The sequence below is a fragment of the Melitaea cinxia genome, chromosome 9, assembly GCF_905220565.1.
Source record: "Melitaea cinxia chromosome 9, ilMelCinx1.1, whole genome shotgun sequence".
In the NCBI taxonomy this organism is placed as follows: domain Eukaryota; kingdom Metazoa; phylum Arthropoda; class Insecta; order Lepidoptera; family Nymphalidae; genus Melitaea; species Melitaea cinxia.
In genome coordinates, this window is record NC_059402.1 from 17,089,475 (window position 1) to 17,161,563 (window position 72,089).

At 34.4% G+C, this 72,089-nt stretch overlaps 3 protein-coding genes across 3 annotated transcripts in view; 1 reads left to right on the plus strand and 2 right to left on the minus strand.

Annotated features, from left to right (window-relative positions):
• LOC123656201 (sialin-like) overlaps positions 1–2,689 on the plus strand; it is a 13,698-nt gene extending 11,009 nt beyond the window's left edge. The window contains exons 8-10 of the mRNA XM_045591905.1: positions 1,774–1,874; positions 1,978–2,097; positions 2,537–2,689. Of these exons, the coding sequence (XP_045447861.1) occupies positions 1,774–1,874; positions 1,978–2,097; positions 2,537–2,689 (374 nt within the window). The remainder of the gene's footprint in view (positions 1–1,773; positions 1,875–1,977; positions 2,098–2,536) is intronic.
• A 25,806-nt stretch (positions 2,690–28,495) lies between these two features.
• LOC123656202 (putative inorganic phosphate cotransporter) lies at positions 28,496–38,092 on the minus strand. Its single transcript, XM_045591906.1, has 10 exons — positions 38,020–38,092; positions 33,706–33,938; positions 32,968–33,147; positions 32,638–32,776; positions 32,112–32,329; positions 31,429–31,578; positions 30,547–30,679; positions 29,669–29,787; positions 29,084–29,203; positions 28,496–28,648 (listed from the first exon to the last, which is right to left on the minus strand). The coding sequence occupies exons 1-10, from the start codon at positions 38,090–38,092 to the stop codon at positions 28,496–28,498; spliced, it is 1,518 nt and encodes a 505-aa protein (XP_045447862.1).
• A 10,194-nt stretch (positions 38,093–48,286) lies between these two features.
• LOC123656203 (sialin-like) lies at positions 48,287–54,848 on the minus strand. The gene is made up of 7 exons (XM_045591907.1): positions 54,788–54,848; positions 51,298–51,530; positions 50,651–50,830; positions 50,327–50,465; positions 49,794–50,011; positions 49,128–49,277; positions 48,287–48,436 (listed from the first exon to the last, which is right to left on the minus strand). Exons 1-7 carry the CDS (start codon positions 54,846–54,848, stop codon positions 48,287–48,289), a joined length of 1,131 nt encoding a protein of 376 aa, XP_045447863.1.
• Positions 54,849–72,089: the final 17,241 nt, after the last annotated feature.

A 72,089-nucleotide genomic window follows, 5' to 3' on the forward strand; every position in this document is an offset into this window, starting at 1 on the left:
AGTTTAAAGTAATTAATTTTTATACTTTATTGTTTAATTTATCAATATTTTCTCTATTGATAGGCGTTGTCTGTAAGAGATCACTATTAGATATGGCCGCCTTCACATTTTTTTAAGTTAGAATTTTGTTACTTCCCTTGTGTATTTCAAATGTGCAAATAATAAATAAATACACTAAGACTAGTAAGAAATAAAGTTTTACTATTATTACGATTATCCCGTATATATGTAGTACGAATACAAATATTTACTCCAAACGGAAATCGAATCCTTGACTGCCTGTTAACTCGAGGACAGTTAATTAAAATAACTTGACAACCAGACTTCATCATCATTACAGCCTATACAGTCCACTGCTGGACATAGGCCTCCACAAGTTCACGCCAAAAATAACGTGAACTCACGTGTTTTGCCCATAGTCACCACGCTGGGCAGGCGGGTTGGTGACCGCAGTACTGGCTTTGTCGCACCGAAGACGCTGCTACCAGACTTATCTTCGGTTTAAATTGTCTAAGTCTTCTGCTGGAGATACGCCTCCCCTAGTTCACGCCAAATCCAATATATCCGCTAAATCCCGTTTATCCGTCATAGTAAACCGTAAATAATTATCGGAAAACGTTAGCCATTACTTAAACACGCCAATTCAATCGAAATACTTTTCAATACTTCAGTTATTTCAAAAGGTAATCGTTTCTCTTACAGCGTGTGTTATACCAGCGATATGTCTAATAATAGTGACATTCACGAACAATAGCATTTTAGCCGTTGTCTGCTTTGTCATACTTTCGACGGCGAATTCTGGATACCATTTTAGTTGGATGGTATGTATGGCTTCGAAATTATTAATATTACACGTTGTAAATTTTTTTTTGAAACCAACATTCCCGTAAAAGTAAGTAAGTGTTGGCGATGAGTTAAAATGTATATGCAAATATTTTAAATTTAAAATGCATTTATTTTTAACCGACTTCCAAAAAAGGAGGAGGTTCTCAATTCGACTGTACTTTTTTTTTATGTATGTTACATCAGAACTTTTGACTGGGTGGAGCGATTTCGACAAATTTTCTTTTAATCGAAAGGTGGTGTGTGCCAATTGGTCCTATTTAAATTTATTTGAGATCTAACAACTACTTTTCGAGCTATATCTAATAATGCGTTTTTACTTGACGCTTTTTTCGTCGACCTACGTTGTATTTATACCGCATAACTTTCTACTGGATGTACCAATTAGATAATTCTTGTTTTGTTGGAAAGGAGATATCCCTAGTTTGGTATCATGATAAGGAAACCAGGATCTGGTGATGGGATCCCAGAGAAATTGACGGAAATTCTTGAAAATCCGCAATAACTTTTTACTGGCTGTACCGATTTTGATAATTCTTTTTTTGTTGGAAAGAAGATATCCTTAGTTTAGTACCATGATAAGGAAACCAGGATCTGATAATGGGATCCCAGAGAAATCGAGGGAACTTCTTGAAAATTCGCAATAACTTTTTACTGGGTGTACCGTTTTTAATATTTTTTAATTTAATCGAAAGCTGATGCTTGTCATGTGGTCACATATAAATTTCATTGAGATTTGATAACTACTTTTTGAGTAATCTTTGATAACGCGCAGTAACTTGAGTATTTTTTCGTCGACCTACGTTGTATTACTCGTCGATGTAATTGAAGTCGGTTTTTTAGCATTGACAGTTGCGCTGGCGATTTTGAATACTGTTCACAACATATAAATACATAAATAAACGCCTTACACTCAACGGCCCCTATTAGGATTTACAAATGTTTCGGAGGTCCAGAAACACAATACACAAGCACAAACACGCAAACCACGACATACGTCTTTATGGCCGATACAAATATCTTTCGGAACTGTGAGGACAGTCCTCTGCACCAACGCATCGTCGAATTTGTTATAGCCATCCAGGTTCACCTTTGTAGTAAGTGTGTATAATAAATCATGTGTTTTACTTTCAGGTAAATTACATAGACTTATCGCCAAACTATTGCGGAACCCTGATGGCGATAGGAAACACATTAACCAACATCTTTGCTGTCGTCTTACCCATAATAATTTCCTTTGTTGTAACTGATATGGTATGTAGCTTTTTAATATTGTTCTAATGCCACTAATTAACTGAACTAGAGTTCCGAGTTCTGTTCGATTATTAAGATTTACTATCTTTATATAGGATTTATGTGCTTTAACAGTGAGTGTTAAAATCGGCCTGATCTTCTGATCAACAGCCGAACACCTTACAATTTGACAAAGATATATTTCCAAGCACATGACACCACGACACCAGCTTTCAAAATTTCCTTCAACTCCAACTCCCCCCAAGAGTTTACTGATTTTATGATACAACAGTATATTCATTTGTATATGAATCAATATTAGATGCAAGAAGGAAAAAAAATAAAATTCATAAACATGAACAGACCAAAATTTTCCATTTATTTATTTGTTTCTGCTTTGTATTCTGACAAATAATTTTCAGCATAAAAAAAAACAATGTCAGCTTTTTTTTAATTTCAGACAAACCGGTACCAGTGGCGCATCTTATTATTATTGATGGCTGGGGTCACTTTTGTTAGTAATATCATCTTCACCATATTCATGTCAGCTGACATTCAACCCTGGAATAAAGGAGATGAAGAGGAAGAAGAGGACGCCGCTAAGCAAGCTTAAGCACGTTACCTAGAGTAAGTAATGCCAACTCCTCTTGCAAAATGCATGGTCGAAAACACACCTTAAGAGACGTATAAACGAGCATTGTTTGGGAATACGTATTTTAATATAGACCTTATTATGTATTATGTGACGCAGCGTTCGCGCAGTGGTCACAGCTGTGGATTGTACCTGTTGCGCTGGCGGTTGCGGGTTCGATCCCCGCATATGAAAAACATTTGTATTGGCCATACAGGTGTTTGCCGTGGTCTGGGTGTTTGTGCAGTCCTTGTGGATCTCCCCACCGTGCCTCGGAGAGCACGTTAAGCCGTCGGTCCCGGTTGTTATCATGTACACCTGATAGCGATCGTTACTCATAGTAGGGAATATATCCGCCAATCCGCATTGGAGCAGCGTGGTGGATTAAGCTCTGGTCCTTCTCCTACATGGTGAAAGAGGTCTATGCCCAGTAGTGGGATATTACAGGCTGAAGCGATGTATTCTTATCAGACAGGATTAATAACCAAACCTTGTATATTTTGAAAAAATGAAAATAAATTTAAATTACGTTATGTAACGCGCGCGGATTGTGATGCTTCTGGTGTTGTAGGCTTCTATAAGATATAGTAATCGCTTATCATCAGGTGAGCCATACGCCTGTTTGCCATCCTAGTTGGGTTAAACAAATCTACTGTTTTGCGATCCTTGTGCGATTCGCAAAGTAATATTCACTCTTTCGCCGAACTTTCGATACTCCACATACCTCTATGATGTAAAATTTAGATTAAATTTCATCAAATATCAGTAATTAAGCAATATTTTTTTTCCAGATCTCTAAGACGTAAAGCAAGAAACGTATTGTGCAGAACCTGATAAAGATGTAATGAAATGTCGTGTCTCAAAAAATCAATTTTTTTTCGGACTGTTCGCTCTCTAAGTCATTCATGTATTAATATATACGTGTTGACGACAGCGTTATTCTAACAGTGACATTGCTGCCAACCTAAAGATGCCGCGCCACACTTCCTTTTTTCGTTCTGAATTATTGACTGTCTCCGATGTACATATAAGTTAAACTTTCAGTTAGATTTATGAAATGTTATTAAGTAAATATAAATTATTTTATAAGTGAAGTTTATTTTAATATAAATAATAATAAATAATAAATAGATAAATATCTATACAATACACACACGGTCGTCTGTTCCTAAAGTAAGCAACTAAATGCTTGTGTTATAGGTAACAGCCGACTGGTATATAGCTACATATTTTTTTTTTTCGATAAACATACTTATAAATAATACATATATAAATATGTTTTTAAGTTGCACCTATTTATTATGTTAATTATATTATTCTAAAAACAAGACATAAACCAACATCGACATTATATTCTCATTTTGATACAACAAAAAGAATTAAGTTATACTAGATTATATCGTGACTTCGCCCGCAAAGGTCAAGATTTTAAAGGTTAATAATATCTAGAGATCTCTTTATATAATAAACCATAGGATTTTAAGAGTTTTAGATTTAAAATAATTCCACAAAATATTTAAGTTGTATTATAATAAATATTTTTATGTATTAGTTTATTATTATTGGTTTTATTTTAATTGAATTGTTTTTTTTTTTATAGTTATCTTGTGGGGTATCCACTATATACAAACTTTTTACATCAGAATAATAATGAAACCTCATTTCATGTTCTTATATTTTTACTAGCTGTGCCCGCGGCTTCACCCGCGTTGAAATCAGTGTGTCACAAAGTTTTCCCGGCAAACTTCCAGCTAAACTCTCATTATAATCGGCTTAGCCGTTCCGTAAACCTTCCTCGTGAACCGCATGAAAATCCGTTCAGTAGATTTTGAGGAAATCGATCACATACACATTTGGGGACTTTGTTTTATAATACACTAACTGTTGCCTGCGACTACATCCGCGTGGTTATGAAGATATGCATTACTATTAAGATTTTTAACGCATTTTTTTTATTTCAGTCACTTGAAATGCTTATCACACTGAGTAACTTTTTAAAAGGCACAATTTAGTATAATTAAATACTTGTTTTTATAAAACCTCTCTATACACCACATTTTTAGTTTTATTTTCAGGCTGCAGTATAAATAACCTATCGACGTATTTATATAACTGCTGTATATATTTCATACAAACTATCAACCCCAATTAAACCCCCTTAGCGGTGGAATATCGCAAAATCTCTCTACTCTACTACTATTATCTACTTACTATAATCTACCTCCCTGCCAAATTTCATCTTTATCCATCCTAGATGGATGGACCCTTCAGCTGTTTTTGGGTTCTCGTGATGAGTGAGTCAGTGACCTTTCTCTTTTATATATATATATATATATATATATTACGATGCATTATTTGGACACCTCCTCACCATCTATAGATCATATATTTTAAATTTCAAGTCTCTTACTTCAAAAACATAGAACTTTCATACAAATTTCCAAACTCCGTTTTATCCCCTTAGGGGTCGAGTTTCGTAAAATCCGTTCTTAGCGGATGTCTACGACCTATAAGGAGCCTACCTGCTAAATTTCAAGTTTGTAGGTGTTATAGTTTTGGAGATTTCGTGATCAGTGAGTCAACCTACGAACCCCCGTTTTAACCCCAAAAAGGAGTTGATTTCTAAATATACATTATTTGGACACCTACTGACCATCTATAGAGCATACACTTTAAATTTCAAGTCTCTTACTTCAAAAACATAGGACTTTTATACAAACTTCCAACCCCGTTTTATCCCCTTAGGGGTCGAGTTTCGTAAAATTTGTTCTTAGCGGATGGTTACGCTCTATAAGGAACCTATCTGCCAAATTTCAAGTTTGTAGCTGTTATAGTTTCGGAGATTTCGTGATGAGTGAGTCAACCTACCATCCCCCGTTTTAACCCCAAAAGGGAGTTGATTTTTAAAGATACATTATTTGGACACTTTCTCATCATCTATAGAGCATACATTTTAAATTTCAAGTCTCTTACTTCAAAAACATAGGACTTTCATACAAACTTCCAACCCCCGTTTTACCCCTTTAAGGGTCGAGTTTCGTAAAATCAGTTCTTAGTAGACGTCTACGCCTTATAAGGAACCTACCTGTCAAATATCAAATTTGTAGCTGTTATAGTTTCGGAGATTTCGTGATGAATGAGTCAATCTACCATCCCCCGTTTTAACCCCAAAAGAGAATTTATTTCTAAAGATACATTATTTGGATACCTCTTCACCATCTATAGAGTATACATTTTAAATTTCAAGTAGCTTACTTCAAAAACATAGGACTTTCATACAAATTTCCAACCCCCGTTTTACCCCCCTAGGAGTCGGATTTCGTAAAATCCTTTCTTAGCGGATGTCTACACCCAAAAAAACCAACCTGCCAAATAACAAAGTTGTAGCTCTTATAGTTTCGGAGATATCGTGATTAGGGAGTCGCCCTACCATCCCCCGGTTTTAACCCCAAAAGGGAGTTGATTTCTAAAGATACATTATTTGAACGCCTTCTCACCATCTATAGAGCATACATTTTAAGTTTCAAGTCTCTTACTTCAAAAACATAGTACTTTCGTACAAACTTCCAACCCCCGTTTTACCCTCTTAGGGGTCGAGTTTCGTAAAATCCGTTCTTAACGGATGCCTACGCTCTATAAAGAACCTACCTGCCAAATTTCAAGTTTCTAGGTGTTATAGTTTCGGAGATTTCGTGATGAATGACCTTTCGCTTTTATATATACTAGCTGTGCCCGCGGCTTCGCTCGCGTTGAAATCAGTGTGTCACAAAGTTTTCCCGGTAAACCTCCAGTGAAACTATCATCAAAATCGCCTTAGCCGTTCCGTAAACCTTCCTCTTGAAGCCCTCTCTCCATTGGTGAAACCACATAAAAATCCGTTCAGTAGATTTTGAGGGAATCGATCACATACACTTTTGGGGACTTTGTTTTATAATACCTGTTACTACAACTGTTACCCGCGACTACGTTCGCATAGTTATGAAGATATGTACTATTAAGATTTTTAACGCAAATTATTTTTTTAAATAACCTATCAGGCGAACTTATAGCTGCTGTATACGTTTCATACAAACTATCATCCCCAATTAAACTCCCTTAGCGGTGGAATATCACAAAATCCGTTCTTAGCGGAAGCCTACTAACTATAATTTACCCCCCGCCCCTGCCAAATTTCATCTTTGTCCATCCTGGGTGGATGGGACCATCCAGCGGTTTTTGAGTTCTCGTGATGAGTGAGTCAGCGACCTTTCTCTTTTATATATATATATATATATATATATATATATATATAGATCACGATGCATTATTTGGACAACTCCTCACCATCTATAGAGCATACATTGTAAATTTCAAGTCTCTTACTTCAAAAATATAGGACTTTCATACAAACTTCCAACCCCCGTTTTATCCCCTTAGGGGTAGAGTTTCGTAAAATCCGTTCTTAGCGAATGTCTAAGCACTATAAGGAACCTACCTGCCACATTTCAAGTTTATAGCTGTTATAGTTTCGGAAATTTTGTGATGAGTGAGTCAACCTACCAACCCCGTTTTAACCCCAAAAGGGTGTTCATTTTTAAAGATACATTATTCGAACACCTTCTCGCTATCTATAGAGCATACCTTTTCAATTTCAAGTCTCTTACTTCAAAAACATAGGACTTTCATACAAACTATCAACCCCACTTTTAACCCCTTAGGGGTCGAGTTTCATAAAATCAGTTCTTAGTAGATGTCTACGCCCTATAAGGAACCTACCTGCAAACTTTAAGTTTGTGGCTGTTATAGTTTCGGAGATTCCGTGATGAGTGAGTCAACCTACCATCACCCGTTTTAACCCCAAAAGGGAGTGGATTTCTAAAGATAGATTATTTGGACACCTTCTCACCATTTATAGAGCATGCATTTTAAATTTAAAGTCTCTTACTTCAAAAACATAGCACTTTCATACAAACTTCCAACTCCCGTTTTACTCCCTTAGGGGCCGAGTTTCATAAAACTCGGTATTAACGGATGTCTACGCCCTATAAGGAACCTACCTGCCAGATTTCAAGTTTGTGGCTGTTTTAGTTGCGGAGATTTCATGATGAGTGAGTCAACCTACCATCCCCCGTTTTAACCCCAAAAGGGAGTTGATTTTTAAAGATACATTATTTAGACACCTTCTCACCATCTGTAGAGCATACATTTTAAATTTCAAGTATCTTACTTCAAAAACATAGGACTTCCATACAAACTACCAACCCCCGTTTTACCCCCTTAGGGGTCGAGTTTTGTAAAATCCGTTCTTTACAGATGTCTACACCATATAAAGAAACTATCTGTCAAATTTCAAGTTTGTATCTGTTACAGTTTCGAAGATTTCGTGATGAGCGAGTCAACCTACCATCCCCCGTTTTAACCCCAAGAATGGGGTTGATTTCTAAAGGCACATAATTTAGGCACCTTTTCACCATCTATAGAGCATACATTTTAAATTTCAAGTCTCTTACTTCAAAAACATAGGACATTCATACAAACTTCCAACCCCCGTTTTATCCCCTTAGGGGTCGAATTTCGTAACACCCGTTCTTAGCGGATGTCCACGTCCTATAAGGAACCTACCTGCCAAATTTTAAGTTTGTAGGTGTTATAGTTTCGGAGATTTCGTGATGAGTAAGTCAACCTACTATCCCCCGTTTTAACCCCAAAAGGGGGTTGATTTCTAAAGATATGTTATTTGGACACCTTTTCACCATCTATAGAGCTTAAATTTTAAATTTCAAGTCTCTTACTTCAAAAACATAGGACTTTCATACAAACTTCCATCCCCCGTTTTACCCCCTTAGGGGGCGAATTTCGTAAAATCCGTTCTTAGCGGATGCTTACGTCTTATAAGGAACCTACTTGCCAAATTTCAAGTTTGTAGGTGTTATAGTTTCGGAGATTTCGTGATGAGTGAGTGACCTTTCGCTTTTATATATATTATATTATAGATTATAGATTATAGATTAAAAATATTTTTTGATAGATGTCACAAATTTATGTTATAAAATTATTTTTTATATTTTACTAGGTTCATGCACAAGACTTTGCTGACGATCATGACATGATCAAATGCATAGTTTACGATTCCATAAAGTACATACGTCTAACACTCAATTTTATATATCAATTTTTATACACTCTTCGATGTCAAAAACACGTTTCTACAAGTTTTTCTACTTTATTTATTTAGTTAATAAATAAAATAAATTAAAAAATAAAATAATTTGTATTCATTTAAATAGTGCTATCGAGTTTAACGTTTATAATTTAACACGACGACGTATAACACGAACATGATTATATCGAAGAGAGTGACGTCATATTGATGACGTCACTTTATTAAGAATCCTATTCTAGAGAACCTTCTTCATTATAAGTATATAATATCCCCAGAAGAGATCTCTTCCAGTCAACCAATGGTCATGAGAGAGAGTGTCATATAGCGGGGGAGACAGAGCAAGAAATAAATAATTGATCTGCACATAGTATAGGAGCAATCATTCAGCTTCCTCTACTAAAATATAGGAGCAATAAAAAAATATGGTAGTTAACGGAAATTTTAGAGATTTCGTTTATAAACAATTTTATTGCGTAGCGCTAAAAAACTTATGTACTTAAACTAAAATAAATATGTCAATTATTTAATAGTTAGTCAGTTTATTTAATATTTTTAACACATTTACTTCTTAGAAGTAGGTCAAGAAAAATAATATTCACTTATAAAAAATTAAAGATTTTAAATTATAGTATTCACATTATTTATTATTATTATTATGATAATTAAATTTGCACACGATGGTTTGAACAACGCAAAATAATTCTATATATAATATTCTCGTGTCACAATGTTTGTTAAAATACTCGTTCGAAACGGCTCGACCGATTTTTATGGAATTTTGTGTGTATATGGGGTAAGTTTGAAAATAGGCCAATATTTATTTTTTATACTCCTAAGTTATAAGGGGAAGGGGGATTAAGGGGATTAATAACATATATGACAAAACAACGTTTGCGGGGTCAGCTAGTATAAATATAAAATATTAAAATCTAGAGTAGCCCGACTGAGGAATTAACTTAATCCATAAGATCATAAGCAAATAATACTGCTATAAATTAGTGTTGTATGTTTCTGTGGTGAGTAAGCCAAACCGCCTGGGGAGGGTTGTCGGTAGAATCGACAACGCGCTTGCATAGCTCCTATTATTGCAGGCGTCTATAGGCCAAGGTACCATCCATCCGTCCTCTTAACATCAGGCCAGGTATCTTTGTGATATATTAAAAAAAAACACGTGACTGTGAAAATAAGGTTGATATCGATATGATTGATCACGCAGTAATTAAACATCACGCGAGATGTTGGAAAGTTTATGTATTACAGTAGACTGCAATAGGCTGAAGTGATGATACTTTAAAAAAAAATGAAAAAAATATTGCTTTGTCAAGGTTGTTCTTGGCTTAAATTTCAAGGAAGTATGTCAAGCAGCGGTGCTGTGTGGTTACGGCATTAAAGAATATAGCCACCCCCTATCTTCCCGTCCCGGGTGTCGTAAGAGGCGACTAAGGGATAACACAGTTCCACTACTACCTTGGAACTTAAAAAGCCGAGCGATGGCGGGATAGCCACCCAACTGCTGGCTTTGAAATACAAAAGCCGAAGACGGGCAACAGCGTCTTCGGTGTGACAAGTAGTAGACTGCGATAGGCTGATGTGATGATGTGATGTGATGATGTCCAGCAGTTCGGATAGCCGTTTTCTAGGTGATGAAGGTATGTGAGCTACGTCAATTATTGTGATTCAAAGCTGTTTACATAAACGACTTACGAAGACCTTGTTACCAGTCCTCGACTTGCTGTATCGTATAGAATCAGCAAGATATTCATAATATCTCTTTATCAAATGACAAAACAGTTTATCGCGTTAGTTTATTTTTATTTTGAAAGTGTTTATGATAAAACATAATTGTGTTTGCTTGCAAACGAAAAAAAAACCGACTTCAATTACATCGCAGAGTAATACAACGTAGATCGACGAAAAAATAGTAATACTTTGTTCGTATTCCATATAACGCGACATTATAAAATTGTAGAATTATATAATGTTCTACTGTTATTTCTAACATTTTGTTAGCGATTGTAGGCAGAAATTTCATACAAGGCCCGTCGTCGATTCGCGCGAAGCGCTGACATCGCTTATTACGGCGGGTTTTTTAGTTGAAGCGGATTTATATTGAATTACGGTTTATGTCTTTTTTATTAAAAATATGTAATGTTCATGTTTTCACACAGCTCCGATGCACAACTGGAGTTTACCCCTTCAGATCAACTGTCTAAATAGGCACAAAAAGGCTTACTAGTCTAAGAAATATATTATTACTATATCAAATTGTAAATAAATGAATCCAATAACGCCATCTATCGGAACCTAATTGCGTTATTAGAAAACGTCTGAACACCATCTCTAACAAGGTCATTCGTTCAGTAGATTTTACTGTTCAATTTTTTCATTCCGGGGCCTTAAATGAAAATCGATTCTTAAGGAGAAAATTCCAAAAACAGTCAAGTAAATACGCCATATCAGATATAGCTCAAAAAGTTCGAGTCAAATCTCAATTATATTTAAATGGGACCACATGACAAGCACCACCTATCGATTAAAAAAAGAATCATCGATATCGGTCCAAATCGGTATATCGGTAAAATAGTAATGAGGTTAATATAACGTTGGTCGACGTAAAATAGCCAAGTAAATACCCAGTATTAGCGATAAATAAAAAATTAAAAGCTCAAATATATTTATAACGAATAAACTGCTACTTTCTACTCTAGTGGAATATTGTAATTTGATCGATAGTGAACGAAGTAATTTCATTAAATTTTGATAGATGGCGTTGTGGCAAAGTATTGAACATGACCACAGTCGTCTTAACATCGTCATGTAAATACGTGTCATCAAAGATTACTCAGAAATTGCTCATTATATCTCAATCATATTTAAAACGGACGACATGACAAGTATTAGCTTTTAATTTATACAAAAAAGATCAAAATCAGTGTCCCCAGTAAAAAGATATAACGTAAATACAACGTAGGGTGACGAAAAAACCGTCAAGTAAATACGCAATATTAGATATAACTCACAAATTACTAATCAAATCTCAATTAAATTTGAATGGGACCACGTGACAAATAGTAGCTTTTAATTTATATAAGAAACGTCAAAATCGGTGCACCCAGTAAAAAGTTATGAGGTATAATACAACGCAAGGTGACGAAAATAATGTCAAGTAAATACGCGTTATCAAAGATTAATCAAAAAGTAGTTATCAGATCTCGATAAAATTTATATGTGACCACATGATAAACATCAGCTTTCGATTAAAGTAAAAATTATCAAAATCGATACACCCAGTAAAAAGTTATTGCGGATTTTCAAGAGTTTCCCTCGATTTCTCTGGGACCCCATCATCAGATCCTGGTTTCCTTATCATGGTACTAAACTAGGGATATCCCCTTTCTAAAAAAAAAAGAATTATCAAAATCGGTACACTCAGTAGAAAGTTATGTGGTGGTATACAACGTAGGTCGACGAAAAAAGCGTCAAGTAAAAACGCATTATTAGATATAATTCGAAAAGTAGTTGTTAGATCTCAAATAAATTTAAATGGGACCAATCGGCACACACCACCTTTCGATTAAAACAAAATTTGTCGAAATCGGTCTACCTGGTCAAAAGTTCTGATGTAACATACATAAAAAAAAAAAAAAAAAAAATTCGATTAAAAGAATATTTGTCGAAATCGCTCCAACCAGTCAAAAGTTCTGAAGTAACATACATTAAAAAAAATACAGTCGAATTGAGAACCTCCTCCTTTTTTGGAAGTCGGTTAATAAAAGATAAATGATGTAGAAATATTTTCAAGTGTTGATGATGAGATTTTTTTTGTACTTTTGTTGATTAGTCCAGATGAAAATATGGACAGACAATTTGCATTTATAGCGGACGAATCAACTATGATTATGAAATGGTACGTACTCGCTATCTAGCGTTATGCATATAGTTTTCACGGAGCCAAACAAATTAATCGCAGCCTATTCGCGCAGTCAAAAAATCAAAATCAAAAACAGCTTTATTCAAATTAGCAATTTCCCAAGAGCACTTTCGAATCGTCATTTTACAAATTAAAACTATAAAAATAAATTATTATTTTTGTGAAAGTAAAGCTAGCACCGATTCGGAATGTAGATTTTGCAGAGAAGAATCAGCAACTACGCAGTTACTCTTTTGAAAAATAGTATATAAACGTTGCATAAAATACAGCGTCACTAAGTCCACATTTCTTTATCAACTATGTAATCCTGCACCGAATAATAAGCTTCATCTATTAGTTATTTTTTTTTTAAATAAAAAACTTCAAATTTATGTTAAGACAATTCCAGTGAATAACTATATAATACTACCAATTTGTAAAAAGTGATTAAAAACGTAACTTTGATAAAATAATCGACTTCTGTAGCCGTGGTCTTGGTGGACATTAATAGGTATTATCATATATAATTATATGTATTATTTTTCATTTATAAATGCCAACTGTACTTTTTAAAACTATATATTTAAAATTGTTTGTTTAGATTTATATAACAAAGTTCTTGTTGAAAATCACTATACTTATTGCTTCGGAACTGCTAGCTGGCTGTTACTTCTTTCTTCCTTTTACTTAAAGTTAGTTATAAGTATGAATCTGTTATTTTCATTTTACGTTAAAAAAGTGTTCATAAAATTAAAAAAATAAGTGATATACAGCATGCTGCAAGAATTATAATGAGTTCAGTTCTAGACACGGGTACAAATGTAACTAAAAATATAATTTTTGTACGACATTTAAATTATAGAAAGAAAGAAAGAAAGAAACACGTTTATTCGGAGCATCACTCAAAACGCAGACAGTTCTTACACAATGAAAAATCACAGTTAAATAGAAATAATAATAATAATTAATAAATAAGTACATATAGAAAAAATATATTAACAAGACCAGTAATATAGACTACAAAAAAACTATAACATCAAAAAAAAAGTAAAAAAAATGTAAATAAGAATTTTAAAAGAAGTTATGAAAAAAAGACGAATAAACAAGAAATGTGAAAATGTGTGATTATATGACCAAATAATACCGCCTGCGGCTAAGTGCTGTGCCCCAAAAAGGTATATCACTCAGCTTGGAGTTGGATTTCATATAATTGTGTTTGCTGGCAAACGAAAAAAAACCGACTTCAATTACATCGACGAGTAATACAATGTAGATCGACGAAAAAATAGTCAAGTAACTACGCGTTATCAAAGATTACTCAAAAAGTAGTTATCAGATCTCAATAAAATTTATACTTGACCACGTGACAAACATCAGCTTTCGATTAAATTAAAAATTATTAAAATCGGTACACCCAGTAAAAAGTTATTGCGGATTTTCAAGAAGTTCCCTCGATTTCTCTGGGATCCCATCATCAGATCCTGGTTTCCTTATCATGGTACTAAACTAGGGATATCTTCTTTCCAACAAAAACAGAATTATCAAAATCGGTACATCCAGTAAAAAGTTATTGCGGATTTTCAAGATTTTCCCTCGATTTCTCTAGGATTCCATCATCAGATCCTGGTTTCCTTATCATGGTACTAAACTTGGGATATCTCCTTTCCAAAAAAAAAAAAAAAAAATATTATCAAAATCGGTATATCCAGTAGAAAGTTATGCGGTATAATACAACGTAGGTCGACAAAAAAAGCGTCAAGTAAAAACGCATTATTAGATATAACTCGAAAAGTAGTTGTTAGATCTCAAATAAATTTAAATGGGACCAATTGGCACACACCACCTTTCGATTAAAAAAACATTTGTCGAAATCGGTCCACACGGTCAAAAGTTCTAAAAAAAAAAATTCAGTCGAATTGAGAACCTCCTCCTTTTTTGGAAGTCGGTTAAAAAACAAAAACCAATGCTGATTTTCAGTGATACCCCTGTTTTGACGAGCGCGACAAGTATCATTCCTTTCTTCTAGCAATATAATTATATACGCATACATACACTACACACACATATACATACACATACACACACATAAACATATAATACACATACACAAACATACACACATATACATATCCGTACATGTGTATACTAGCCGACTCGTAACTTTTAGTCCCATTTTTATCAATTATATAATTATTATTTAATATGTCGCCGCGGACTCTAATCGGACTTCAATATACTCGTACAAGCTTTGATTGAAATTATAAAATTATGTTTTAATTTATTAGTTTAAGGACGCTATCACATTTTTCACTCGCTCAAGTTTAGGTATTTAAATCACAACACAATAACATTACGCGTACGCACACATTGATACCGCTATCTGCTCGATTTTCTACCGACGTAACTAATCTTGGTACTTGAAAGTATTAATTTTTAATTTTACTGGTATTGATTAGTAAATTTAGTTGTAAGTTTAAAGTCGAACTTGGTAACTGTTACTAAGTACCTACTATTCACGGAACCTCTCCCCTACTCTGTTTATGACGATGTCTTAAGGCGTCAGGGTATCTACTACTCGTTCGTCGTACTATACAATAAAATATAATAGATAATAATACGCTTATTTTTATAATTCAAAATCACATACAACTTTAAGTTATATTATTATAGTTTTAACATTATAATAATATAAACATAACATATTTTACGTAAACAATCTATACAAATAAATAAAATTGGAGTGTCCTTTAGTTATATTAAAATACTGCTTTTTACTAAATGCATACGGATGTATACACGGTCCATATACCAAAATAACATTTTTCCAATTTTTGTCTGTCTGTCTGTCGATATGTTCCGGCTAATCTCTGAAACGGGTGGACCGATTTTGACGGTACTTTCACTGGGATATATCTTATGCAATAAGGAGTAACATAGCTTCTATTTTAGAAATTTATTTATTTTATAACTCTGCAAACGGAACAATGATGATAATGATGAATGTAAATTTAAAATAAAATAATTTTTAACAAAAAAAAACCGACTTCAAACAGGAAACTTCTTCAATATTATAAAATATTTATTTAATCATTTCTGATTAACTAAATCAAAATACGAATTACTTTGTACTAAGTAAGTTTATTTTTCACTTTTTAGTTTCCTGTTAGAAGTCGGTTTTTTTTTGCTAAAAATTATTTTATTTTACAATTTTTAGTGATGGGTAGACCTAACAAGGATGCTTTTTCTCTTGTGTCGGGGGTCCGGAACCATACACAATACACAAGCACAAACACCCAGATCATGACAAACATCTATATGGCCAATACAAATGTCTGTCGTGCGCGGGGATTGAAACCACTAACGCCAGCGCAACAGCCAGTGCTGTGACCGCTGCGCTAACGCGTCGACATACTATGAGTAAAGTTCGCTATCAAGTGCACGTAATAACAACCGGGACTGACAGCCTAGCGTGTTCTCCGAGGCTAGGTTGGGAGAACCACAAGGATTAACAACTAGACTGAAAATAAATATTTGTATAAACATAAATATCCACTCCAAGCGGGAATTGAACCCACGACCGTCAGTGTTTAGGCGCCGCCGACGCGGCACATGCACCATTATATCAAAGCGGTCGTCAAACAGCAAAAGGTAACTGCTGTAAATTGTTGAGGAATTCCCTCGAGTGTTTATGGGCTCCATCATCAAACCTGGTCCTGTGACACAGATGACCACACAGCAGGTAATTCCTCGAATATCTTTCGTCTCCGTCATCAGACTGTAATGGCACTTGTAACTCATATAGGTGCAAAGTTCTCATCGATAGAAACGAATTAAGTTCAAACAGCAGGTAATTGCTATAAATCGTTAAAGAGTTCCCTCGACTATCTTTTGTCTCCATCATCAGACTGTAATGGCACTTATAACTAATACAGGTGCAAAGTTCTCATCAATAGAAACGAATTAAGATCAAAAAGCAGGTAATTGCTATAAATTGTTGAAGAGTTCCCTCGACTATCTTTCTTCTCCATCATCAATCAGATCGACTCCAGACCTTTATTAAATAGTAGTGCTTTATAGTACTTAATGAAAACATGATTAAATTTACTAGTCACCCGTACGATTTTTGAAAGTTTCCCTCGATTTCTCTGGGATCCCATCCTCAGATCCTAGTTTCCTTATCATAGTACCAAACTAGAAATATTTCCTTTCCAACAAAAAAAGAATTATCAAAATCGGTTCATAAACGAAAAAGTTATCTCCGAACATACATTAAAATATATATATACGGTCGAATTGAGTAACCTCCTCCTTTTTTTGAAGTCGGTTGAAAGGAAGACAAATTGCAAAGATTACTTATTATTATTGATTATTATATATAAACCAGATGCATAGCAAAGACAATCGATTGTGACGTATCAATTTCGTCCAAGCACAGTACACACAAAAAACTCATTTTTTACGTAATTATTACTTGCGCTGAAGCGATACAGCCGTGCTTCCATGAGCGCGTTTCGGCGCGGAATGACGAACGACGATGGTTCACTTGTAAAAAATGTATGAAGAAATTTGAGAGCGTTTCTTATTTTTCTCATAAATGGAAATATTATTTATTTTTATATAAAATATCTAGCGCTACGCATAGAGGACTAAATAAGCAACAATTTCTTAGTGTATTTATTTTTCTTAGTGCAGTGTATATAGGCTATAATGGTTCCAATTCAGACCCGTCTTTTTTTAATTTTTTGCGATTTCTGTGATGGTTAAACTGTATTTGTGTGAAAAGTTTGTATGGGGCTATAGAATTTTTATGGTCTCACTCGGAGATGAATATATTATCTTTCATTTGAAACCAAGATATCCTCTCAGGGTGACTCCTAATTAATTAAAATGGTACGTGAAAAACACTGATATTTGTAGAAAAATGTGATAGCGGCCTTAAGATTCAATGTTTAATTTTTTTAAATAATGAACGACATCTTAGTGAATTGATCATCTGTTTTGTTTTTATGTAATACTTTTGCTGTTTAAGTTGCTGAATGATTAACGTTAAAATATTTTAGAAGTCAATTTTATTCGTTTGTACTTTGATTTATTCGTTTAATAATTTAATTTGATATTGTAACGATCCTAATGCGTGCACTCCCTCGACCAATAGGAGCGCAGTATGACAATGTCTTCATGTAACGTATATTGGCGGGAAATCGAGTTGACGTAAGCGTGTTTGGACCGGTAAAGATGGCAGATTCCTTTTGGATATTAGGCCTTTATTTATTTATTTATTTATTTATTTATTTATTTATTTATTCAGAAAACCAACAGCTTCTTATATACTATTCATATCATAAAGCATATTACAAAAAATCAAGCCAATAACAGGTTTCCCTAAAGTTAACAAATTGTGGAGATATCGTTGACAAAAAAGAAAACAACAGTCACAATCAGTACATTCTGATACACAAAAAAATGCTTATAAGAGATGCAGTTAACTTACACTTAACAATATACATATATAAATACATAGTAAAAGAGGCATATATAAAGAGAGCTACACATCATACATATACAGATACATAATATATACTTATAGTTTATACATTGTTACGGTGACTCAGATAGTATTTTTATTATATTGGTTTTAAATATCCTTTTAGACTTTGTGAAGATGTCGACGTTTTTAAATAATGTGTTATACGTATGAGGGAGTCTCAGTAACAGCGAGTTTTTTAAATAATTCGAAAAATGTTGAGGAACTTCTAACATAGATGTATTACGGGTACGATATTTAGGAACTCGGAAACCTATTTTAGATACTAGGTGTGGGCAATCAAGCTTACTATTTATTATGTCATAGAGCAGACCCATATCCAAAAGAATACGTCTCTGCTCTAACGAAAGCATTTCATGTTCCGCGCAACCATCTTCATAACTCTCACAAAATTTACGACACCGAAAGTTTAAATGTTTTATGAATTTTTTTTGTATATGTTCTAGGCGGTTAAGATAAATGCGGTATTGAGGTGACCATATAGGGCTAGCATACTCTAAAATGCTCCGTACATAAGCAAAATAAACACACTTAATAGCTGATATATTTGTAAACGGTTTACACACGCGAAGAACAAATCCCAGGTTTTTATATGCTTTCATTACTATATTTTCTATATGATCTGATAGTATCATTTTTTTGATCAAAGTAGACCCCCAAATCTCTCAAACTTTGTTTCCTGTTAATTTGTTCGCCATTAAAATGATAGCTATATAGAATAGGCTTTTGTTTCCGCGTAAATGAGATGCATTCACACTTGCCAGTATTGACTGTTATATTATTATCTTTATAAAAGTTATATAAATTATTAAGGTCGCATTGCAACGATAAACAATCCTGTATGGTATTAATTACATAAAAAATCTTTTTGTCATCAGCGTACATAAGATAGTTACAATGCTTCAAACTTGAACCAATATCAAACAAATATGCATTGTAGAATAGTGGTTCTAAATGTGAGCCCTGCGGAACACCTGTTGGAATTTTGACGTAATTTGAGCGATATCCAGCCATGACTACCGCCTGAGAACGATTAGTCAAATATGACTTTACCCACCGAAGTAAGTCCCCGTGGATACCCAGAATTTGTAATTTATGTAACAGGATCACGTGATCCACACGGTCAAAAGCCTTCTCAAAATCAGTGTAGATCACGTCAACCTGTCCCCCCCTGTCCATTTTTTCTAAAATAAAGCTTGAAAAACATGCTAAATTAGTAGTAGTGGAACGTCCTACCATAAAACCATGCTGCTCTAAGGGAATCGATTGAGACAACGTACCATAGATAGAATTATACACGATTTTTTCGAGTAATTTTGCTGCAGTATTCAGAATCGAAATTCCTCTGTAGTTTTTAATATCCATACGCGATCCCTTTTTATGTACAGGTACTATATGAGCGCATTTCCATACGTTTGGGACAATACCCTCACGAAGAGAAGGCCTTTGTTTAATAGTGGTAACTCTGTCTATTTCCTGCCTTCAAAGAAAATTTGAAATAATTTGTGAAGCTCGCGTGAAAGGTTAAATTAAAGCAATCACAGTTAAAAATTTTCATACTATTTTAGCCATTTACTTTTATGTGATGGCCTGAAACTAAATACTACAAACTAAATGCTTTCGGTGGTGAAAAATAATTATAAAATTTGATAAAAATTAAAATTTATGTAAAAATACAATTAAATATTCTGATTTGGAATAGTAAAAGCACATTATTCTTTTATTATTGGCGTTGTTGTGGTCTACCTCCTAGTGGTCCACCCTGGGCAACGGCACCACTAATTTACTTTTGGTGACGACTGAACGACCCCCACACAACGCGGCGGTAGGTCTTACTTAGGGGCCGCCTGGCAGCGACCACCCTCCCGTCGGAACCAGGCGCCAAGCAGCTTGCTGCATCCCGTCTGTGTGCGGGAGTTCCAGTGCCTTTGGGGGATTAGAAGAGTGTCAGTTGCGCAGCTTGCGCAGTTTTCGGAATTTTGGACTGCACTATACCGGGCAGCTCATACTGGAGGGTAGCGGGATCCGAGGCACGGTCTTGCCGTTGACCGACCGCAGGCAGTTGGGGGCCCTAGCGCGCCAGCCACGTGGCAAAGGCTGCCCCGCTACCTCGCGAAAAATCCTGGGATGGCTCCACCGTGCCTGTTGGCGACTGGGTGGGAGGACCAGGTGGCGATTTCCAGGGGGGCTCGGGCGTCCCCGCAGTCTCCAGATGAGTTCCTCTAATGGTCGGCTTAGCCTAGGGAATCCACGTGGTAAAAGCTGCGCCTCGACATCCAACTGCTTCCCCATCATCACTCCTCAACATGAAAAAAGCTCAAAGAAGGAAAAAAGTTAAAAAACGGCTGCACTTCCTCCCACTGAAGGTGCACCTCACTAACATCCGAGGTTTGCATTCCAATATTGACCCGGTCTACCACCACCTCGAGACCGTAAACCCGCATCTGTTTTTTTCTTAACGGAGACGCAAATCAAATGTCCAGCAAATTCGACGTACCTCAACTACCCATGCTACTCATTAGAACATAAGTTTAAGGAACACGCTGGGGTCTGTGTGTACGTCCGCAAGGACATTTGCTATAAGCGACTCCGGTGCTTTGAAGCGACCGGGTTCTCTACATTGTGGGTTTTAGTGGACACCGGCGTGGACAAGACTGTCTACGCCTGTGTTTATCGGTCGCACAGTGGAGACAGCCAGGCTCTTCGACTGCCTTACAGAGATGGCAGACAAAGCGCAGCAACGGTATCCGACGGCGGAACTTGTTTTTCTCGGGGACTTTAACGCCCACCACGAGCAGTGGTTGTTCCCGTACGAGAAAACATGCCACGCTAGGAGGGAGGCGCGCAAATTCGCGTTAGCACTCGATCTTACCCAGATGGTACAGGTTGCAACATGGGTACCAGATATTGCTAGCCATACAGCCAATTGCCTGGACCTTCTGCTTCGAATCATCTTTTTTAATGCGCACAGCCAAGGAATGGAATTCCCTGCTTCCTTCATTGATCTGTAGTCTGTATTTCCGAGTTCATACGACCCGAACATGTTTAAAGCGCGAGTGAACAGGCTTATTCTGGGCGAACTCGCTCCATCTTCGACCTCGTCTGTGCTCTAGAGCTAGACTGAGGTCAAGAGCAAGCCCATAACATAATAAAAAAAAATATTTTGAAATTAAAAGTCGTATATTTTAATCTGTATATTATTGAATGCTAGCTATGTTTGATTATTAATATTATCTTAACTTTACTTTTTATATAAATTTGATTAATGACCTTTTTAAATGAATTTTATTGTTAACAAGTAGGATCTTTACTTTTAATTTTTATGCGAAGTAATTTTAATTATACTTGCTTCACGGCATTAATATATTGTGGAATGTTGTGTACCCCGTAATGAGATACATATTAGATAATAATGTAATAGTAAATCATATATAATGTTCCATATGTATTCTGTGGATGTACCTATAAAATAAAATAAATAAATAGATAAATAAATAATAACAATATAAAATACATATATATATATATATATATATATATATATATAAGAAAAAAAAACAAACATTACTAACAGTAACATAGGTTAAGTGTACATAGATAAGAAAAATAATAATGTTAGAAATTAGAAAGCGATTATGTGTATATTTCTGCATAAACAGTATTTAGTTAGGAAAAAAAAAACCGTCAGCGTCGGACCACGTCCTAGTTTTACAAGGCAGTCACAGGACTGTTGATCTTATAATAAGTAAAAAAAAATCGCCTGTGGTATTATAATGCATGCATGATAAACAAAGGCACGAGCATTTTGAGCCCGTGGATCAAAATTTATAAATAAAAAATCTGTATATCACGTGACCTAAAACACGATCCGCCATAATATGACGTCATACGAACAATAACAAAAACAAAGTTCTGTCAGAGCTGTAAACAGCTAGGTACATATCTATCAACTTTAACTTCAAGGAGTAACACTTGTTCTCTTTCGTTAGTGCATTACATTTGTAGCTATTTATTTATTAAAATGCAAAAAGGTTTTGTAAAAGCAGATAGTACGAATCTGCCCAAAATTGACTCAATGATGGTTTTTTTTATTTAAATTTTAACATCCATAGGCTCTTGAGTGCCCATGCCTTTTTTTATTTAAATTTTAATTTTCAAGTATTGAGGCGTATTATTTTCAACATTGCAGTGTTCGTAGTAAGTCCATAATTGACCGTGAGAGATATATATAATTATATAATAATAATAATTAGAATAATTATTAGAATTAAATTAAATAACAATAACTAGAATAATCACTTACGACTATGGTTTTTTTTGTTTTTTTTTTTTGTTTTTTTTTTTTTTTTTTTTTTTTTTTTCTACATGCTCCATTAATTTTATAATGCACTACATGCCTTATAATTTACATTGTGTGACTTACATTGTTAATTTACCGCATTGTCGACGGCCACTCTCATTTTTCTAAACCAGCGCCCGCCGCCAGTTTCGCGAGCACATCCTCAATAACATTCGCATCCCTATTATGGATCGCCATTTTGAGGCTGTGCTCGAGAATTTGCCTACGGTTAGCCTCCACCGCCCTTCTGACGAAGTAGCCAATTGCGTCGTCCTTGTCGTCGGTGTAATAGACACAGGTGTTAGTGTGTCTAGTCACCGCGACCACCGCGTGCGAGACACTATCATGGATTCGAAGCCTCTCTGCCCTCGTCTGGATAACAATGACGTTTTCACTCGTCTACTCACTCAATGATGGTTGCCACTTTGTCACTAATAAGCCTCATTTCCTTTGTAATGTACTTGCCGCTAAATTCAAAGCATTATTTTGGCCCTTACAGTCCTAAAAATAGGACATGGAGGCAAAAACTATGATTTTAGAATTTTACTACAGAACCTACCGTCGCTTTCATTAACATTCATTTTAACGATAAAAATATAGGCTCTGGAGGCTGAATTTATAGTTTTTAAAGGAATATATTAATTCTATAGAGCCTACCTTGGTTCAGCTTGTTCTGTTGAATGTATATTTAATTATTATTAGTTCATACAATGAATAACAGATGGTGTTGTTCGTAGATAGATCGTGCTATCGAAGTGTCGTGTGGATTTACGTAAGTCGCATGTTGTATTCGCAGAACGAAGTAACAGCCAGCTAGCAGTTCCGAAGCAATAAGTATAATGATTTTCAACAAGAACTTTGTTATATAAATCTAAACAAACAATTTTAAATATATAGTTTTAAAAAGTACAGTTGGCATTTATAAATGAAAAATAATACATATAATTATATATGATAATATCTATAAATGTCCACCAAGACCACGGCTACAGAAGTCGATTATTTTATCAAAGTTACGTTTTTAATCACTTTTTGACAAATTGGTAGTATTATATAGTTATTCACTGGAATTGTCTAAACATAAATTTGAAGTTTTTTATTAAAAAAAAAACTAATATATAAAGCTTATTATTCGGTGCAGGATCACATAGTTGATAAAGAAATGTGGACTTAGTGACGCTGTATTTTATGCAACGTTTATATATTATTTTTCAAAAGAGTATCTGCGTAGTTGCTGATTCTTCTCTGCAAAATCTACATTCCGAATCGGTGCTAGCTTTACTTTCACAAAAATAATAATTTATTTTTATAGTTTTAATTTGTAAAATGACGATTCGAAAGTGCTCTTGGGAAATTGCTAATTTGAATAAAGCTGTTTTTGATTTTGATTTTTTGACTGTGCGAATAGGCTGCGATTAATTTGTTTGGCTCTGTGAAAACTATATCCATAACGCTAGCTAGCGAGTACGTACCATTTCATAATCATAGTTGATTCGTCCGCTATAAATGCAAATTGTGTGTCCATATTTTCATGTGGACTAATCAACAAAAGTACAAAATAAAATCTCATCATCAACACTTGAAAATATTTCTACATCATTTATCTTTTATATTTTATCATAAACACTTTCAAAATAAAAATAAACTAACGCGATAAACTGTTTTGTCATTTGATAAAGAGATATTATGAATATCTTGCTGATTCTATACGATACAGCAAGTCGAGGACTGGTAACAAGGTCTTCGTAAGTCGTTTATGTAAACAGCTTTGAATCACAATAATTGACGTAGCTCACATACCTTCATCACCTAGAAAACGGCTATCCGAACTGCTGGACATCATCACATCACATCATCACATCAGCCTATCGCAGTCTACTACTTGTCACACCGAAGACGCTGTTGCCCGTCTTCGGCTTTTGTATTTCAAAGCCAGCAGTTGGGTGGCTATCCCGCCATCGCTCGGCTTTTTAAGTTCCAAGGTAGTAGTGGAACTGTGTTATCCCTTAGTCGCCTCTTACGACACCCGGGACGGGAAGATAGGGGGTGGCTATATTCTTTAATGCCGTAACCACACAGCACCCGTAACCACACAGCACCGCTGCTTGACATACTTCCTTGAAATTTAAGCCAAGAACAACTTTGACTAAGCAATATTTTTTTCATTTTTTTTTTTAAAGTATCATCACTTCAGCCTATTGCAGTCTACTGTAATACATAAACTTTCCAACATCTCGCGTGATGTTTAATTACTGCGTGATCAATCATATCGATATCAACCTTATTTTCACAGTCACGTGTTTTTTTTAATATATCACAAAGATACCTGGCCTGATGTTAAGAGGACGGATGGATGGTACCTTGGCCTATAGACGCCTGCAATAATAGGAGCTATGCAAGCGCGTTGTCGATTCTACCGACAACCCTCCCCAGGCGGTTTGGCTTACTCACCACAGAAACATACAACACTAATTTATAGCAGTATTATTTGCTTATGATCTTATGGATTAAGTTAATTCCTCAGTCGGGCTACTCTAGATTTTAATATTTTATATTTATACTAGCTGACCCCGCAAACGTTGTTTTGTCATATATGTTATTAATCCCCTTAATCCCCCTTCCCCTTATAACTTAGGAGTATAAAAAATAAATATCGGCCTATTTTCAAACTTACCCCATATACACACAAAATTCCATAAAAATCGGTCGAGCCGTTTCGAACGAGTATTTTAACAAACATTGTGACACGAGAATATTATATATAGAATTATTTTGCGTTGTTCAAACCATCGTGTGCAAATTTAATTATCATAATAATAATAATAATAAATAATGTGAATACTATAATTTAAAATCTTTAATTTTTTATAAGTGAATATTATTTTTCTTGACCTACTTCTAAGAAGTAAATGTGTTAAAAATATTAAATAAACTGACTAACTATTAAATAATTGACATATTTATTTTAGTTTAAGTACATAAGTTTTTTAGCGCTACGCAATAAAATTGTTTATAAACGAAATCTCTAAAATTTCCGTTAACTACCATATTTTTTTATTGCTCCTATATTTTAGTAGAGGAAGCTGAATGATTGCTCCTATACTATGTGCAGATCAATTATTTATTTCTTGCTCTGTCTCCCCCGCTATATGACACTCTCTCTCATGACCATTGGTTGACTGGAAGAGATCTCTTCTGGGGATATTATATACTTCTAATGAAGAAGGTTCTCTAGAATAGGCTTCTTAATAAAGTGACGTCATCAATATGACGTCACTCTCTTCGATATAATCATGTTCGTGTTATACGTCGTGATAATTCGTTTCGTAATAAAACTATATTCGATAGAAAACAATAACTTTAATTTTACGACACTTTTGTCAATAACTTTAAAAGTAAACCTTGATAGCACTATTTAAATGAATACAAATTATTTTATTTATTTAGTTTATTTATTTATTTACTTAATAAATATAATAGAAAAACTCGTATATATATAATTTTATTACATTTAATAACATAGAATTGATTTTTTTTCACAATTTTTAGGCGAAGAGCTATTTAACGGATGAAATAATGATAAAATCTTCGATACTTCCACCGACTTTTTATCAAAGAATAATAATATCAAAAACAACGTACTCGTAGCAATATACTATCTATCATTCGATATCATTCGATTGAATGATATCGAATGATAGATTGTAAAATATCTATATATATATAATTGAGTGTAAATATCTATATATATAAAATGATTTGATCATGTCATGATCGTCAGCAAAGTCTTGTGCATGAACCCACAAAGGTTTCTGATTTAGTACGAACAAAAAAAAAAGCGTAGCAACCCACGCATGGTACAGCTAGTATTAAAGTAAATAATATTAAAATATAAATTCGTGACATCTATCAAGAAATATTTTTAATAAAAATATAACAACATGAAATGAGGTTTCATTATTATTCAGATGTAAAAAGTTTGTATATGATTGGATACCCCACAAGTTAACTATTAAAAAAAAAATTAACAATTCAATTAAAATAAAACCTACTCATAATACATAAAAATATTTATTACAATACAACTTTGATATTTTGTGGAATTATTTTAAATCTGAAACTCTTAAAATCCTATGGTTTATTATATAAAGAGATCTCTAGATATTATCAACCTTTAAAATCTTGACCTTTGCGGGCGAAGTCACGATAGAATCTGGTATAACTTAATTCTTTTTGTTGTATCAAAATGAGAATATAATGTCGATGTTGGTTTATGTCTTGTTTTTAGGATAATATAATTAACATAATAAATAGGTGCAACTTAAAAACATATTTATATATGTATTATTTATAAGTATGTTTATCGAAAAAAAAATATATGTAGCTATATACCAGTCGGCTGTTACCTATAACACAAGCATTTAGTTGCTTACTTTAGGAACAGACGACCGTGTGTGTATTGTATAGATATTTCATCATTACAGCCTTTACAGTCCACTACTGGACATAAGCCTCCACAAGTTTACGCCAAAAATAGCGTGAACTCATGTGTTTTGCCCGTAGTCACCACGCTGGGCAGGCGGGTTGGTGACCGCATGGCTGACTTTGTCGCACCAAAGACGCTGCTGCCCGTCTTCGGCCTGTATATTTCAAAGCCAGCAGTTGGATGGTTATCCCGCCATCGGTCGGCTTTTCAAGTTCCAAGGTGGTAGGTATTGTATAGATATTTATCTATTTATTATTTATTATTATTTATATTAAAATAAACTTCACTTATAAAATAATTTATATTTACTTAATAACATTTCATAAATCTAACTGAAAGTTTAACTTATATGTACATCGGAGACAGTCAATAATTCAGAACGAAAAAAGGAAGTATGGCGCGGCATCTTTAGGTTGGCAGCAATGTCACTGTTAGAATAACGCTGTCGTCAACACGTATATATTAATACATGAATGACGTAGAGAGCGAACAGTCCGAAAAAAAATTGATTTTTTGAAACACGACATTTCATTACATCTTGATCAGGTTCTGCACAATAAGTTTCTTGCTTTATGTCTTCGAGATCTGGAAAAAAAATATTGCTTAAGTACTAATATTTGATGAAATTTAATCTAAATTTTACATCATAGAGGTATGTGGAGTATCGAATGTTCGGCGAAAGAGTGAATATGACTTTGCGAATCGCGCAAGGATCGCAAAACAGTACATTTGTTTAACCCAACTAGGATAGCAAACAGGCGTATGGCTCACCTGATAATAAGCGATTACTATATCTTATAGAAGCCTACAACACAAGAAGCATCACAATCAGCGCGCGTTACATAATGTAATTTAAATTTATTTTCATTTTTTCAAAATATACAAGGTTTGGTTATTAATCCTGTCTGATAAGAATACATCGCTTCAGCCTGTAATATCCCACTACTGGGCATAGACCTCGTTCACCATGTAGGAGAAGGACCAGAGCTTAATCCACCACGCTGCTCCAATGCGGGTTGGCGGATATATTCCCTACTATGAGTAACGATCGCTATCAGGTGTACATGATAACAACCGGGACCGACGGCTTAACGTGCTCTCCGAGGCACAGTGGGGAGATCCACAAGGACTGCACAAACACCCAGACCACGGCAAACACCTGTATGGCCAATACAAATGTTTTTCATATGCGGGGATCGAACCCGCAACCGCCAGCGCAACAGGTACAATCCACAGCTGTGACCACTGCGCGAACGCTGCGTCACATAATACATAATAAGGTCTATATTAAAATACGTATTCCCAAACAATGCTCCACCATGCATTTTGCAAGAGGAGTTGGCATTACTTACTCTAGGTAACGTGCTTAAGCTTGCTTAGCGGCGTCCTCTTCTTCCTCTTCATCTAATTTGTTCCAGGGTTGAATATCAGCTGACATGAACATGATGAAGATGACATTACTAACAAAAGTGCAACCAGCCATCAATAATAATAAGACGCGCCACTGGTACCGATTTGTCTGAAATAAAAAAAAGCTGACATTGTTTTTTTCATGCTGAATATTATTTGTTAGAATACAAAGCAGAAACAACTAAATAAATGGAAAATTTTGGTCTGTTCATGTTTATGAATTTTATTTTTTTTCCTTCTTGCATCTAATATTGATTCATATACAAATGAATATATTGTTGTATCATAAAATCAATAAACTCTTGGGACGTTGGAGTTGAAGGAAATTTTGAAAGCTGGTGTCGTGGAGTCATGTGCTTGGAAATATATCTTTGTCAAATTGTAAGGTGTTCGGCTGTTGATCAGAAGATCAGGCCGATTTTAACACTCACTGTTAAAGCACATACATCCTATATAAAGATAGTAAACCTTAATAATCGAACAGAACTCAGAACTCTAGTTCAGTTAATTAGTGGCATTAGAATAATATTAAAAAGCTACATACCATATCAGTTACAACAAAGGAAATTATTATGGGTAAGACGACAGCAAAGATGTTGGTTAATGTGTTTCCTATCGCCATCAGGGTTCCGCAATAGTTTGGCGATAAGTCTATGTAATTTACCTGAAAGTAAAACACATGATTTATTATACACACTTACTACAAAGGTGAACCTGGATGGCTATAACAAATTCGACGATGCGTTGGTGCAAAGGACTGTCCTCACAGTTCCGAAAGATATTTGTATCGGCCATAAAGACGTTTGTCGTGGTTTGCGTGTTTGTGCTTGTGTATTGTGTTTCTGGACCTCCGAAACATTTGTAAATCCTAATGGGGGCCGTTGAGCTTAAGGCGTCTATTTATGTATTTATATGTTGTGAACAGTATTCAAAATCGCCAGCTTAACTCTCAATGCTGTGATCGCGGCGCCAACAATTGAAACCAAAAAAATAAATGCATTTAAAATTTAAAATATTTGTATATAAATTTTAGATCATCGCCAACACTTACTTACTTTTACGGGAATGTTGGTTTCAAAAAAAAAAAATTAACAAGGTGTAATATTAATAATTTCGAAACCATGCTTACCATCCAACCAAAGTGGTGTCCAGAATTCGCCGTCGAAAGTATGACAAAGCAGACAACGGCTAAAATGCTATTGTTCGTGAATGTCACTATTATTAGACATATCGCTGGTATAAAACACGCTGTAAGAGAAACGATTATCTTTTGAAATAATTTAAGTATTGAAAAAGTATTTCGATTGAATTGGCGTGTTTAAGTAATGGCCAACGTCCTCTGAAAATTATTTTCGATTTGCTATGACGGATAAACGGGATTTAGCGGATATATTGGATTTGGCGTGAGTAGGGGAGGCGTATCTCCAGCAGAAGACTTAGACAATTTAAACCGAAGATAAGTCTGGTTGTCAAGTTATTTTAATTAACTGTCCTCGAGTTAACAGGTTGTCAAGGATTCGATTTCCGTTTGGAGTAAATATTTGTATTCGTACTACATATATACGGAATAATCGTAATAATAGTAAAACTTTATTTCTTATTAGTCTTAGTGTATATTTATTATTTGCACATTTGAAATACACAAGGGAAGTAACAATAAAGGGAAGTAAATAAAAAAAATGTAAAGGCGGCCATATCTAATAGTGATCTCTTACAGACAACGCCTATCAATAGAGAAAATATTGATAAATTAAACAATAAAGTACAAAAATTAATTACTTTAAACTAAATATTATATACAGTACTCGCAAATAAAGTTAACTAAATCAATGAAATCAATATGTGTATCTCCTTGTTAGTCACCCTTCGTTCCGGAAGCCGTCGGTACCAGTTGTTACCAAAGACACGCACATCGCTACTCATGGTTGGGACAATGTCCGCCAACACTCTGTGTAACAGCTTAATGGGTTATGGTCTAACACTATTTATTTTACTGACACAACTTACCAATCGAATTAAATATTATTCTCGCCATTTTCATGCTGATGATTTTTCTATTAGTTAAATAATCGGACAGATTACCGAATGCTAACGCCGAGATACATGAACCCAAGTAAGGCAGTGCTGTCAGAATACCACTCTGTAAAAAAATTAAAAGGTTGTATATTTCATGTATGAAAGGTACAATGACAAATTTACAAGGATGTAATTCAGAAATAAAAATGAATGAACAATATCGTTATGATGACCTCGTGATGATATCGTTATGACCGGAGGATTTGCTCCAGTGTCGGAAGTGCAGGCAATATCTTGGCTTCACGACACGACTTGTCACCTCAAATGTGTGCCTTCATACAAAAGACTGTATTTTTAGTCGACTTCAAAAATCAAACTTTTTACTGAGCGTATTTAATTTGATAATTCTTTTATTATCTAAAAGATAGTGCTTTTCATGTAAAGTTATTGAATTTTTATTTTGATATGATTCTTTTTTATACAACTAGGTCGCTAATAGAGCTCACCTGATGATAAGCGAAACATCTGCAACACTTCTAGTGTCGCATCGCTAGCGGGCTACCGACCCTACCACCAATCCCCTCTAGTGGCTCTGTTTACCTTAATCACCATAGGAACACAACATTGCTTGAAAGCAGTGTCATTTATCTATGATATATATTATATATGATATTCTGTAAGTTCGAGGTACTTCTCCAGTTGGACTGCTCCAGATTTTTAGCAGAATATTTCCTGCTGTGCCCTGCCTTGATTATTCTTATTACTCACAGTACAGTTATCTTCTTCTTAAAATATTCTTACACCAATCACACTCAAGCCTGTTTTAAACCAGGTGTGTATCCATGATGAAGCACAAGAAACGCTGATACTTACAGCCATTATGTCGAAATTCAACACTCCAACCATGTACGATGGAACTTGATTAAAGATAAACACAAATGCCACAGAATTTCCCACGTGTGCTATGACAGTCGCCCACAGAGGAATCGAAGTAAGTATGTTTTTCCATGGAACTTTGGTGTTCTAAAACAAAATACAGAAATAATATCAACGTTTCTTTTATACTTTTTCATTAATTTATTACTTTAATCAGCAATTATTTACATAGACTCATAAACATTTAAAATTGTGACAAATTTATCATGTATAAAGTGTCAAAAACCTACAGGCTAACACCACATAGACACAAATCACAGTTAGAAATGAGTTGATGTTGCATTGAAATAAATAAATTAATATTGCTATGCTTTTATTTAATTGGGTAATAGTGACATTCAATAATAAAAACTTTTTTTGTGCCCAATATATTAATATATACCATAGGAGAGGGCTATATCCAGCAGTGGACAGCAATAGGCAGAACTGATTGACTGACTGACATTAATATACGATTGGGTAATGTAATAACAGCAGATTTTCTTCCGTTTGAGTTTATGTTCGTTTAGAAAGATAAAAAGAAGGGGCGGAGCCTTTCCCAAATAGTAAGAGGTTTGACGTCTTTCTCAAATCTATTTCTTTTGGTTTTTATATTATCATAAGAAAATAAGAGTACTGACCGTCACCACTTCTTCAACATGATCATGTACAATATATTTTTTCTCCTTCTCTGACACAAATCTATGTTCATTGGGGGTAGCAGATCCAAGGAAGGTGAGCAAGAAAAACGCAATTGAACATAATATTCCGACTAACCAAAACATGCCCGGATATCCCAATTCACTCTCAGCCAGAATACCTGCTAATAAGAACGCAAACGTGCTTCCAATGCCTGTACCTAAAATAAAAACATAAAAAATCCAGTCACACGATCATTTTGGTCATTTTTATCTGTCACCTTTATGATACCGTTTTCTCGTTGTGTCAAGCACAGTGACTTTCTATAGCGATCATCCGCGATTGAGATTAATTATAATAAGAAAAAGATATTTTAATCGTAATAAAGTAACTTTGTTTTAAGTATTGTGTGTTTCTTATATTTTTTTTTTTTTTTGTTCACTACATTATTACTATTTAAGAAAATATTTTTCAACTTTTAGTCTCAAAACTATGTATGTAAGGTTTTATTTATGTATATTTTTGTACCCGCATAAATGTAGCTGCTGAGAGAGTTCCGTTCGCTAATAGGAAACCAATGCGTGACTGTAAATTGGATTCCGGGGTAAAGTCCAGCTAGAGCACCGCCTTGCAAGAAACGAATTACGGCAAATGATATCCAATCACCCTAAAATAAAGTTAATATGCAATGAAACAAACTAATTTCGTTATTCAAATTAAATTATGGAATTGTTTGTTTTAAAGTGACAATAATAATACTATAATAATTGACTCAATACAAAACAAAAAAAAAAATAGTACTATCGAGTCGAAAACGGTTCTTTAATGACATGCTTAAAAAATGACATGCAAACTCACCCATGCAATTAACCAAGGTGCCACAAGCGATGTGACTGCATTTAAAAACAATGATATTTGAAGCAAAAGCTTTCCACCAAATCGCTGTCCCAAGAGACCGATAGGAAACATCATGACAGCAACTCCAAGGAAAAACGCCCCGAGAATAATCTCGTGTACTGACTTCGGCCAATCATAAAGCTGAAAAAAAAAAATATGATAAAAAGAAAGTTTTTTTAGAAAAATGTTCATACATAGAAAATCACAATAAAATGTCAAATAATATGACCCTTTACATGAAATTTTAAAGTAAGTTCTATGTGGGAAGTAACACATATCATCCCACAGAGATAAGTTGTATCATGTCACACCTTCTACGTGACATTGGCAAAACCATCTTTGCTCATTTGGCACTATTGTAAGTCATTAACCAAGAAGAAGAAGAAGAAGATCATGTCACACCTCGTGTGTATGTACTTGTTTCTGTTTAGGTCTTACAATCTACCCTAGTGAGACCTGGTCAGAGGAAGTATATAAATACATCGCACTCAGTTGTCGGTATTAAAATATCCAAAAAGATTAGTCATTTATTAGGTATTTATTAGGAATGAGAAATATTGTCATATATATAATTATTCCCTTCCCCCCAACGGTCAAAAACGATAGTTGAAGTACTCAAAATGGACCTGGCTAGATCTAGGCCAATCTAATCGCTTACTAGATATAACAAAAGAAAATTTGTGACTAGTTTGAACTTACTTGATATATATCCAAATGTCTAACGATGTCATGCGTTTCAGTCAATTCAAATTTCCAATTTAGCCTTCTGGTTACTGTGTCCGCAGTATTATTATCAGGATTCGACATCGCAACAATCGTCACTCCTGCATGACCACTCGCAATGAAACCGAAGGCAAGAGTTAAAAACATCAGCAATGCTTGTATGTGACGATATCCTAAACCATACGAGCCTGTATCTTCATCTTCGGAACCTAAAACAACATAAACATCAGTAATCAGAATTATTTGTGTTCTTAGATGTAGAACACTACTCGCGGTGTCAACTGTTCTGTTGTTACCTATAAATGAATATCACCGAAGAAACAGAACAAACATTAGGTTTTACTTTATAAAATAAGCATAACGACATAAATCAATATACTTATAACTTAATTTTGACGTACTTATCTTTTGAATTATTTACAAATAAGTATTTTAACAATTACAGCAGACTATACAATAGATTTAAAACATAAAGAACACGCAGACTGCCACTTTAAAAGCCAGAATCCCTACTAATATTATAAATGTGAATATAAGTTTGTTTGTTACGCTTTCACGGGAAAACTACTTAGCCGAACATCGTGAAACTTTGTACACATATTCTTGGAGGTATAAGAAGTAACATAGGATACTTTAAACCTATATATATATATATTTATAATTCCATAACTTTATTAGCTTATATTACTTTGTAAGCTAACTAAGCTATGGAACGATTTACCCGTCAGATCGAAATTTTTGATATGATGATTTTATATTCGGTTCCCTGCCACCGTGGCTACGTTGGCTAGAGTACAGACACGGTCAGTTAGAGATGCAGGTTCGATCCCCGCTGGAACGGTCGATTATTGATATGATATTATAAAATGTTTAGAATTACCCAATGTGTTGGTAACACAAAAATAAATAATAGGAATAGGATAAATTTATTAAAAAAAAAAATTCAATGTGAGCGAAGCCGCATTAGGTCAATACCACCTTATCACGAAATGTTCCTTATATCGTGATAGTGTTATATTGAAATAAAATACAAAACAAGATTAAACAGTTACAGAAATGTCCGATCACTCTGGAAAATAGCTGATAAAATACTCCTGTATAAAATTATTACTAAGAGGTTTCTGAAATTAGTCAACACTGTTTACGATTTAAATATAAGTACCATAATAATTGTGTTTGCTCGCAAACGAAAAACATCGACTTCAATTACATCGACAAGTAGTCAACAACGTAAATAGTTGAAAGAATTGTCAAGTAAGCACGCGTTATCAATGATTATTGAAAAAGTACTAATGATATCGCGAGCAAATTTAAATGTCACCACATGACACGCAACACCTTTCGATAAAATAAAAATCATCGACATCGGTCCACCCTGTCAAACGTTCTGACAATAAAAAATGCAATCGCATTGAGAAGCTCCCCCTTTTTGGAAATCGTTTAATAAAGTTACACAACATTCGAAACACAAAAGATAAACTGTTATTTTAAATCTATGAGACCTTATGCGTACTTTATTTCAAAGCAATCTTCTTTTAATTTTTTACCCTTTTCTGACCTTTCTTTTATTAACTCAACGTTGTTTTTGTATGTTTAAGTGTCGAAATCACTTATTAAGAGAACTAAAAAAAATATTGATCTAATGATCTTTTACTCACAAACTCTAATTTACGTGCAAAAGATGTATCAATGGAACAGCAACAATTCGTTAAATTTTAATAAATTGTTAAATTTTGGTAAATTGAAACAAAATAAACTATTAACAAAATAAATATTTGTAAAGTAAAACTTAAATCAAAGTAACTATTAATTTTAAATTTAGTTTTACGCTTCTTTAATTTTAATTTTTCAATTTATTTTCATTTTACACATTAAATTGATGATAATTAAAAAGAATGAAATTATTTTTTAACTATTTATTTCCAGATAATATTGACATAGTTTCTTTTTATTAATAAGTGAAAATAAATCATTTTTTTTTTGAATAATTTAAAATTAGTTTATTTTGAAATTTGAGAATGAATGAAAAAGAATTATTAATATAGAATAAATTGTTTGAACTTACTTGATTCCTCTTTAGATTTTCGTCCTATTCCATTAAATATTTGTTTTACAGAATTCACCATTTTTTTTTTATTTTTCTTATTTTTCTCAAAATATCCAAAATAGGTCAAGACTGCTTACGCGTCAGTTGAAAATGATACTCTTGCGCTGTATGTAAGGATATATATATAAGTAGTATTGACTTCTTTGAAAATACTTTACATAGGCTGTTCGTTATACAATACGGTACAGTAAAATTCTAGATACGCATAAAACTTTTGCTAACTTTTCACAATTTTAAGGACAGTATCATTACAATTTACTACATTAACCAATTTTTATATCATTTGTATAAAATACTAAACGAACACAAAGCTTTCTAATACAATCGGAAAATCAAGAAAAGTGAGCAAGGGCTACCATGTCCAGTACGGGCATGGCTAAAGACGCTAGTACCCCGACAGAAACTCCGCTTTGCAATGTGACCAGGAGTTTTGGGATAAAACGAGGTCGGCAATTTCTGCGGCAGTAAGGCAGCTCTTTGGCGTTTCTAAGGGACGACGGGCTATTGACAGGGAGACGTGGTGGTGGAGTGATCGAGTGAAGGTGGCAATTCGAGCAAACAAGAGTGATTTAAAAAGTGTCAGCAAAGTAACACTTTTAATTATAGAGAAAAGTACAAAGCAGCCAAACGTCGCAGCAAGAGATCGGTATCCGTAGCTCGCAGCAAAAGCTTATCGCCACTATGTAGTAGGCTTGAAACTGCGGAGTGACAAAAGCTTATTTACAAGCTGGCAGATGCCCGGGACAAAGCGACGCATGACATCACAAAGTATCTTTGCGTCAGGGACTCTCAGGGCACACTTCTTTGTAATCACACCTCTGTGAAGGAGAGATGGATAAGCTACTTCTAGAAGCTAATAAACCAACAGCACCCATACAGTCTTCCTTTCGCATGAATCGCCACCTGACCCCGGACTCGTTGCCCCTATAACAACTGATGAAATATGTGATTGTCTTCGCCGCATTGGTATTTAACAAAAAAAAACTTCTGTCTCAATTTGTTTATAATATTTCAAGTAACATTTTTTTTTACATATTCTTCTTGTGTGTCTCATTGCTGCATAATATTTTAAACGATTTTAGAATAACACTCTGTATATTTTTACAAGATTTGACTGCTGATACTGATACTGATACTTATCTGTCGCTACTTTAGCGATTACTTTATCTCTATTAAAATCATGTATATTAATTGAATAGATATAAACATATATAATATACTAATATTAGAAAAAGAAATGTCATTTTAAATATTTTAATAGATATTTATCAGAAAAAAAAAGCGTGTCAGCATTAAGCTGCAGCCTAATGCTGAACGGCAAACTGATGACGTACATTAAGACTGATATTTGGTCACACTATTAGACTATTGAGTATTAGAATTATGTAACATGCAACATCATGTGACACTGGGGGAGAGGAGGGAGACTTCGGAGTGTGAGGTGTGGTGAGAGCGGTGTACTCGGACAAGAGTTAATTTACTATTTAAATTAGTAATATTAAACAAGAAATAAATCCAAAATGAAGAGCTCCAAGGAATATTAACAATGGGCTGTCCGAGCAAAGAGAAACCGGGAGTGGCACGTGATCGAATTCAATATGAATAGCTTAAGTAGTAAAACTTAGTTTGCTTCTATAAAATATTCGATAAAATTAAGGGCAGATAAAATAATTAAATAATTTTTAAACAATGATGGCGATTATGTGACGTATTGTACGACTAGATACTTTCGCTTACAAAATACTGAGAAATTTGTTTCTGACTATGACTTGTATCCGGATAGTCATGATTTAAATATTAGAAGCTGGATTAAGAAAATCGAACAACTAATTGTTGCATACGCCGATGCTCTGGTATAATGGTGCGTTTGCTGTGTCGGCGGCGACTAAGCGCGGACGGTCGCGACTTCGATTGCCGCTCAAAGCAGATATTTTTGTTTATACAAATATTTATATTCAATCTGGTTGCTAGTTCTTGTTGGCATCACCACCGTGCCTTCGCTTGATGCCATGCATCGCCTTTTCCCGGGCATCTGCCAGCTTGTAAATAAGCTTTTGCCACTCCGCAGTTTCAAGCCTACTACATAAATAGTGGCGATAAGCTTTTGCTGCGAGCTACGGATACCGATCTCTTGCTGGCACGTTTGGCAGCTTTGTACTTTTCTCTATATTCAAGAATGTTACTTTGCTGCCACTTTTTAAAATCAGTCTTGTGTGCTCGAATCGCCACCTTCACTCGATCACTCCACCACCACATCTCCCTGTCAATAGCCCGTCGTCCCTTAGAAACGCCAAAGAGCTGCCTTACTTTACTTTACTTTTTAGGCTTTTAGTCCTGAATATAGCTGAGGTCCCACCTTTTTGTGAAACACGCTGTTACCGCGCTACTATCTTCTTTTATTGTCTATTTTTTATTTTGTTTTTTTATTTCTCACATATTGTATTAGACTTAAGACTTTGATTGTAATGCCTGTCTCGGATGTTATATGTATATGTAGTATTTTATACAAATGACATAAAAATTGCTTAATGTAGTAAATTGTAATGATACTGTGCTTAAAATTGTGGAAAGTTAGCAAAAGTTTTATGCTTATCTAGAATTTTACTGTACCGTATCGTATAACGAACAGCCTATCTAAAGCGTTTTGAAAGAAGTCAACACTACGTAGACACATATATATCCTTACATACAGCGCAAGAGTGTCATTTTCAACTGACGCGTAAACAGTCTTGACCTATTTTGGATATTTTGAGAAAAATAAAAAAATAAAAAAATGTTGAATTTTGTAAAACAAATATTTAATGGAATAGGACGAAAATCTAAAGAAGAATCGAGTAAGTTCAAACAATTTACTCTATATTAATAATTCTTTTTCATTCATTCTCAAATTTTAAATTTAATAAATTTTATATTTATTCAAATATAAAAAATAAAATGATTTTTTTCGCTTATTAATAAAAAGAAACTATGCCAATATTATCTGGAAATAAATAGTTAAAAAATAATTTCATTCTTTTTAATTATCATCAATTTAATGTGTAAAATGAAAATAAATTGAAAAATTAAAATAAAAGAAGCGTAAAACTAAATTTAAAATTAACAGTTACTTTGATTTAATTTTTACTTTACGAATATTGATTTTGTTAATAGTTTATTTTGTTTCAATTTACCAAAATTTAACAATTTATTAAAATTTAACAAATTTTTGCTGTTCCATTGATGCATCTATTGCACGTAAATTAGAGTTTGTGAGTAAAAGATCATTATATCAATATATTTTTTAGATCCTTAATAAGTGATTTAGACACTTAATCATACAAAAACAGCGTTGAGTTAATTAAAGAAAGGTCAGAAAAAGGTAAAAAACTAAAAAAGATCGCTTCGAAATAAAGTACGCATAAGGGCTCAAAGATTTAAAATAACAGTTTATCTTTTCTGTTTCGAATGTTGTGTAACTTTATTAACCGATTTCCAAAAAGGAGGAGCTTTTCAATGCGATTGCATTTTCTTTATTGTCAGAACGTTTGACAGGGTGGACCGATGTCGATGATTTTTATTTTATCGAAAGGTGTTGCGTGTCATGTGGTGACATTTAAATTTGCTCGCGATATGATTAGTACTTTTTCAATAATCTTTGATAACGCGTGCTTAGTTGACAATTTTTTCAGCTATTTACGTTGTTGACTACTTGTCGATGTAATTGAAGTCGATTTTTTCGTTTGCGAGCAAACACAATTATTATGGTACTTCTATTGTAATCGTAAACAGTGTTGACTAATTTCAGAAACCTCTTAGTAATTATTTTATATAGGAGTATTTTATCAGCGATTTTTCAGAGTTATGGGGCATTTCTGTAACTGTTTAATCTTGTTTTGTATTTTACTAACCGACTTCCAAAAGAAGAGGAGGTTCTCAATTCGACTGTATTTTTTTTATATAAATACATTCTGTAGTATATTTTATATCAGTATTTCACCCGTGCGAAGCCGGGGCGGGTCGCCAGTTTAAATTACACATTAAACTAAAGATAACATTAAAAATGAAACTGATAATAATCATCTCTGTTGACGACAAATAAGTATAATCATCCTCAATTAGCAAAATTATTAAAACAATTCATCAAACAAAATAATCAATAAAAAATATTGTTTTATCAAAGAATCTTGAGAGATAAAATAAAAGAATATTGTGATGACGATGATTTCTTTAAAACCATGTACTTTTTATCATATTTTTCTTGCGTTAATATTATCGATTTATCCGACCGTATACTAGATCGTTCAATAAGTCCCGAGACTAACCTGGAAGTGGCGCATATATTAAAAACTCTTTTGATTTTTAAAAAGTACTGGCTATCAATACAAGAATATGTGTCAAATTTTTAAAAATGGAACAATAAAATTATTGATTTTGAAACATTTAAGTGACTATTTCGATACAATGGAAAAAAACGAGTTTCGCGTGTTGATAAAACATTGCTTTTTAATGGGAAAAAATACCGTTGAAGCACAGCAATGGCTTATAAAATGTTATGCAGGATCAGCTCCCTCTAAAGCAACCATTTGTCGGTGGTATGCCGACTTCAAACGCGGTCGCATGGACACCAATGATGGGGAACGCTCAGGTCGTCCAAATGAAGCAGTAACTCAACAAAATATTAACCAAGTCCTCAAAATCGTATTGGAAGATCGGAAGGTAAAAGTGCGAGATAGCCGAGATAGTGAAGATTTCAGCTGGTAGTGTTTTCACTATTTTACATAAAAATTTGGCCATGAAAAAGCTTTTTTCTAAGTGGGTGCCGCGTTTGCTTACAACTAATCAAAAGGAACAACGTATCAATGATTCAGAGCGATGTTTGGCGCTGATGAATCATAATAAAAAGGATTTTTTACGTCGGTATGTAACAATGGATGAAACCTGAATATACCATTTCACTCCGGAATCCAATGAGTAGGCAGCGGAGTGGAGAGCGGCTGGTGAAAGCCACCCGAAGCGTCCAAAGACTCAGAAATCGCCCGGTAAGGTTATGGCGTCTATATTTTGGGATGCGCATGCAATACTTTTCATCGACTACCTTGAAAAGGGGCAAAATATAAATAGTGACTATTACATGTGCTTATTGGAGCGATTGAAGTACGAAATTACGGATAAACGGCCTCACATAAACAAAAAGAAAGTGGTGTTTCACCAGGACAACGCGCCTTGTCACAAGTCGTGAGAGAGTTAGCCAAAATTAACGAATTGGGCTTCGAATTGCTTCCTCATTCCCCTTATTCGCCAGACTTGGCCCCCAGCGATTACTGGCTGTTTGCAGACCTCAAAAAAATGCTTCAAGGTAAGAAATTTGACTCAAATAGTGAAGTTATCGCAGCAACGGAGGCTTATTTTGAAGCCAAAGACAAATCGTTCTACACACATGGGATAGAAAAGTTAGAAAAGCGTTAAAGGGACTGTATCGCTCTTGGAGGAGACTATGTTGATGAATAAAAATTAATTTTATAAAAAAGACCTTTTTTAGTACTTAGTCTCGGGACTTATTGAACCACGTGTTATATATCGACTTATCGTATATGTGGTCATATTTAAATTTCATCGAGACCTGTATTTACTTGACATTTTTGCACGCGTTAAATTTAGAGTAAAACAATTCTTCTTTTCCTAAACTATGATACATTTTTACTTATTTACTTTTTACATTTTTACCTATTTATTTTATTTTTCATTTATATTTTAAAACTACTATCATACAATTATTTATCGTAATTTACTTATAATTACTGATACACTGTCGCGCTGAAAAGGACGTTTTTATTAAGTATTGTTATTTTCCTCGCTAAAGAGCTCCGATAATAAACGGGTCCGGTCGCTGCTAAATTCGAAGTGCTGAAGGGAGAACCGCGGCCTCCGACGCGCTATTTATAGGCACGCTCCCGCCGCGGCGGCCGGAACCGCCGCAAACGCTACGTCCCGCAATTTTTAAATCTGTAATATCTTCGAAAATATTCATTTAAATCATATGCTGTAAAGGGCCATATAGATCTATATTAAATCAACAATGTATTAAAGGTATTTAATTAGATAAGGATTAATGTTGTATTGGTTAAAATTGCTTCGAAAATTAGCCATTATTTGTCGTAAAAAGTAAATGACAAAAAAATGTTATTATGGGATATCCATAAGAGATAGACATATACCATAGGAGAGTTTTCTGTAGATCTTTTCAATTTGTACAATATTTAGTACATTATTTTGATAAATCTCGTAGGGTTCAGCCTGCGTTTGCAATGCAAGCGGAAAATGTAATTATTTACGACATCACATTAGAAACATAAAAAATACCAGTATTTCTCCACTATTTAATGGATGTTATTATACATATAAACCTTCCTTTTCAATCACTCTATCTATTAAAAAAACCACATCAAAGTCCGTTGCGTAGTTTTAAAGATTTAAGCATACATAGGGACATAGGGACAGAGAAAGCGACTTTGTTTTATACTATGTAGTGAGTAGTGATTAAAAAAAAGATATACGCATGTGATGAAGGCTGCGGCTTCAAAGTTGGACTAATTGAAGACACAACTATGCCTGTTGGAGACAACCTAGTTCGAGTGATAGTTCATGGAGCTGGTGGAGGAGACTATAGACTATATATAAAATGAAGTGTGAAAACGTGAGGTTCTGCAACATAGGATCCGATACCATTTGTTAGCAGAAGGGAATGCCGATTATCAGACCTGAGAAGTGTACATCAGACTTCGAGGTGAGTGCAAATAATTTAAAATTGAGAAAAGATGAGTTGCATAACAATTTTACAGTTGCGCAATATTCAAACTTTCAAAATCATAAAGAGTTTGTTTTGCTAGTTCTAATCAGAAAATAATTTGCGCTAAAATTAGGTGTAATGAATATTGAACTAAACACAAATTAAACTGTAGTTCGAAAATACAGAGAGAGGAAATGGTAGTAATGAAAGTAGTCGTTGATTTAATGGGTATTATAATGGAATCCAATTCAGATTATTCATTTTCGAATACACTTGTGTCTGATAAAAATGGTGACTACAGATTTTGTGCAGATTATAGGGAATCAAATGCAATTACAATCAAAGATCGGTTTCCTATGACCAATGTTTTGACGATAAATTGGCTAAATTATCAGTTACAAGTTGTTTTACGAGTATCTATCAATTTTCGGGCTATCATCGTGTTAAAATTTATCCTAACACTATACGGCATTTATTACACCAGATGACCTTTATGAATATTTTTGAAGGTGCCGTTCGGACTGGGCAGTGCACCATCGGTATTCATGCGCGCTATTCAAAAAATAGTAAAACTTGTAGATAATAATGAAATTGTTACATTTATGAATGACATGTTATTATCGACTTCTTGTATATCAGATTTTTTTTTAAATATCTATGCCTCCTACATACGCGTTTAGGAAGGGGTTTGTTGTCTTTTTTTTATAACACAACTAGATCGGCAAATAAGCGTACAGCTCACCTAGCTTATAGATGCTTGCAACACTAGAAGCTTTGCAAGCGCGTTGTCGACCCTAATCCTAATTCCCCCCAGGAGCTCTGGTCACTTTACTCACCGTCAGGAACACGACACTGCTTTGGAAAAAGTATTATATAGCTGTACTCTTCTGTAAGGTCGAGGTACTACCCCAGTCGGGCTGCTCCGTATTTTGAGCAGGAAATTTCCTGTGCCCTACCTGAGTTAAAAGTCAAGTTATTTGTCTACTAGTTCTCTTTCATTTCAGTTCTCGCTTTCATGCTTCTCTCACTTTTATTCTGTCTACTGTATATTTCTTTCATTCATCACCTTTCACACTCAAGGTGGGTTCCCTTCTACGGTTGGATCTATTTTAACTATTGTTTATTATCTTTATTTTTTTTGTAAACACAGGGGTAAATAAAACATGTGTTATCAAGTATGCAATAGTCGCCCAACGGTTATGACGTAGTTTATATTAATTGTTATGATATAGCTTAGTATATACACGTAATAATTTCTTAAATCAATATTTAATATTCTTATTTATAATTACATTCGTTTGATATTATAAATAAACCAATAATTAACTCTATTTGACTCATCGGTGACATTGTACAAACAGGGTAGACAATCATTTTCACTTCAGCCTCTCGCAGTCCACTGCTGGACACAGGCCTCTCCAAGTTCGCGCCAGACATCCCGGTCATCCGCAATCCTCATCCAGCCTACACCGGCAATCTTACGTAGATCGTCGGTCCAACGGGCCTGAGGACGTCCCACACTGCGTTTGCCAAGACGCGGTCTCCACTCTAGGACCCGTCTACTCCAACGACCATCGGTCCTGCGACACAGATGGCCAGCCCACTGCCACTTCGACTTGCTAATTCTGTGGGCTATCTCGGTTACTTTCGGTCTCTCGCGGATAGTCTCATTTCTAATCGTATCTTTGAGAGAAACCCCAAGCGTAGCCCAATCATTTTACGCATTCATTATTATTCGAGTTGTTAACAACGTTACGCTGTTCAAAAATATAGAGATATTGTGATAATCGCCTTGGCTATTTAATTTAGAAACCCACTAGTGCTTAAAACATGCGAGAGTATCGTTTTCTTATACAATTTTGCCATTTTAAGTTTAGTTATATATTTATTTATTTACTTGTACACGGGTTATACGTCTGCTCCGTGTCCTCGAGTGGAGGCTGAGTCTTAGCAAACGTAGTGTGGGACGCCTTCCGGTCTTCTGGACCGACGATCTACGTAAGGTTGCCGGTAGGGGCTGGATGAGGATTGCGGAAAACCGAGATGTCTGGCGCGAACTTGGGGAGGCCTAGGTCCAGCAGTGGACTGCGATAGGCTGAAGTGAGTGTGAGTGATACATTTTACTGTTTTACTCTTTATCTCTATACCTTGTATCCTACAATCTATACTAATATTATAATAAGGAAAGATTTGATTGTTTGTTAATTTGCATTGAATAGACTCCGATACTACTGAACCGATTTGAAAAATTCGTTCACTGTTGGGAAGATACACTATCTGCGGATAACACAGGCTATATTATAATTTCAAAAAAAAACATAGGGGAAAAAAATATATTGAAATATTCATTAAATACCCGTGCGAAGCCGGGGCGGGATGCTAGTTTGACATATAATCAGGGGTAAGGAAACACAAACAACATTTTATTTTACAATTTTGATATTTTAAGTCATTACATTTTGTCTATTTACTTATATAAATAAAAATCTTGACTTTCGCGGGCGGTGTCACGATAAAAACTAGTATAACTCAATTCTTTGTGTTGTATAATGTCAATGTTGAATAAGAATATAATGTCAATGTTGAATTGTATCTTGTTTTTCGAATAATATAATTAAGGTAATAAATACAACTTAAAATTATAAAAAACAACTTCCCATAAAAAATATTTTATATTAGCTTAATAACATTTTATAATCTAACTGAAAGCTTAACCTATATGTACATCGGAGACAGTTAATAATTCAGAACGAAAAAAGGAAGTATGGCGCGGCGTCCTGACGCTGGCAGCAATGTCACTGTTAGAATAACGCTGTCGTCAACACGTATATAATAATACATGAATGAAGTAGAAAGCGAACAGTCCGAAAGAAAATTGCTTTGTTGAGACACAATATTTCATTACATCGTTTTCAGGTTCTGCACAATAAGTTTCTTGATTTACGTCTTAGAGATCTGGAACAAAAGGAACGTTGCTTAAGTACGGAGGTTTGATGAAATTAAATCTACATTTTACATATAGGTCTATATTAAAATGCGTTTTCCCAAACAATACTCATTTATACGTCTCTGAAGGTGTGTTTTCGACCATGCATTTTGCACAAGGAGTTGGCATTACTTACTCTAGGTAACGCGCTTAAGCTTGCTTAGTGGCGTTCTCTTCTTCCTCTTCATCTCCTTTGTTCCAGGGTTGAATATCAGCTGACATGAATATGACGAAGATGATATTACTAACAAAAGTGCAACCAGCCATCAATAATATTAAGATGCGCCACTGGTACCGGTTTGTCTGAAATTAAAAAAAAAGCTATTCTATATCGATTCATATACAAATTATATTTCTGTTGTATCATAAAATCAATAAACTCTTGGGGAGTTGAGGTTGAAGGAAATTTTGAAAGCTGGTGTGGTGGTGTCAAGTGCTTAGAAATATATGCATGTCAATTCGTAAGGACGTTCGACTGTTCATTAGTAGATCAGGCGATTTTAACACTCACTGTTAAAGCACATTCATCCTATTTAAAGATAGTAAATCTTAATAATGGAACAGAACTTGGAATTCTATTTCAGTTAATTAGTTGCATTAGAAGGCGTTAAATTATTATAAGCTTAACCTAAGTCTAAGAAATACGTACCATATCAGTTACAACAAAGGAAGTTATTATGGGTAAGACGACAGCAAAGACGTTGGTTATAATGTTTCCTATCGCCATCAGGGTTCCGCAATAGTTTGGCGATAAGTCCATGTAATTTACCTGAAAGTAAAACACATGATTTATTATAAAAATTAATACAAAGGTAAACCTGGATGGCTCTAACAAATTCGACGAGGCGTTGGCGCAGAGGTCTATCCGCATAGCTTCGTCAGATATTTGTATTGGTCATATAGATATTTGTTGTAGTCTGGGTGTTTGTACTTGTATATTGTGTGTTTCCGGACCTCCGAAACATTAGTAAATCCTAGTGGGGGCCGTTGAGTGTGAGGCGTTTATTTATTTATTTACATGCGTCGTGGACAATATTCAAACTCGCCAGCGCAACAGCCAGTGATCGTGGCGCCAACAATCGAAACCAAGAAAATAAAAACCTTTTTAAATTGAAAATGGTTGGATATACATTTTGACCCATGGCCAACACTTAACTTATTTTTATGGGAATGTTCGTTTTAAAAAAATTAGCAATGTGTGATATTAATAATGACCCCGCGTTGGCGCAACGGTTACAGCCATGGATTGTATCTGTTGCGCTGGCGGTTGCGGGTTCGATCCCCGCACATGACAAACATTTGTATTGGCCATACAGGTGTTTGCCGTGGTCTGGGTGTTTGTGCAGTCCTAGTGGGTCTCCCCACCGTGCCTCGGAGAGCACGTTAAGCCGTCGGTCCTGGTTGTTATCATGTACACCTGATAGCGATGGTTACTCATAGTAGGGAATATATCCGCCAAACCGCATTGGAGCAGCGTGCTGGATTAAGCTCTGATCCTTCTCCTACGTGGGGAAAGAGGCCTATGCCCAGTAGTGGGATATTACAGGCTGAGGCGATATTAATAATTTTGAATCCATGCTTACCATCCAACCAAAGTGGTGTCCGGAATTCGCTGTCGAAAATATGACAAAGCAGACAACGGCTAAAATGCTACTGCCCGTGAATGTCACTATTATTAAACATATCGCTGGTATAACACACGCTGTAAGAGAAACGATTACATTTTGAAATAATTTAAATATTAAAAAGTACTTCGATTGAATTGACCTATCTAAGGAATGGCTATAACGTCTTCCGAAAATTCATCATCATCATCATCACCATCATCACAGCAGCCTTTCGCAGTCCACAACTGGACATAGGCCTCCACAAGTTTCGAAAATTATTTTCGATTTATTATGACAGCAGATAACCAGGATTTGGCGGATATGTTGGATTTGGCGTGAACTAGGGGAGATGTATATCCAGCGATAGACTGCGACAAGATAAACCGAAGAAAAGTCTGATTGTTAAGTTATTTTAGTAAAGTCATAACATTAACTGTACTCGTATCAACAGGCAGTCAAGAATTCGATTTCCGCTCGGAGTAAATATTTTTATTCGTACTACATTTATAAACGGAATAAAAGTAATAATAGTAAAACGTTATGTTCCTTATCTACGATTTTATTTTTGTGTTACCCACACATTATATTCAAAAAATGTTATGTTCCTTACTAACATCGGTGTATTTATTTATTTTTTGCACATTTGAAATACACAAGGGAAGTAACAAAATTCTACCTTAAAAAAATGTAAAGGCGGCCTTATCTAATAGTGATCTCTTACAGACAACGCCTATCAATAGAGAAAATATTTATAAGTTAAACAATAAAGTATAAAAATTAATTACTTTAAACAAAATATTATATAGAGTTCTCGTAAATAAAGCAAACTAAATTCAATGAAATCAATATGTGTATCTCCTTGTTGGTTGGAGTATTCGGAGTATTGGACAATTTAGTGCAGCTTGCCAATACTGCTTTACTACGAAACCGAGATCCCTCTCCTTGTTGGACACCCTTCGTTCCACGGAGACTCCGTGAAGCCATCGGTACCAATTGTTACCAAAGACACGCACATTGCTGCTCGTGGTTGGGACAATGTCCGCCAACACTCTACGTAACAGCTTAACGGTTTATGTCTAAGACTATTCATTTTACTGACACAACTTACCAATCGAATTAAATATTATTCTCGCCATTTTCATGCTGATGATTTTTCTATTAGTTAAATAATCGGACAGATTACCGAATGCTAACGCCGAGATACATGAACCCAAGTAAGGCAGTGCTGTCAGAATACCACTCTGTAAAAAAATTAAAAGGTTGTATATTTCATGTATGAAAGGTACAATGACAAATTTACAAGGATGTAATTCAGAAATAAAAATGAATGAACAATATCGTTATGATACCGGAGGATTTGCTCCAGTGTCGGAAGTGCAGGCAATATTGTGCGTAGCTTTACGACACGACTTGTCACTTCAAATGTGTGTGCCTTTGATACAAAAGACTGTATTTTTAGCCGATATCAAAAATTCAAATTTTTTACTGAGCGTATTAATTTCGATAATTCTTTTATTATTTAAAAGCTTATGCTTGTCATACAAAGTTATTGAATTTTGAGTTTGATACGACTCTTTTTTTATACTAGGTCAGTAGTACAGCTCACCTGATGATAAGCGAGACATCTGTAACGCTAGAAGCATTTCTAGCGCCAATCGCCCCTAGTGGCTCTGTTTACCTAACTCACCATAGGAACGCAACACTGCTTGAAAGCAATGTTATTTATCTGTGATATTTTTTAAGTTCGAGGTACTTCCCCAGTTGAACTGCCCCAGATTTTAAGCAGAATATTTCCTGCTGTGCCCTACCTTGATTATTCTTATTATTCACAGTACAGTTAGTCTTACTAAAATATTTTAAACCAATCACACTCAAGTCTGTTTTAAACCAGGTTTGTATCCGTGATAAAGAATGAAAAAAGCTGATACTTACAGCCATTATGTCGAAATTCAACACTCCAACCATATACGATGGAACTTGCATAAAGAAAAACAGAAACGCGACGGAATTTCCAACGTGTGCTATGACAGTCGCCCACAGAGGAATCGAAGTAAATATTTTTTTCCATGGAAGTTTGGGTTTCTGAAACAAATACAGAAATAATAAATACCGTTTCTTTTGCTGTTTTCATTGATTTATTATTTTAACCAGCAATTATTTACATATTTATAAACATTTAAAATAGTATTGTAATATCATGTGTAAAATGTCAACCACCTACAGGCTAACACCACACACACAAATCACATTTGGACATGAGTTAATGTTGCATTGAAATAAATAAATTGATATTGATATGGTTTTATTGAATTGGGTAATTGTGTAATTCGATGATAACAACTTTTTTTTGTGCACAATACAATAATATATACATTAGGGAGGCCTATGTCCAGCAGGCAGAACTGACTGACTGACTGACATTAATACACGATTGGGTAGTGTAAACAGTTTTTCGTTCGTTTGATTTTTTACTCATTTAGAGAGATAAAGAGAAGGGGTGGAGCCTTTCTCAATTAGTAAGAGATTTGATGTCTTTCTCAAGATCTATTTGTTTCGTTTTTTTTTTGTGTATTATCACGAGGAAACAAGAGTACTTACCGTCACCACTTCTTCAACATGATCCCGTACAATATATTTTTTTTCCTCCTCTGACACAAATTTATGTTCATTGGGGGTAGTAGCTCCAAGGAATGTGATCATGAAAAACGCAATTGAACATAATATTCCGACAAACCAAAACATGCCCGGATATCCCAATTCACTGTCCGCCAGAACACCTGCTAGCAAGAACGCTAACGTGCTTCCAATGCCTGTACCTAAAAAAAATACAAAACATCCAGTCAAAGAAACATTTTGGTCATTTTTATTCGTCACATTTGTGACACCGTTGGTAACCTTTCTTGTTGCGTCAAGCACACTAATACTTTCTATAGCGATCATCTTCGATCGGGATTATGTAATAAAAGAAGATATTTAATCGTTATCAAGTAACTTTGACTTTTTAGACTTTTAGGTATCTTGTATTTCTAATAATTTCTTTTTCACTACGTTATTACTATTTAAGAAAATATTTTTCAACTTTTAGTCTCAACACTATGTATGTAAGGTTTTATTTATGTATATTTTTGTACCCGCATAAATGTAGCTGCTAAGAGAGTTACGTTCGCTAATAGGAAACCAATGCGTCATTAAAAATTGGATTCCAGGGTAAAGTCCAGCTTGAGCACCGCCTTGCAAGAAACGAAGTACGGCAAATGATATCCAATCACCCTAGAATAAAGTAAATATGCAATGAAACAAACTAATTTCGCTATTCAAATTAAATAATGGAATTTTTTGTCTTAAAGTGACGATAAAAATATTATTATAATTGACTTAATGCAAAACAAAAACTAAAAAGAATATAGTTAAAACGTTTATTCAATTACACGCGTAAAAATAAAATGTAAACTCACCCATGCAATTAACCAAGGTGCCACAATCGATGTGACTGCATTTAAAACCAATGATATTTGAAGCAGAACCTTTCCACCAAATTGCTGTCCCAAAAGACCAATAGGAAACATCATGACAGCAGTTCCAAGGAAAAACGATCCGAGAATAATCTCGTGTACTGACTTCGGCCAATCATAAATCTGAAAAAAAAAATATTTTATAAAAAGTAATGACAATTTTTTTTCAACAACGTTTATATATAGAAAAACCACAATAAAAAGTCAAATAATATGCCCCTTTACATGAAATGTTAAAGTAAGTTCTATATGGCAAGAAACACATTTCATTCTACTCAGAGATAAGTTGTATCATGTCATACCTCGTGTGTATGTCCTTGTTTCTATTTAGGTCTAACAATCTACCCTAGTGATACACCTTGTCATGGAAAGTACATAAATACATCACACTCAGTCGTCGGTATAAAAAAATCCAAAAAGATTAGTCATAGTTATTAGGAATGAGAAAGGTTGTTACAAACATAATTATTCTCTTGCGTCCAACGGTTAAGAACGATAGCTATAAGACTAAAATGGTCCTGTTAGATCTAAACTGAACTAACAGCTTACTGAAAAGATCAGAATAAAATTTGTATCTAGATTGAACTTACTTGATATATATCCAAATATCTAACAATATCATGCGTTTCAGTCAATTCAAATTTCCAATTTAGCCTTGTGGTTACTGTTTCCGCAGTAGTATTTTCAGATATCGACATCGCAACAATCGTCACTCCTGCATGACCACTCGCAATGAAACCGACGGCAAGAGAAAGAAACATCAGAAATGCTTGTATATGACGATGTCCTAAACCATACGAGCCTGTATCTACATTTTCGGAACCTAAAACAACATAAATATCAGTAATGAGAATTATTTGTGTTCTTAGACGTGGAACACTACTCGCGGTGTCAACTGTTCTGTTGTTACCTATAAATGAACATCACCGAAGCATAGAGGCATTTGGGAGGAATATTCAGTTAGCCTGATTCGAACCGTAAAATATGTTATTGCTTTTCTGTAACTATGTATCTTATCAAAAAAAAAAAAAAGAAACACTATCAAATAAACAAACATTAAATAATAATTACGAAAATTGTTCGAAAACGTACTATTGTAAACAGGGTAACCAGTGTTTACGCAGCAAACGTGTTAGAAAGGAGGTAGTCTGGTATGGACACAGCTAAAGCCGTCAACATCTACCCGCAAACTTCAGTCTCATGATCAAGGCATTCGAAGTCAATGTCGAAATATCGAGCCCCGCAAAGCGAAAATAATAAACATGGTAAATATCCCGTTTTCGAAAAATTTTTGTAATAGAAGTAACCATGTTAATCTAAAATCTTATTAAATAATAATTATTTTCATAGCTAATGAAAACACAAATTTAATCATTTATTTACAACTTGGTCCTGCTTCGCTATTTTAGGCAAAATTAGTCCTGGTCAGTTGTTACCTTAAAACAACCAACAAAAAATAAAAATATTACATATTTTAGGTTTTACTTTATAAAATAAATATAAGAACATACACCAATATAATTATAACATGACATAACATATAATGACGTATTTATCTTTTGAATTATTTACAAATAAGCATTTTGATGATTACAGCAGAAGGTACAATAGATTAAAAACTTTAAGAACACGCAAACTTCTACTTTAAAAACTAGAATCTAAAATCTAAAGTCAGCTTAGAATATATTAGGTCTATACCACCTTATCACGAAATTTTCCTTTTATCGCGATAGTGTTATATCGAAATATAATCGAATAATCGAGTAGTTATTGTTTTACTTGGCACCAACTTCAAAATTTTAAAATATTTATTTAATCATTTCTGATTAACTAAATCAAAATACGAATTACTTTGTACTAAGTAAATTTATTTTTCACTTTTTAGTTTCCTTTTTGAAGTCGGTTTTTTTTGTTAAAAATTATTTTATTTTACAATTTTTAGTGATGGGTAGACCTAACAAGGATGCTTTGCTCTTATGTCGGAGATTCGGAAACATACACAATACACAAGCACAAACACCCAGATCATGACAAACATCTATATGGCCAATACAAATGTCTGTCGTGCGCGGGGATTGAAACCACTAACGCCAGCGCAACAGCCGGTGCTGTGACGGCTGCGCTAACGCGTCGACATACTATGAGTAAAATTCGCTATCAGGTGTACGTAATAACAACTGGGACTGACAGCCTAGCGTGTTCTCCGAGGCTAGATTAGGAGAACCACAAGGATTAACAACTAGACCGAAAATAAATATTTGTATAAACATAAATATCCACTCCGAGCGGGAATAGAACCTACGACCGTCGATGTTTAGGCGCCGCCGACACGGCACATGCACCATTATATCAAAGTGGTCGTCAAACAGCAAAAGGTAACTGTTGTAAATTGTCGAGAAATTCCCTCGAGTGTTTATGGGCTCCATCATCAAACCTGGTCCTGCGGCACAGATGATCACACAGCAGGTAATTGCTATAAATCGTTGAAAAGTTCCCTCGACTATCTTTCGTCTCCATCATCAGACTTTAGTGGCACTTGTAACTCATATAGGTGCAAAGTTCTCATCAATAGAAACGAATTAAGTTCAAACAGCAGGTAATTGCTATAAGTCGTTGAAGAGTACCCTCGACTATCTTTTGTCTCCATCATCAGACTGAAATGGCACTTATAACTCATATATATGCAAAGTTCTCATCAATAGAAACGAATTAAGTTCAAACAGCAGGTAATTGGTATAAATCGTTGAAAAGTTCCCTCAACTATCTTTCGTCTCCATCATCAGACTTTAATGGCACTTGTAACTCATATAGGTGCAAAGTTCTCATCAATAGAAACGAATTAAGTTCAAACAGCAGGTAATTGCTATAAGTCGTTGAAGAGTACCCTCGACTATCTTTCGTCTCCATCATCAGACTGAAATGGCACTTATAACTCATATATATGCAAAGTTCTCATCAATAGAAACGAATTAAGTTCAAACAGCAGGTAATTGCTATAAATCGTTAAAAAGTTCCCTCGACTATCTTTCGTCTCCATCATCAGACTTTAATGGCACTTGTAACTCATATATATGCAAAGTTCTCATCAATAGAAACGAATTAAGTTAAAACAGCAGGTAATTGCTATAAGTCGTTGAAGAGTACCCTCGACTATCTTTCGTCTCCATCATCAGACTGAAATGGCACTTATAACTCATATATATGCAAAGTTCTCATCAACAGAAACGAATTAAGTTCAAACAGCAGGTAATTGCTATAAATCGTTAAAGAGTTCCCTTGACTAACTTTTGTCTCCATCATCAGACTATAATGGCACTTATAACTCATACAGGTGCAAAATTCTCATCAATAAAAACGAATTAAGTTTAAAAAGCAGGTAATTGCTATAAATTATTGAAGAGTTCCCTCGACTATCTTTCTTCTCCATCATCAGATCGACTCCAGACCTTTATTATATAGTAGTGCTTTATAGTACTTAATGAAAACATGATTAAATTTACTAGTCACCCTTACGATTTTTGAAAGTTTCCCTCGATTTCTCTGGGATCCCATCATCAGATCCTGGTTTCCTTATCATGGTACCAAACTATGAATATCTCCTTTCCAACAAAAAAAGAATTATCAAAATCGGTTCATAAACGAAGAAGCTATCTCCGAACATACATAAAAAAAAAAAAATATATATATATATATACGGTCGAATTGAGTAACCTCCTCCTTTTTTTGAAGTCGGTTAAAAATCAATCATTGACAAAATCAATATCAGTAAAGTAAAACTTAAATTATAATAACTATTAATTTAGTTTTACGCTTGTTCAATTTTAATTTTTCTATTTTTTTTTCATTTTACACGTTAAATTGATAATAATTAAAAATGATAATAATTAAAAGTAATGAATTTGATTTGTAGCTATTTATTTCCATATAGTAATGACATAATTTCGTTTTATTGATAAGTGAAAATAAATGTCAATAAATTCTTTCATTTTTTATATTTGAATAAATTAAAATTAGTTTACTGTACAATTTGAGAATGAATGAAAAAGAATAATTAATATAGAATAAATTGTTTGAACTTACTTGATTCCTCTTTAGATTTTCGTCCTGTTGCATCAAATATTTGTTTTACAGAATTGACCATTTTAATTTTATTTTTTTACTCAAAATATCCAAAATAGGTCAAGACTGCTGACGCGTCAATTGAAAATGATACTCCTGCGCTGTTTGTAAGGATATATATATATATATATGTAGTATTGACTTCTTTTAAAATACTTTACATAGGCTGTTCGTTATACGATACGGTACAATAAAATTCTAAATAAGCATAAAAATTTTGCTAACTTTCCACGATTTTAAGGACAGTATCATTACAATTTACTACATTAACCAATTTTTATGTCATTTGTATAAAATACTAAACGAACACAAAGCTTTCTAATACAATGGAAAATCAAGAAAAGTGAGCAAGGGCTACCATATCCAGTACGGGCATGGCTAAAGACGCTAGTACCCCGACGGAAACTCCGCCTTGTAACGTGACCAGGAGTTTTGGGATAAAACGAGGTCGGGTATTTCTGCGGCAGTAAGGCAGCTCCTCGGCGTTTCTAAGGGACGACGGGCTATTAACAGGGAGACGTGGTGGTGGAGTGATCGAGTGAAGGTGGAAACAAGACTGATTTTAAAAAGTGGCAGCAAAGTAACACTCTTAAATATAGAGAAAAGTACAAAACACCATGACATTCTCCTCGCAATTTTCGGAAACTTAAATTTCTCACCAGATGCCGTTAATTGGTTCCGTTCCTGTCTTTATAATCGCGCACAAAGAATTCGAACCATTGACTAGCTCTCTTCATGCAGCCGTCTCAGAGCTGGAGTAAGTCAGGGTGGTGTTCTTTCCCTCTTCTGTTCTCCATATTTATTAATTCTTTAACTTATATTCTTTCTCTTCCTTTTCATTTATACGCTGATGACTTGCAGATCTATCTGACAACTCCTGTTGACGATATGGCTACAGCAATTGGTCGTGTTAACCAGGAACTTACAGTTATATGTTCTTGGTGTAAATCGTATGGACTGTCGATAAATCCTAATAAGTCGCAAATTTCCATAATAGGTAAATTCTACACAGATATCCTGATTAAATGTTTCCTATCTTCCTCCTATCTGTTTTGGTGGCTCTAAATCAGAATTTTATAGCAGTATCAAAAATCTAGGCCTTATTCCAGACAGCACACTTTCTTGGAGACCTCAAGTTGCTAAGATCAGTCGCAAAATATATGCTGCAATCGGCACATTGAGAAAATGGAAAAATTTCTTGCCTATCAAAACTAAGATATCACTTGCCCACACATTTCTTTTCCCTATCCTTGATTACGCTGATGTCTGCTATTCTGACCTGTCTGAAACTCTCCTTAATAAACTTGACCGCCTTCAAAACATGATCATCAGATTCATATTTGGTTTAAGAAAGTACGATCGTATCTCAGATTATCGAGCACAGGTTTACTGGCTTAAAATATCATCGTATTTTCTTTTTTCTTTTTTTTTATGTATGTTACTTCAGAACTTTTGACTGGGTGGAGCGATTTCGACAAATTTTCTTTTAATTGAAAGGTGGTGTGTTTCATTTGGTCCTATTTAAATTTATTTGAGATCTAACAACTACTTTTCGAGTTATATCTAATAAGCGTTTTTACTTGACACTTTTTTCGTCGACCTACGTTGTATTGTACCGCATAACTTTCTAGTGAATGTACCGATTTTGATAATTCTTTTTTCGTTGGAAAGTAAAACATCCTAAGTGTGGTACCATGATAAGGAAACCAGGATCTGATGATGGGATCTCAGAGAAATCGAGGGAAACTCTCAATAACTTTTTACTGGGTATACCAATTTTGATAATTTTTAATTAAATTAAAAGCTGATGTTTATCATGTGGTCACATATAAATTTTATCGAGATCTGATAACTACTTTTTGAATAATCTTTGATAACGCGTAGTTACTTGACTATTTTTTCGTCGATCTACGTTGTATTACTCGTCGATGTAATTGAAGTCGGTTTTTTTTTCGTTTGCGAGCAAACACAATTATTTTGTGCACACCTTAACCGCTGCTACTGTATCTTGTCCAGTACCCAAATGTCATCTGGGAGAAAAATTGCCATTTAGCGATAAGATCGACTTTGTACATCTTGTATTGTATATTTCTTTATAATTATGTGTCTGTATTTCGGTGTACATTAAGAATAAATAAATAAATAAATAACGATCGCTATCAGGTGCACATAATAACAACCGGGACCGACAGCTTAACGCGCTCTCCAAGGCACGGTGGGGAGATCCACAAGGACTGCACAAACACCCAAACCACGGCAAACACCTATATGGCCAATACAAAAGTTTGTCAAGTGCGGGGATCGAACCCGGAACCGCCAGTGCAACAGCTACAATCCATGGCTGTGACCGTTGCGCCAACGCGGCATCTTAGGGCACACTTCTTTGTAATCACACCTCTGTGAAGGGGAGATGGATGAGCTACTTCTAGAAGCTACTAAACAATCAGCACCCATACAGTCTTCCTTCCGCATGAATCGCCACCTGACCCCGGACTCGTTACCCCTATAACAACTGATGAAATATGTGATTGTCTTCGCCGCATTGGTATTTAGCAAAAAAAAAACTGTCTTAATTTGTTTATAATATTTCAAGTAAGACATTTTCTCCTTATGTGTCTCTTTATTGCATAATATTTTAAAACGATTTCAAAGTACACTCTGTATATTTTAACAAGATTAATTGACAACTGATACTGATACTCGTCTGTCTCTACTTTATCGATTACTTTATCTGTATCAAAATTACTATATTTTCATAACTTATTACTATGTTTTTATAACTCTCCGCACATAGATAGTTGAAAGTAGAATAATTGTTACATTTAATATATCAAACACCCCACGCTTTTTACTCTGAATTGAATTATTCTCTTAATAACTTACTTTTTTTTATAATTTTATTTTTTAAGTAATTAATTATGATTAATTTTTTAACAGACTTCCAAAAAAGGAGGAGGTTCTCAATTCAACTGTATTTTTTTTTATGTATGTTACATCAGAACTTTTGACCGGGTGGACCGATTTCGACAATTTTTTTTATCGAAAGGTGGTGTGTGTCAATTGGTCCCATTTAAATTTATTTGAGATCTAACAACTACTTTTCGAGTTATATCTAATAATGCGTTTTTACTTGACGCTTTTTTCGTCGACCTACGTTGTATTATACCGCATAACTTTCTACTGGATGTACTAATTTTAATAATTCTTTTTTTTTATTGGAAAGGGGATATCCCTAGTTTGGTACCATGATAAGGAAACCAGGATCTGATGATGGGATCTCAGAGAAATTGAGGGAAACTCTCGAAAATCCGCAATAACTTTTTACTGGGTGTACCGATTTTGATAATTTTTCATTTAATCAAAAGCTAATGTTTATCATGTGGTCACATATAAATTTTATCGAGATCTGATAACTACTTTTTGAGTAATCTTTGATAACGCATAGTTACTTGACTATTTTTTCGTCGATCTACGTTGTATTATTCATCGATGTAATTGAAGTCGGTTTTTTTTTCGTTTGCGAGCAAACACAATTTTATTGATCTTCTACTACTGTAATATAAACTCTTTGTAATTAAAAATTATTTTCCAATTTTTAGTTCAGTAAGCTGTAGAAGCGTGGACATTTGGTTTTTTTAAAATATAATTTATTTTTGATTTTTAACCGACATCAAAAAAGGAGGAGGTTACTTAATTCGACCGTATACTTATATATATGTGGAGTAATTATTGAATATGAATGATTTATACAAATAAATAGTTAATCTGTGAAGTGTAAATGAAAGGAAGAATGAGTGAAAGGGATATAGTGTGTGTTCGGCCATGATAGATTTGAATTAAGAGAGGGTTAACAAGCGAGCGGGTACACGGTGAATTAGGTATAATTTTATAAAATAAACGTGTTATAGTGGTACTTCGTTTCATTGCTGGCATCCTCAATCCCACATTTTGGGGGCCCCTCCGGGATAAGGCATATAAGGATATACCAGCAAACTAAGAAGCAAAATTTATAATTTAAAGACGTTAAGCGGCAACGTGGTCGGCAGCGAGTATCTGGTTGTAGTTGGCGAGGAACTATTTGCAAACCTGTGGAACTTGTGAAGCCCTGTAGTGTTTCTAAAGATGTCGAAACCATACGATGGACAGGACTTGGCAACGCGAAGTAGGATGCCTCGAGAACATAATTCTATGTTGCAATGGCTGAGGACCCTATACCTAAGTTTACCGGTCAAGACGACTGCTACCCGATAACAAAGTGGCTTCAAGAAATTGAAGATAACGGTGAAATATTTTTTTGGACAGAAATTCAAAAATTACTTGTGGCTAAACGTGCATTAGCCGGTACTGCGGCACTGTGGTTTCGAGCTGAAAAAACACATAAGTCATGGTCTGAATTTCAAGCAGCTATTATTAAAGAATTTCCAGATATAATCGATCAAAAAAAGATTCATGAAATAATGTCTACCCGAAAACAAAAAAGAAATGAAAGCTGTTTAGATTATGTATTCACAATGAAAGAAATGGGTAAAAGAGGTAAAATGGTTGATTATGTTGCTATTAAATATATCATTGAAGGTATTCAAGACTTAGAGATTAATAAAATTATGCTTTATGGTGCATCGACGTACGCTGAACTTAAAGAAAAAATTAAAGTATATGAAACTTATAAGAAAAAAAACAACATTTCAAAATAATTTAATAATTGATTCGCATAAGTCACATAAAAATCGTCGTAGTGTACATTGTTATAGCTGTGGGGAGAAATATATTTCAGAGGAATGTCCAAATAGAACTCAAGGTAAAAAATGTTTTTAATTGTAATGAGTACGGCCATATTTCATCAAATTGTGCTGCGGCATCGCATTCTAACATGGCGTCATCGTTTCGGAAGCGCTCGGATATCGTCGGAGATCCTGCGCTTGGGCAAGTACAAAGACCAGCCACTCATGTGACGAATAACGCTTGTTTTAATTTAACAAAAGAGATGGAAGACGAACAGGAATGCAACATTGGCATTGTAAATGACGAAAACGTAAGCGAAATTTTAAGTAAAAAATTATATCGTGAAAAGTCTTTAAAAACTGTAAGTTTGTGCAATAAAACGACAAGTGCATTGATAGATTCCGCTTGTGACGTGTGCTTAATAGCTAATGATTTTTTCAACGAACTGAGTGCTCCTATAAATCAAAATATGAACATTGCTTTAACTGGTATAGGTTATGCTAAAGTTTATTCCCGTGGTGCGACTACCTTGGATATAGTGATAGATAATTATAAATATAAGAATATTAATTTTTACATTGTTCCTAAAGATTAAATTCCTTGGAAAGTTATTCTAGGTAACACTTTTTTGCGTAATGTATTAACATGTATGAAAGACTGTGAAGTGTTGTTTGCCCCAACAGATGATAATTTTATGAGTTGTATGATGAGTAGTTATGATGAGTAGTTATGATGAGTTGTGTGGTTTCCCGGACATTAATCATATTCTAGATGAACGTGTAAAAAATGAAGTGCAAAATTTAGTAACCAATTACCAACCTCAACAAATCAAAGAAGCGCCTATCCAAATGAAAATTATATATAAAGATGACATCCCCATAAGGTCAAGTCCACGTCGTATATCACAAACAGAGCAAGGTGAGGTAGAAAAGCAGATAAAAGAATGGTTAGACAGAGGAGTTATTCAAGTAAGTTATTCTGATTATTCAAGTCCCTTAGTTCTTGTAAGAAAGAAAGACTTATCACTTAGAATATGCATTGATTACCGCAGATTAAATCAGAAAATAATTAAAGATGAATTTCCTATTCCCTTAATTGAAGACTACATAGATAAACTATACGATGCACAGATATTCAGTACATTGGATCTTAAAGACGGGTTCTTTCATTTAAAAATATCAGAAGAGTCTGTTAAATACACAAGTTTTGTTTGTCCCCTTGGACAATTTGAATTTCTTAGAGCTCCATTTGGTATGAGTATATGTCCGAATTACTTTATGAGATTTATAACTATTATTTTTCGTGACCTGATGTTAAGGGGTTGGATGTTAATATATTTGGATGAGATTTTAATTCCAGCAATAGATGAAATAGAAGCTTTAATAAGATTAAAAGAAGTTTTAAAAGTAGCATCACAATATGGATTGATAATAAACTGGAAGAAAGCCAATTTGATAACAAAAAGTATTACATTCTTAGGAAATGAAATTTGTAATGCGATACTCATGCAACGTGATGAAAATAATGAACTACATCCTGTTTATTACATGAGCCGTAAAAATAGTCAATAGGAAGAAAAATATTCAAGTTATGAATTAGAAACTATGGCAGTTGTTGAAGGGATAAAAAGTTTTAGATGTTATCTATTTGGACTTAAATTTAAAATAATAACAGATTGCCAAGCATTTACAATGACAATTAGGAAAAGAGATTTAATACCTAAAGTAGCACGGTGGGCAATGTTTTTACAGGAATTTGATTTTACAGTGGAACATCGGTCTGGAAGTTTAATGAGACATGTTGATGCATTTAGTCGCAACCCCTATGTGGGTGTGGTAATAACATTGCATGAGAACTTACGGCAAGCACAGAAGGATGATGAAGGTCTGAGGGCCATTGCAACTACATTAAAGGATAATAAACCCTATGATGACTATTATTTGGATAATGGATTATTTTATAAAGGAAATGAAAAATTATTAGTTGTTCCAAAAAGTATGGAATTGGCTATTATTGGGAATGCTCATTCCAATGGCCATTTTTCTGTAAAGAAAACTACTGAATTGATTAATAAGAATTATTACATTAAAAATATAAATAAAAAGGTTCAAGAGTTCATAGCTGCGTGTATTCCTTGCCTCTTAGCAGTTAATAAAGCAGGTAAAAAGAAGGATTTTTACATACTATAGATAAAGGAGAAAGGCCTATACATACAATTCATCTAGATCATGTAGGACCTATGACAGAGACTAAGAAACAATATAACTATATTCTTACAGCTATCGATGGTTTTACAAAGTTTGTTTGGTCGTTTCCAACTAAAGGTCTCACTGCGAATGAAGTAATAGACAAAATTAGAATTCATCAACAAACGTTTGGTAACCCATTAAGATTTATAACTGACAGAGGTACGGCATTCACTAGTCATTTGTTTCAGGATTATTGTACAGAACAAGGTATTGAGCACGTGAAAATTACAACAGGAGTTCCCCGAGCAAATGGTCAAGTTCAAAGGATACATCACATTATTATGGCGGTACTTACCAAGATCTGTATAGAATCACCTGCCCTGTGGTATCGACATGTCAGCTCGGTAGAAAGAGCACTTAATAGTACATAACAAAGAAGTGTAAATAGTACACCATTTGAGCTTTTAATAGGAGTAAAAATTAAAAATAAACAAGATTTAGAAATTTACGATTTAATTAAGCAAGCAGATATAGATAATTTTACACAGGAAAGAGAAGAATTGAGAATACGAGCAAAGGAACAAATATTAAAAACACAAGAAGAAAATATTAAAAATTTTAACAAAAATAGGAAAGAAAGTTTTAAATACAATGTTGGTGATAAGGTTGCTATCAAACGTACTCAATATGGAAGTTGTATGAAATTGAAACCAAAATTTTTAGGTCCATATATTGTGATTGTGATTAATGTAAAAAACAATCATAGGTATGATGTTGAAAAAGTAGACTCTAATGTTGAAGGTCCTAGTAAAACCTCCACTTCATGTGACTTCATGAAGCCATGGCCTGATTTATGACTAAGCAATTACTTTTTTTTTTGTAAGTTGTTTGGTTTGATTTATTACATTATTTTCAAAGATTTAATAGGATGTATGATGAGCGTATAAATTGTTATAAAAGTGTTTCCTACTTTATAATAATTAATTATGTAATGTAAGATGTTAATTACTTTATAATGTTTTTGTTTTTCTCAATTTAAGATGCTATTTAAGTTATCAGGTAATAAAGTATTGATTAAGTTTTTCTTGCAAGTTTTAGTTCTGTATTCTTTTTATTTATTGTTTAAAAATGTTTAGTATATAATGTTTAAAGATGTGTCTCAAGAGTGTCTGTAATATTCTTTTTTATTAAAGTTTATTTGAAGCTTAAGATATTTTTTTTTATTACATTGAATGACTAAGGACAGCCATGTTGTCAGGAAGGGCCGAATGTGGAATAATTATTGAATATGAATGATTTATACAAATAAATAGTTAATCTGTGAAGTGTGAATGAAAGGAAGAATGAGTGAAAGGGATATAGTGTGTATTCGGCCATGATAGATTTGAATTATGAGAGGGTAGAGAACGAGCGAGCACGGTGAATTAGGTATAATTTTATAAAATAATCGTGTTATAGTGATACTTCGTTTCATTGCTGGCATCTTCAATCCCACACACACACCCACACACACACACACACACACACACACATACACACACACACACACACATATATATATATATATATATATTGTTATGTTTATTCGGGGATAACTTCGTCGCTTATGAACCGATTTTGATAATTCTTTTTTTGTTAGAAAGTAGAAATCCCAGGTGTAGTACCATGATAAGGAAACCAGGATCTGATAATGGGATCCCAGAAAAATCGAGGAAAACTTTTAAAAATCGTAAGGGTGACTAGTAAATTTAATCATGTTTTCATTAAGTACTATAAAGCACTAACTTCTTACTGTACCGATTTTGATGATTTTTAATTTAATCGAAAGCTGATGTTTATCATGTGGTCACATTTAAATTTCATCGAGATCTGATTGCAAGTTTTGCTGTTTTGGAGCAAGCTTTGATAGTGCCTATTTATTTGACTATTTTTTCGTCTGCCTTACGTTGTATTGTCGATGTAATTGAAGTCGGTTTTTTTTTTCGTTTGCCAGTAAACCCAATTGTTTAGTTAGATTTGTCAATTCATTATTTGCGGACATGTATTTTAAAATTTTTATTTTCTTACACTGTTAATATAAACAACAAAAGCATAACTATTCCGCGCGGAGCGAAGCAACGACCTTACGCCACGCGAATCGGGCGGGATACAGCTAGTAAGGAATAAACAAGGTAGACAAGGTAGGAATAAACGAGGGCAGATAAAATAATTAAATAATGTTTGAACAATGATGGCGACTACGTCACGTAGACGAATGACGACTAGAAACTTTCGCTTACAAAATACAGAGAAATTTGTTCCTGACTATGACTTGTATCCGGATAGTCATGATCTAAATATTAGAATCTGGATTAAGAAAATCGAACAACTGTAGCAGATATTTGTGTTTATACAAATATTTATATCCAATCTGGTTGTTAATCCTTGTAGGCATCACCACCATGCCTCGGAGCGCACGTTAAGCCGTCGGTCCCGGTTATTATCATGTGCACCTAATAGCGATCGTTACTCATAGTAGAGAATATATCCGCCAACCCGCAGTAGAGCAGCGTGGTGGATTAAGCTCTAACCCTCCTCCTACATGAAGAAAGAGGCCTATGCCCAGCAGTGGGATATTACAGGCATAATTTACACTAGGAACGATAAAAAACTTTTATTTTACAATCAAAATTACAAGGCTTTATGTAGATGACTTTATTTTCTACATTTGCCATAACGATTTAAAGCACTGTGAAACGGAATTACAAAAAGCTTTGAACTCGGTTGTTAAAATGTTGGATAATATTGGCCTTCAATTATCTGGGAGTAAATCTAAGGTGTGTGTATTTAGTAGAAGTCGCCGTAGAGGAAAAGTTAAGTTAAAAATTAATAATGATGTTTTGCTATTGAATGAAAATATTAAATATTTAGGCCTCTGGCTAGATCGATCGTTGCGTTGGAGCAAACATATCAATGAGATTGTTGAGAAATCTACAAAATTTTTAAATTTATTAAGTGTTGGCTGGGTCTGGTTGGGGTATCCATCCAAGGCATATTTGATCCTTGTCTTTGATTAGGAGCAGGTTTGATTATGGTTGCTATTTTTACGATAACAGTGCAAAAACACATCTTTATAAAATTGACAAGGTTCAAAACCAGGTCCTTCGAATAATAGGTGGATTCATTAGAAGTACTCCTATACATGTAATGGAGAGTGAATTGTGTATTCAACCATTGTTTATTAGGAGATTGTATTTAGCATATAAATATTGTATGAAATGTAGATCTTGGTCAAATAATACAACAATTAAACTTTTGGATGATTTAAGTTTCTCAAGATATGAGACATACTGGCAAAATATTAAAAACCCGTTACTTTTATTAGAATATCGTGAATGTAAACAGGTCCAGATTCACTCCTCGAACCTATTAGAAATGTTTAATTTGAATTCATGGGTCAGTAGTATTGATTTAAGTAGATAATGTCATATAAACTAATTTGAATTATATTAAATTATCTAAAATAAACTATGAAAGCGCATCCCTGAAAATTAGTGTTGTGAAAGAATTGTACGAAAAGTATTCTGGTTGGACACAAATATTTACAGATGGGTCGAGGAGCGAAGCTAGACTTGGATGTGCTTATTGTAACCAGCAAGGGGATATTTTTGGTCTATTTAAAATTTAATCAAATGTTTCTATAATGACGGCAGAACTCATTGCAGTTTCAGAGGCTTTAAAATATCTCAGTACACTGAATAACCAAAATATTGTCATTTTTACGGATAGTAAAAATAGTTTACAACATTTGGCTCGATGCGCCTGTGGATATAGCAGAGGTTTATCGATAGCCTACACAATCGTAAATTTTTTAAACGAACTTCGAATTAGGAATATAAATGTGAAGCTGCAGTGGGTTCCATCGCATATAGGTCTTAGTGGTAACGAGAAGGCTGACTGTCTAGCAAAAATAGCTATAAATGAAGGATTAGAACTTCATGTTTTACCTACTTTTTCAGAAAGTTTGACTAAATTTAAAATTTAATGGTCATCAAAAATTTAAAGAATATTTCGACTAAAGAAGTAAAGAGAAGGGTATATGGTACAAAATTATTCAACATCAGCCCCCTCGTTTACCTTGGTTTATAATAGAGCAAGGATTGGTAGGAAGTACATCACTACAGTATTCAAATTACGTTCAGGCCATTTTCCATACAAAAAGTTTGCCTTTTTAATAAAAAAAGCTGAATCCCCTTATTGTGACACATGCGGCCTGCTAGATGATGTACACTACATACTAAGTGAATGTTATAAATACGAAACGGAGAGTGAATCATTGATGAAACGATTTAATATAAATAAATTTGATATGGGTACTTTTTTTCTGTGTTAACAGAACCTTTGTCTGATGCAGCAAATTTGTTAGTTAATATGATCTTACATCATCAATGATTCTTTCTTCATTTCTTAGACATAGTGAAAATTAGGGTATGATGGGGCTGGCATGTCTGTGAAGACAAAAGTCCCTAAAAAAATAAATAAAGAATTAAAAAAAAACAAGGCGAGGCAGTCGTTTAGTAGATTAGATTCTTATGATCATTTTTGGGAGGATTGGGAAGCTATAATCATACGAACTTTTCTACGTCATCATGATTATGCTTCTTTGTTATATGAACTTATGTATAGTAAGAAACATTCATTAGAATCCAGGACTTAGTATTCTCAAGAAAAATTAGCAACCTGTTATGGATGTCAACAGAGCAATCAAGCTGCCGTATCTTGTATTATGCGAGGGGTACCGCAAGAACTCCGAGCAAAAACAATATCATTCCAATGTCGTACTCCAGATGAGCTGTTCAAAGGTTTTATACCCGCCTTTGATTCTAACCAAATTATTCACCAGAAAGTACAGAATTATCATACTTTATCTAGAATGTAATTAAATAAATAAATATCTTTTAATATACACACAAGGTCGTCTGTTCCTAAGGTAAGCAACTTATTGCTTGTGTTATAGGTAACAGCCGACTGTTACCTGGTAATTAATTTTTTTTTTTGATAAATACAAATATTACACCCAGACTCAGGCGGAAATCGAACCCGCAACACATGAAACAAAAATCAGGACCACTAAAAACTGCGCCAATGGGCTAGTCAAATGCATTGTCAATGTCCAATGCACCTTACTATTTAATTAATATAAATGCATGTGATGAAGCATGCGGCTTCAAAGTTGAACTAATTGAAGACACAACTATGCCTGTTGGAAACAATCTAGCGCGAGTGATAGTTCATTGAGCTGGAGGAGGAGACTATTCTACAAGGTCGAGTCAGTACAGTGTGGATAGTATTACGTATGCTATAGCCAGCGTGGTATTCCGAAATGGAGTGTGGAAACGCGAGGTTCTGTAACATAGGATCCGATACCATTTGTTAGCAGAAGGGAATGACGATTATCAGAGCTAAGAAGTGTACGTACATCAGAGTTTGAGGTGAGTGCAAATAATTTAAAATTGAGAAAAGATGAGTTGCATAACAATTTTATAGTTGCGCAATATTCAAACTTTCAAAATCATAAAGAGTTTGTTTTGCTAGTTCTAATTAGAAAAAAATTTGCGCTAATTTAGGTGTAATGAATATTGAACTAAAAACAAATTAAACTGCAGTTCGAAAAGACAGAGAGACGAAATGATAGTAATAAAAGTAGTCGTTGATTTAATGGGTATTATAATGGAATCACTTGTGTCTAATAAAAATGGTGACTACAGATTTCGTGTAGATTATAGGGATTCAAATGCAATTACATTCAAAGATCGGTTTCCTATGTCCCATGTATTTAGGATCAGTTGGATAAATTATCAGTTACAAGTTGTTTTACGAGTATTAAAATATAATAAAATTTATCCTAACTCTGTAAATAAGACGGCTTTTATTACACCAGACGGCCGTTATGAATATTTTTGAAGGTACCGTTCGAACTGTGCAGTGCACCAGCGGTATTCCTGCGCGCTATTCAAAAAATAGTAAAACTTGTAGATAGTAATGAAATTGTTACATTTATGAATGACATGTTATTATCGACTTCTTGTATCTCAGATGCTTTTTTTTTAAATATCTTTGCCCCCTACACACGCGTTTAGGAAGGGGTTTGTTGTCTTTTTTTATACAACTAGGTCGGCAAACAAACGTACGGCTCACCTGATGGTAAGCGATTACCGTAGCTTATAGACGTCTGCAACACCAGAAGCATTGCAGGCGCGTTGCCGACCCTACCCCCAATTTCCCCCAGGAGCTCTGGTCACCTTACTCACCAAACAGGAACACAACACTGCTTGAAGACAGTATTATTTAGCTTTAGTCTTCTGTAAAGTCGAGGTACTACCCCGATCGGGCTGCTCCATATTTTGAGCAGGAAATTTCCTGCTGTGTTCCTCAGTTAAAAGTCAAGTTAGTTGTCTACTAGTTCTCTTTCATTCCAGTTCTCGCTTTCATGCTTCTCTCACTTCTATTCTCTATACTGTATATTTCTTTCATTCATCACCTTTCACACTCAGGGTGGGTTCCCTTCTACGGTTTGGTCTATTTTTAAACGGTTTTATTTAGCTCACCCCGTTTGTTTTATTTTTTATTCTTGGGTCAAATTTAGTAATTCAAATTTCACCCTCTTCCTGTCAACCGATTAATCTGAAATTTTGTATACACTTTGGATTTTGGTGACAATACAATTATGTTTATTCATTATCATTATAAATTCAAGATGGCCGCCGCTACAAAATGGCGGATAATTTATGTTTTATTAATCCCATCAATATGGGTATCAAATGAAAGGGCTCAACAAGCAGAATACAATATACTATAAAAAAAGAAATCCAAGATGGCGGCCGCTACAAAATGGCGGATAACGTAGGTTTTATCAATCCCATCAATATGAGTATCAAATGAAAGGGCTCAACAAGCAGAATACAATATACTATAAAAAATTGAAATACAAAATGGCGGCCGCTACAAAATGGCGGATAACGTAGGTTTTATCGATCCCATCAATATGGGTATCAAATGAAAGTGCTCAACCAGTATAATCAATGTACTATATAAAATTAAAATCCAAGATGGCGGCCTCTACAAAATAGCGGATAACTTAGGTTTTATCAATCCCATCAACATGGGTATCAAATGAAAGGTCTCAACAAGTAGAATACAATTTACTATGCAAAATTGAAATCTAAGCTGGCCGCCGCTATCAAATGTCTGATAACATTTTTTTATCAATCCCACCAATATGGGTATCAAATAAAAGGGCTTGACAAGAAGAATACAGTGCACTATACAACCACAATATTTAAGATGGGCCTTGCAATAATGAAGCACTAAATGAATTAAACAGAATGCAAAATAAAAACTAAAAACTAGAAAATAAAAATAGGTAAAAAAACTTTTTAAGTTAAACGGTTTTATGTTAAACATACATTGCAATGTTTAAGATAAATGTACTAAAAACCAAAAAATAATAAAATAGGTACAGTCGTGGGAATTATAAACATATGCATAGACTAGACTAAAATAAAACCGTGGGGCACGTCAATTGTCTACAAATTATCGACTTAATGTGCGATAGAAGAATCGTTTAATTCGTCGTTAAAATAGGCAGTTGGCCCGCAGACGGTGAGGAAATTACTTACTATTTTCTTGCTCATGGAAATTCCAATAGTTATACACTCCATGTAAATAAAAGAGATGTTTCAACTAGTTTATCGTTGGACATTCACACTGCTGGCTGGCGAGGAATCGTTTCACTGCTCGTAGTTTGTCTTTAATCGACAAAACATATGATAAAAGTACTACTCGCTCACCACTATGAAACCCTAAAACTCGCTTATAATCGAGCTTGCTAGCTTGTTTCCACATTCTAGCCCTACTTATCACACGTCCATCGTTGTCGGTTGAACAACTGCCTAATTATAGTGTAACATTACAAAACAAACATTTTAATCAACGATTGTAGACAATTGACGTGCCCCACGGTTTTATTTTAGTCTAGTCTATGCATATGTTTATAATTCCCAAGACTGTATCTATTTTATTATTTTTTGGTTTTTAGTACATTTATCTTATAAACTATTGTTTATTATCTTTAAATATAAAAATGAGTCGCTGAATGTGTTGCTAAGCGCAAAACTCGAGAACGGTTGGACCGATTTCGCTAATTCTTTTTTAAAAATATTCCTTGAAGTACGAGGATGGTTCTTACGGAGAGAAAAATTCTAAAAAAAAAAATTAAATTTCCTGAAAAAGTCTAAAAACAACACTTTTCTATACTCCCATACAAAAGATTTGTGATAATACTTAAAGTCAATTTGAACTTTAATACCATACGATAAAGTTTGTGTTAGGCGATACGAAGTTCGCCGGGTCAGCTAGTTATCTTTAATTTTTTGTAAACTTAGAGGTAAATAAAACACGCGAGAGTATCGTTTTACTATACATTTTTGCCATGTTAAGTCTAATTACATATTTATTTATTACTTGTATGTATATATAGTCTATACATCTGTTCCGTGTCCTGAAGTGGAGACTGCGTCTTGGAAAACGCAGTGTGGGACGCCTTCCGTCTTACTGAACCAACGATTCGATTGCCGGTGCTGGCTGGATGAGGATTGCGAAAAACCGGGATGTCTGGCGCGAACTTGGGGAGGCCTATGTCCAGCAGTGGACTGCGATAGGCTGAAGTGAGTGTGAGTGATACATTTTGCTTTTCATCATCATTTTACTATTTAATTATATATCTTTAATCTATACTAATATTATAAAGATGATAGATTTGATTGTTTGCATTGAATAGGTTCCGAATGGCTGAACCGATTATAAAAAATTCTTTCACTGTTATGAAGCTACACTTTCCGCGGGTGACATAGGCTATAATATAAATTCTAACATAAATAGGGGGCAAAAATATTTTGAAATTTTCGTTACATAAATACCCGTGCGAGGCCGGGGCGGGATGCTAGTTTGATCGTTAGATCGATAGTTGGTTGAAATCCGGGGTAAGGAAACACAAACATAATTGTATTATACAATTTTGATTCTTAAGTCGTTAATTTTTGTCTATTTACTTATAAACATTAAAAGATTTTAATTTTTAATGATATTTATTATTTAACTAACCTATTATATTTTGTACTCTTGTTCTTGATGAGTATTTATATTAACTTAGGGTATACCATTATATGTTGTGTGGTTACGACATCAAAGAATATAGTCAACCCCTTTTTTCCCGTGGATGTCGTAAGAGGCGACTAAGGAATAACACAGTTCCACTACTACCTTGGAACTTAAAAGCCGACCGATGGCGGGATAACCATCTAACTGCTGGCTTTGAAATACATAGGCCGAAGACGGGCAGCAGCGTCTTCGGTGCGACAAAGCCAGCCCTGCGGTCACCAACCCGCCTGCCCAGCGTGGTGACTATGGGCACCACACGCCATTTTTGGCGTGAACTTATGGAGGCCTATGTCCAGGAGTGGACTGTGAATACCATTATATACTGGTAACATAATTTGTTAAGACTCATTCTATCTCGGATGGTTTAAAGTTAGTTGAAAATGTTCTTATTGAATTAAAGGAAGCAGATTTAAAATTAAATGTAAAGAAGTGTTTTTGTCTTAAGTATAGTGTTTCTCTTCTTTGTCTTTGGAAACATGTAATGGGATGAAGGAGGTCCAATTGCAGCATAGTATATGTTTCCATAGTTCCCATATATTCAGGATCACGCCATATAGTGGGTGAGTGGGTCCATAAGTGGGCGGTTGCGGGTTCGATCCCCGCACATGACAAACATTTGTATTGATCATACAGGTGTTTGCCGTGGTCTGGGTGTTTGTCCATTCCTTGTGGGTCTCCACACCGTGCCACGGAGAGCACATTAAGCCGTCGGTCCTGGTTGTTATCATGTGCACCTGATAGCGATCGTTACTCATAGTAGGGAATATATCTACCACCCCGCATTGGAGCAGAGTGGTGGATTAAGCTCTGATTCTTCTCCTACATGACAGGCTGAAGCGAGTGTCCATATAGAAATAATCTCCCACGCAAACGAAGTCACGGTTGCAGCTAGCCAGTGCCTTGGTCATAACATTGCAACTGATTTCACAATATTTCACAAGTAATTGATTTATAAAATGTCTATTAATAATTGATTTTCAGACAAATCTTTTTTATTATCGTAATACATCATCTAGAAACGTGTTCAAATAATAATTGAAATATAATCGATAAGAATTTATTAAAGAAAAAAAATTGTCCTACGGTTTGTACCTGTTTGGTTTTTACTTAAATTATATTTCAATATCTTTCTGAGACATATTATTATGAATGCT

Coding starts and splice junctions, on each gene's coding strand:
- LOC123656202 (XM_045591906.1), bottom strand. CDS start 38,092: ATGTGGTGGTGGAGTGATCGAGTGAAGGTGGCGATTCGAGCACACAAG. Junction 33,939..38,019: donor TTTTAAAAAGTGGCAGCAAA/GTAACATTCTTG, acceptor ATGTTGTTTTAG/GTTCCGAAGATGAAGATACA. Junction 29,788..30,546: donor AATAATATTTAATTCGATTG/GTAAGTTGTGTC, acceptor TTTCTCTTACAG/CGTGTTTTATACCAGCGATA.
- LOC123656203 (XM_045591907.1), bottom strand. CDS start 54,848: ATGGTCAATTCTGTAAAACAAATATTTGATGCAACAGGACGAAAATCT. Junction 51,531..54,787: donor AAAATCTAAAGAGGAATCAA/GTAAGTTCAAAC, acceptor ATGTTGTTTTAG/GTTCCGAAAATGTAGATACA. Junction 50,466..50,650: donor CACCTTGGTTAATTGCATGG/GTGAGTTTACAT, acceptor ACTTTATTCTAG/GGTGATTGGATATCATTTGC.